Source organism: Vigna angularis, chromosome 7 (genome assembly GCF_016808095.1).
Source record: "Vigna angularis cultivar LongXiaoDou No.4 chromosome 7, ASM1680809v1, whole genome shotgun sequence".
NCBI classification, from domain to species: Eukaryota; Viridiplantae; Streptophyta; class Magnoliopsida; order Fabales; family Fabaceae; genus Vigna; species Vigna angularis.
This window is the reverse complement of record NC_068976.1, coordinates 28,482,809-28,553,832: the sequence shown is the minus strand read 5'-3', so window position 1 is coordinate 28,553,832 and position 71,024 is coordinate 28,482,809. Positions and strand designations below refer to the sequence as shown.

The 71,024-nt window shown below is 32.4% G+C and overlaps 7 protein-coding genes and 1 pseudogene across 9 annotated transcripts; 3 read left to right on the top strand and 5 right to left on the bottom strand.

Moving 5' to 3' along the window:
• Positions 1-10,248: 10,248 nt before the first annotated feature.
• LOC108336645 (putative tRNA pseudouridine synthase) lies at positions 10,249-16,953 on the bottom strand. The gene is made up of 9 exons (XM_052879892.1): positions 16,591-16,953; positions 16,472-16,507; positions 16,022-16,134; positions 15,760-15,908; positions 14,961-15,105; positions 13,587-14,009; positions 12,728-13,166; positions 12,428-12,484; positions 10,249-10,436 (listed from the first exon to the last, which is right to left on the bottom strand). The coding sequence occupies exons 1-8, from the start codon at positions 16,841-16,843 to the stop codon at positions 12,480-12,482; spliced, it is 1,563 nt and encodes a 520-aa protein (XP_052735852.1). The 5' UTR covers positions 16,844-16,953; the 3' UTR covers positions 10,249-10,436; positions 12,428-12,479.
• A 3,319-nt stretch (positions 16,954-20,272) lies between these two features.
• LOC108336439 (putative tRNA pseudouridine synthase) lies at positions 20,273-24,574 on the bottom strand. The gene is made up of 7 exons (XM_017572891.1): positions 24,275-24,574; positions 24,110-24,145; positions 23,476-23,588; positions 23,229-23,377; positions 22,927-23,071; positions 21,810-22,247; positions 20,273-21,275 (listed from the first exon to the last, which is right to left on the bottom strand). Exons 1-7 carry the CDS (start codon positions 24,483-24,485, stop codon positions 20,868-20,870), a joined length of 1,500 nt encoding a protein of 499 aa, XP_017428380.1. The 5' UTR covers positions 24,486-24,574; the 3' UTR covers positions 20,273-20,867.
• A 5,896-nt stretch (positions 24,575-30,470) lies between these two features.
• LOC108338052 (protein TIC110, chloroplastic) lies at positions 30,471-37,668 on the top strand. The gene is made up of 15 exons (XM_017574715.2): positions 30,471-31,064; positions 31,159-31,218; positions 31,419-31,542; positions 31,646-31,714; positions 31,827-31,925; positions 32,217-32,283; positions 32,660-32,724; positions 32,864-32,958; positions 33,160-33,287; positions 33,378-33,478; positions 33,884-34,100; positions 34,361-34,515; positions 35,624-35,749; positions 35,839-36,816; positions 37,184-37,668. Exons 1-15 carry the CDS (start codon positions 30,607-30,609, stop codon positions 37,424-37,426), a joined length of 2,985 nt encoding a protein of 994 aa, XP_017430204.1. The 5' UTR covers positions 30,471-30,606; the 3' UTR covers positions 37,427-37,668.
• A 2,360-nt stretch (positions 37,669-40,028) lies between these two features.
• On the top strand, positions 40,029-41,923 carry LOC108338053 (cationic peroxidase 1). The gene is made up of 4 exons (XM_017574716.2): positions 40,029-40,295; positions 40,613-40,804; positions 41,045-41,210; positions 41,336-41,923. Exons 1-4 carry the CDS (start codon positions 40,083-40,085, stop codon positions 41,719-41,721), a joined length of 957 nt encoding a protein of 318 aa, XP_017430205.1. The 5' UTR covers positions 40,029-40,082; the 3' UTR covers positions 41,722-41,923.
• LOC108337529 (peroxidase P7) lies at positions 40,676-46,033 on the bottom strand. Of its 2 annotated transcripts, XM_052879891.1 has the most exons (4): positions 45,748-46,033; positions 43,895-44,089; positions 43,115-43,723; positions 40,676-40,793 (listed from the first exon to the last, which is right to left on the bottom strand). In XM_052879891.1, exons 1-3 carry the CDS (start codon positions 45,964-45,966, stop codon positions 43,163-43,165), a joined length of 975 nt encoding a protein of 324 aa, XP_052735851.1. In that variant the 5' UTR covers positions 45,967-46,033; the 3' UTR covers positions 40,676-40,793; positions 43,115-43,162. The 2 variants fall into 2 exon arrangements, with proteins under 2 accessions (XP_052735851.1, XP_017429568.1); XM_017574079.2 differs by lacking the exon at positions 40,676-40,793 and having other exon boundaries at positions 42,973-43,723; positions 45,748-46,032.
• A 7,351-nt stretch (positions 46,034-53,384) lies between these two features.
• LOC108337273 (peroxidase P7) lies at positions 53,385-56,436 on the bottom strand. The gene is made up of 3 exons (XM_017573763.2): positions 56,123-56,436; positions 54,208-54,402; positions 53,385-54,113 (listed from the first exon to the last, which is right to left on the bottom strand). Exons 1-3 carry the CDS (start codon positions 56,363-56,365, stop codon positions 53,553-53,555), a joined length of 999 nt encoding a protein of 332 aa, XP_017429252.1. The 5' UTR covers positions 56,366-56,436; the 3' UTR covers positions 53,385-53,552.
• A 5,299-nt stretch (positions 56,437-61,735) lies between these two features.
• On the top strand, positions 61,736-64,215 carry LOC108336644 (phytochrome E-like; annotated as a pseudogene).
• LOC108337550 (biogenesis of lysosome-related organelles complex 1 subunit 1) lies at positions 64,125-67,777 on the bottom strand. Of its 2 annotated transcripts, none has more exons than XM_017574104.2 (4): positions 67,554-67,777; positions 67,264-67,469; positions 66,008-66,128; positions 64,125-64,443 (listed from the first exon to the last, which is right to left on the bottom strand). In XM_017574104.2, exons 1-3 carry the CDS (start codon positions 67,666-67,668, stop codon positions 66,039-66,041), a joined length of 411 nt encoding a protein of 136 aa, XP_017429593.1. In that variant the 5' UTR covers positions 67,669-67,777; the 3' UTR covers positions 64,125-64,443; positions 66,008-66,038. The 2 variants fall into 2 exon arrangements, with proteins under 2 accessions (XP_017429593.1, XP_017429594.1); XM_017574105.2 differs by having other exon boundaries at positions 64,125-64,417.
• Positions 67,778-71,024: the final 3,247 nt, after the last annotated feature.

Sequence of the window (71,024 nt, the reverse complement as noted above, 5' to 3'; positions counted from 1 at the left end):
TATAGATTTATCTATTCAAGACTCTAGTATTACAAATTGACAAGTGATACAAAAATTATCAATATTAAAGACTTGTTTGTTCGTATTTTTTGCTTATTTTTGGATTACGCTTGGATTATATGATTTTTTTTTATTTTGAATTGTTTTATATTAAAAAAAACTTACAATTAAGTAAGTTAGTGAGCTAACCTATGGTGAGTTGAATCGGATTTGAATTTTTTCAGTTCACTAATAAGTGAGTCGGGTTGGACTAGCTTACTAAGTGACCAACCTGTAATAAGTCGGACTGAGTCGAGCAGATTACCCATTTGGATAGCCGAGCAGATTACCAATTTGGATAGCTCTACTATAAATCCGAACATGAGTTAATGTTGTGCTCTAACTTATGAGTCTGTGATAAAATCTGTCTTATTTTGTTTTATAAACAATCCAAACCCTTACTAATATATTTAAATGATAATTCTAAAAAAGTTTTATACAAACTTTTCGAAGCACATCCTAAATTTACATAATGCTTAATTATCTTTATTAAAAAAATTAACACATTTTTTCATTTGAAATAATTGTCACGAACACTGCGATCAAGATGATATTTCATATATTTAATATATATATATATATATATATAATTAGCCGGGATTTTATTGATTTAATTCACATAATTTTAAATTAGGCGTAAGGAACTTCTTTATCTATGAAGACCTTACTTGCTATAATGTATAAGATCGTCACTATCAAAGTTTCTAAAATCAAAAGTGGAAATAGTGATATTTTATAAGAAAGTTCCTCTGATATCAGCTTTGAGATTATATCATTAGAGTTAATTATAACAATATTATTAACTTTAGAATTTGGAAATTATATTATAATTTTGTTTTTAAAATATGGTTTAAAGAGTTAAAGAAGGAATGTATATTTGATCTGATTTCAACTCATAAAGTTACCTAAAATTGTTGGATATATCAAACATTGTCATTGTCTGTGAAAACGAAAACCACGTTTCAAAAGACGAACTTTCATTTATGATTATTATATATATTATATTATTAGATATCTTATATAGATATCTATCTTTATCTTTAGTTAATTTGTTATTATTCTTTATTTTGTATTTTAGGTTTAGACCATATTTCTTTTATTATAAATACAGTACTTTATGTGTATATATTCAACACAAGAGAGATTAATTTCATACATAGTTTTTATTATATTTAAGATGGTATGAGAGCCTAAGGTTCTTTTAGGAAAAAAAATTGTCGCTTGCACCCGTTGTTGTCGGAGGTAACGTCGTTTACTGCCCAATCGAAGTTCTAGTTTTGATTGGCAACCACACGATTTTGATCGTCTTAGTTAGGTGACCACCATGTCTTCAACGACGTCTTTATCAAAACTCATACCCACTCTCAATGCCTTTCGAAGTTTTTGATCTACTTCATTTTCTATTATGTGTGGTGGCGCGTATTGTCTCCTCTCAAGCAGCGATTCAGAGTGTCGAGGTTGCTTTTTTCCACTTTCAGGTCTACCGTCTATGCTCGCACATAGAAAACGACACCAAATTGTTAATCATTTGAGAAGACAACATAGATGACGAAATATCAACCCATAAGACTCTTCCTGAATAATAAATCTATAAGGTGGCTTCATATAAATCTCTTCTTGCAAATCGTAGTTGATGAATGCATTATTGACATCCAGTGGATAAAGAGGTCATTGTTGAAGAGCCACCATGGCTATAAATAAACTAACAAAACTCATCTTTGCAACTAGAGAAAAAACATATATGGACGAGACAAACGCACTGGTGACAGAAGAGACAGCGAAAGAAGCCATGGACGAACAAGAGAGAGATAAACCCTAAAAATTCAAGATTCTCCAGTCAAGGCACCTGAAAGGGGAAAAAGAGGCAACCTCGACACTCTGAATGGTTGCTTGAGAGAAGACGGAATGTGCAACCACATACAACTGACTTGAAAGAGGAAAAAGAGTGACCTTGAGTTCTGAATCACTGCTTGAGAGGAGGTGAGACGCACAACCATGCAAAACAAAAAAGGAAGGAGATCTACAACTTCGAAAGGCGCTAAGAGCGTGTAGAAGCTTCGATGAAAGCATCGTTGAAGGCAGGGTGGTCACCTAGCTGGTCGAAACTGAAACTTTGGCGGCGACGGGTGTAAGCGAAGAAAATTTTTTCCTAAAAGAACCTTAGGCTCTAGATACCATATTCAATATAGTAAAAGCTACGTATGAGATTAATCTCCCTTGTGTTGAATATACAAATAGAGTACTCTATTTATAATAGAATAAATATGGATTAAGCGCAAAATACAAATAAGGAATAATAACAAACTAACTAGAGATAAAAGATGAAGATAAAATATTTATTATCTAAGATATCTAATAAAATAATATATCTAACAAAGATGAATCCCCATTCTTATTATACCTCGATAGGGAGCTTGTTCTGATACACTCAATAGCATCACATCGCTTAGGAGTCGAGGTCAATACAATTTAAATATACATTCCTCCTCTAATCCTTTGAGACACCTTTTAAGAAAAAAATTGTATCAAGAGTTTCAAACTCTAAAATAGACAATACCTTGGATGTGGTGATTGAACCTGCGTGGGAGGACGTTAATTTGCAAATAATGGAGTGTTTGCTGGCGTGCGAAGCTTGCAGTGGTCTCCTTTGAGTGCGAGGGTTAAGCTCACGATGGATTGTGTGTACAATCTCCAATGGGGCATTTCAAGTGGCTCGCGCGATGTTGCGTCACCAGCAGGTGTTATTTTATCATGTGGTAGTGCGATGGTGGCTGCTTCTCCAGCGAAGGCTGCTAGTGCAAGATTCGATGTTATTTCGCCATGGTTGTGCGGTGAAGGCTGGTTGTGTTTACAAATCTACTTGAGGAAGAAGGAGATGACATGACAGCTCTTGGTTGGTCAAATATGAAAGTGGAGGATGGTGACATGTGGCATCTCCTTGTTGGCCTATTTGAAAATGAAGGATTGTGATACGTGGTAACTCTTGGTTAGGAAGACTCCGAGTACTAGGATGACTTTTTCTAGCAGTAATTTTATACATGTGGCATTGACTAATATTGATGCAAGGTGTATGAGGGTTATGCACGAGCATTGGCTAGCATTGATGTAAGGGTATAGTGTTTATACATGGACATTTGGTAATATTGATGCAAGATGTATGGTGATTATATATGGGCATTGGTGGTGCATGGAAATTCTTGGGATGATTTAACTTTAAGTAAATATACCTTTTATGATGATTTAATAAATAAAAACAAGGTTAAACCCCTTTAGTAGACTTATTTATGTTGGGTTTTTCCAGTTAGATTCTCGTTTTATTGGATTCTCCAATTTAGTCCTAAAAAATGAAAATTTGAGTCAATTGAGCCCCTGCCATTAAATTGGCTTAACGAGATTAAGTTTTTTATGAGCTGGAACGTTGACATGGCCAATTTCTGAAACCATTGCCACATCACTCCTGCCACGTCAGCGTCATCTTCCCCAACAGCAGAAACCCTAATTTCCCTCAAGAGTGAAACCCTAGTCGCCACGAGCAAACCCTAGCGTCGCCACCGTAAAGTCGCTACGAAGCCTTCAGTCTCGCCGTCACCACCTTGTTGCACCGCAACCGTGAAGCCACTTTGATAACGCCAGTACCGCCTCCATCTGCTTCCACCACTGTTTCTTCTTTGAAACAATTTCACCATCATGAAACCATCTACCACCGCGAGTCAGAAAATCAATCCACCAAGAAATCCAAAATCGCACAACCTCCCTCGTCGTCGTTCAAACACCACCAAGCCAGCAAACGTTCAAGCAGCCACCGTGAGTGTTCTGCACCACCACGATCCAGGAACCTGCAAACAATCAATCATCTCGCGAACCATATGCCAAGAACCGTAAACGCAATCCCCTCTACGATATTCAACCTCCACCGCAAGTTCTCCCCTCTTCCAAAAACGCACTCCGCAACGAACAATCACCCCTCTGTCGCAACGCATAAGCGCTCCAGTGCCGCTATCACCAAATCGCGCAGCCACCTAAAACGCGAGTTCCTCTTCCATCGCGAGATTCCTCCACACACAGTGCTCTAGTGCCGCTATCACCAAATCGCGCAGCCACCCAAAATCCTATTTCGAAATCCCTATTAGGGTTTCTGGTGTTGGGGAAGATGACACTGACGTGGCAGGAGTGATGTACCAATGGTTTCAAAAAATTGGCGACATCAATGTCCCAGCTCATCAAAAACTTAACCACGTTAAGCCAATTTAACGGTAGGAACTCAATTGACTCAAATTTTCATTTTTTAGAACTAAATTGGGGAATCTAATAAAATGGGAATCTAATTGGGAAAACACAACATAAATAGAGTCTACTAAAGGAGTTTAACCTAAAAACAACAAACATATTAATATTCATATAAATATCTATCACTCCAAAATGGATGTTATAATGAATCTTAATATATTAATGTTGATGGATTAGAAAGTGTACCAAATCGCACAAGTAATATAAAATGGTAACACCAAGTATCGTATCCTAGAGGACTCTTGGCACTAAACAGTTGTGTGATAACTCAATTAATTAAGACTTAAATAAAATGAGATTGTTGGTGTCAAATGCAAAAGACATAAAATTAAATATGAATGCAAATTGATCAATAGTAGAGTAACACAAAGATGAACGGAGGTTGTTTATAAAATGAGATGAGTATGTTGTTAGGGTTTGATTTCACCAAGTTTACTCTCATGTATATAAGAATTCTTCTTTTTACATTAATATTAACGTCACTCACTAAATTACTTAGAACCCGATCCCTCGGCGCAATAAGCCTGTCTTAATTCCTAGTTCGTGCAATTCCTAACGTTTCTAGAAAATTAAGTCTGAAGATCAAGAGCTTAAGACGACCAAGTACTCATACCCTCATCCTTGAGAAATATTACCCTTGGGAGAATTCAACAAGAACCTGAATTGTAAGGAACCTCCCAGCACTCATGCAATTCATAAATCATGCTACTAAATGAGTTAAATAGAGCAAGCATTGAAACAGATAAATTCCCTAATAATTAATGCAAAAGCATATAAATTAAGAATCAATTCAAATACATGAGAGTTCACAAGGTTACATCATTCCCCAACAACAAATAGAGTTTAGTTCCCATAGACATGGAGAAACTAGATGAATAATAGAAAAGCATGAGATAGTGAAACCCTAAGAGTAGAAGAGGAAGCTCCCGCCTCCAGATCCGCCTTTAGAGAGTAGAAGAATGTGTTGTTGTGTTGCTCTAGCCAGAGATACCAAACCTAGAGCGTCAGGATCGTTTAAATAGAGTCGAAAAATAGTAGAAACAGGGCCCGGTCCAAAAGAGTCGAAACAGAGCAAAAATCGGGCCTAAACCACGACACGTGACGCTCAGGCGCCCCATTTAGGGCGCCCGGGCAGTGGACGTCGATTTCTGGCGCTCAAGCCTCCAAATCGGGCGCCCAAGCCTCGCAGACTGCATTATGGTTGACTTTTCTACACTCTAGTTGACTTTTCTGCACTCTGGTTGACTTTTCTGCATTCCAACTATTTGGTACTTTAACTCTTCCTTCAAATCATTCCAATAGCCTACAAAATCAAGGGAATTTAGTGATAAAATCATCAAGTATAACCTCAACTCTCTTATTCACAAAACTAAAGAAAAAACATGATTCCAAGCAAGTTTCTAAGCAGAAAAGAGTGCATTTGGTATCAAAATTACATCACAAATAACCTTATTTTCAACCGTTATCAATTACGTCACTACAAAAGAAAAAAATTAATCTATCAAATGATAGAGCTTTCCAATAATCATCAAAATTTGTTTATAAATCAAAAGATTGACAACTAAAAATTTATTAAGAAAATTTTGTTGATAAATTAATTGGTAACTAGAAAAATCTACTACTAATTATTGATGGTCAAAATTTGTCGATAATTATCTATCCGTAACTATTTGTTGGTAATTATTAATAAATCTTGATCTTCAGTAATTATTTATTAATAAATATTGTGATTTAGGTTTTTTCTTTCTCATTCTTCTCTCTCTTTTTTTCCTCCTTTTATTTTTCTCTTCCTTTACCACTAATGCAACAAACTAGACTACATATAACTCCTCCTACCCCCTCCTCTTCCTTTATGATTGGTGTCATTGCCATCATTAGTTTTTATCAAAATATTTCATTGAATTTAGTAAGAAAGTTGGCTTCCATTCTACTGATGGGCTTTTAAAAAAATTCATTATCAACAGAATTTACCATAACATGGTCAAAACTCAAAGCAGAAACTTTGACACCCATTTTTCTGACTGATTTTATCGACAAATTTTAACAAGAGATCAAGTCTTGACAAATATTTTTCAATATAATAAAAATTATAATTTACTGGCAGATAGATTATCAACAAAAATATTCATGAGAAATTAAAATTCTAAAATTCGTCAATAAAATTCATTAATAATATATCTTATTGACAATTTCTTTTTAGTGAGTAATTTATCCAAAATTAATCCTAAATATCACTTTTTAGGGCTTTCCTTGGTGTTACGACAATAGACTCTAGAGGAAGGAGTTAATTAGAGTATCAAACTCTTTTTCACGCAACATAAAACTAAAACAACTTGAAACGAACATCCTAAAAATAATTTTATACTAATTCACCGAAATTTATAAATTATATCTAGTTCTCTCTTAAGACACAATTTAAAAATAAGTAACCAAATAAACTTTCAATACAAGGAATCAATAAATTTCACCAAGTTAAAATAAGTATACAAGTCTTTCTGAGTTACAATCCGCATACAAACTTCTCTAGTTTACGTGAATACAACCTCTTCAAGTATAACATTTCTTAATCTTCTCCTAAAATTAAGAATTCTCACAATAACAAGAAAACTCTAAAAAAAGAAAGAACAAATAAAGTTCACAAAAGATAACTTCACACAGGGAAATTAGAAAAAGGTTTGAATATGCTAGACGATATCTCAACAAAAAACGATGTTGATAAGACATTGTAAACACATAAAGACTCTTGTTATTTTCTTTTTCCCTTTTATTTATCTCACAATCTCTTCTTCGTATATGATATTTTCAACTTGGAGTATTTTTATAGTTTAAGAGTAAATGATTGTTGTAGCTCTTAAAACAAAAACATATGCTCTAAAAATGAAATAAGATAGATCACTCTGACATTTTCTCTCTGAGAGATGATTCTTCAAGGTTCTAAGATCCAATTAGATTAATGACGATACAATGTTTCACTTTTTTTAATTCAGTATTGTACTATCTCTCTTACTTGAAGCATTTAATTCAGTAGTTGTCACGAAGAAAATCTTATCTCTATATTTGGGATTTATATATAAATTCTACTATTTTTCTAAGTAGACCAATAGTAGTTTTATCAAAAAAATTACTTCTTGTTAATTTAATTATTATTTTATTCTTTATTTTAAATTTATTTACTTATTGATCCCTTTTTAATTAATAAATTATGTGTCTCACACAACATAAAACATTATACGATGGTTATCTCTCTTTAAGGATTCTGTGGATACATAAAAATGTGAAAGTTATCCCTTTAAGAATTTACAAAGATATATTCGATTTAATAAAGTGTATATAATAACCACTAGTATTGAGTGATAACTCAGGAAACACACTTATTTCTATAAAATAATGTGTTGATGTTTCTAACAAATTTTGGACACTATATTTGTTCTATATACCTTCTTCATATTTTCAACCATGTCACACCTCTTTAATATAGTTTAATCATGGTGAATCAACATTTACCTTTGACTAAAAACTACTTTCTAAATATCATTATCATACAAAAATAAGAGGAAATTAAAATAAAGAAAAAAACAACTTATATTAGAAATTTTTAATGTGTTCTCCTATGATTTAACTCTTTTAACTATTAAGATCTAATTTTCTAATAATTTTATTTTGAGGATCATCATTATAGAAAAACTGTACAACTTTACAATATTTTTATAATTTGAGTTATATAAAATTTAATTTTCAATTATATCTATGCCGAGGTCTAATAGTTAAATAATATACTAAAAGGTATTTTGAATATCATATATAATTAAAACAAATAGCTATACAAGTTTTAAAAAATCTGAAACCATTGAATGTGTTGAATTGAAGAAGAATATAAAAAATAAATAGTGGTGGAATGATAAGTTTATTCTCCGAAGTCATCTTATATGACCACTAACAAAAAATAAACTAAAAAATAGAACAATTTGTCTTCAAATTATTCTTGAATAAATAGTGACTCTGAGATTTAATAATTTACCTTAGAAAGTGGTGCTTTAGTTGGTTCCTACCAAATGCACTTAGTTTAGCAAAGAAAAAAGATATTCACGAAGAAGATTGGTCATTTAGATGCATTGAGAAGTTTGATAACCCTAAAAAAATTTAGTGGAAAAGTGACTCACTTGAAAGTTAAGATTATTGAAAAGAGGATTTTGGAAATATTTTTTCATTAAGAACTTAGATGAATGAATTTTAAGTATAATTTAATCTTATAAAATTAATATTTAAAGTATGGTTATGTTCAATTATTTACTTTGGTCTTATTTTAGGTTTATATGAAATTTTGAATACTCTAAACACGTCTTTTATATATGAGATCTCATATATTTATTAGTGATGATATGATAAAGTAAGTCTATTAAACTTTATTATTATTATATTATAAAATAATGGGTGTAGAAAGACTTGCATAGTTGTATATTATTGGAAGATTTGTAAATTTTTGTAAAAAACAAATTAGATGTGAAAATTTGTTATTTTCGTCAGAAAATTTGTACAAAAAAGAGTTTGTAGTTTTTGAACCAAAAAAAAATGAAGTATTTGTAAAAGTTGGCCCTGAAGTAAAAGGCCATGTTAAATTTATGTTATATTTTTATTTCTACTGAGAATGTGGTTATGCTATAATAGTTTTTTTTTTTTTATAATTTCGTATAACTCAATCTCATAAAATTTGATTATAGAATAATATTTATAAATAGTTATATATTATAATTCATTCAAGCTTGAGTATAAAAGCTCAAATTCAAATAGTTTAAACTCTCATGAAATTAAAATCTCATGTAACACTCAATGATCACAAATTCCACAAACCATAATTTCACCATCTATGATTCTCGTCTATTGAACGATTGAACAAGGTTAAGCAACTTTTTGTAAAAGAAAAGAGGACCATTGATGAGTGTAAGACCAACCATTGAGAATGGATGGATTTGGAAAACACAGATGAGTTGATGCTGACAAATGTTGAAAATTCTAACACATTTTCTCCAACTATTTCTTCTCCAACTATTTCTTATCCAACTTTTGACTCACTAATTTGAATTTTGAAGGACCTTTAACCCCGCTTTAAAAGAAATCAAGCAAAACTTCTAATTTTGTTATTAAAATAAAGGAGTCCAGAAAATACATACTTGTTTAAAACTTATGATATTAATTATTGGATTAGCATTTACCCGTTAAGCTAAAAGTTTTGACTAATAGTTAAAACATAAATCTTTCTCTCAAAATCATAACAGCACACTAATTTGTTTAGTGCTCTTTTACAATTGTTTCATTGATATTGAACCAAATCAAAATGGGTATAATTTGGATAGAGATATTGAATTCAGGAAGCTAAAAAAGTTAATATTACATTTTCTACCTAGCTTTTTTATCTTACATAATATTAGTACAAATTAAAAAGTTCTTTATACTTTAATAAGAAAACACAAGTCAATTCTAAGCATTAGGTTTCTTTGAATTGATAATGTTTTTTTTATATATAGATATAATTTTTCATTTGACTGAAGACTGAATGACAACAATAAATAAGTTCAAAGTGGGTGAAAAAAGGGACAAAAATAGAAGAAAAGCTTAAACACTAAACTGCAGAATTTAAAATTTAAAAAGTTAAATCTGACGTAGTGATAGAGTTAGTTTGAATTGAAAATGATAAATACAATAATTGAACAAGAACACAAGTTGCAATTAATTAGGTTGAAATTCACAATTTTTAATTACTTTGAGCTGCTGTGATTATCAAGTCAAGTCATCCAAGCCATCCAGGCACACCAGAAATTATATACATACCTATAGATACATACATAATATATATATATATATATATATATATATATATATATATATATATATATATATATATATATATATATATATATAATGTGCTGCCATTTGGGTGTTGTCTTCATTCATTTTCACATCCTCACGAAAACGCAAACATGAAAATTTTGTGGTTTCTCCAATGTCTGTTCTGCATGGCTATGCTTCTCATCAATCCCTCTGTTGCTCCCAAGTAACTACTTTTCTCAACAACCCTTCTCTCAATCAAGTAACTCTTCATTTGGTTTATGAATCTGAGACATTGTCATAATACTTTTTAAATAAAATAACTGTCTTTGAAATATATAATTTATTATTGCTGTAGTTACTACCATTATTATATACAATCTCCCACAGATATAACTGTAGGAAACTATTCTGATTGCAGATTTCAATTTCAGATATCTATTTGATATTTTTCTAAACTCAGAGATTAATATGACAATATATCACAGATTCAGAAACTAAAAATAGGGTTTACTCTTTATCAAATCCTAAAAGTATTAAAAACAAACTTTTATATATAATTTTGTTTAACCATAATAACTAAGTTCATGGTTGTAATGAGATGGGTTATTGTTTTGTAACAGTGCACCAGCTCCTCCTTCAAGTGGTGACTTGACGGTACCAGAAACACCCCCTCGACTGCAACACAAGGTCTCTGGTTCACGCCCATGAAGAATTTCTAGACAAGCTTATATATATAAAGTTTGGTTCTTCTATATGTAGTACTATCTCTTTTCTTCTTAACCTTTTTCTTCACCAGAAATAAGCATAGACTACCGTGTCTTTAGCTATATATGTATAAAAAAGTTTGATCTTTCTTGTTGCGTGTGTAATAATAATACCTCTGTTAATTACCTACTGGTGCTATCAGTAAATATTGAAAATCCATGGGTTTGAAACAGAATAAAAACTATATTTTAGTACAAGAATATTAGTTCTAAGTAATAACTAAACTTACCTTCAAGAATTGTATGAGTAGTACTAATTTACTGTTAGATTCTTTACGAAGTTAATGGTACAGAGAGATCTTGTTTCCATGCTAGTTTGGGATATAAAACATGCTCCATGGATGATAGGTACGCACCAATCAACAAGCCAAATAGTTTCTTTTAAGTAGGAATGGTTTTATTTTCAAAAATTTTCTAAGTTTCTGTTTCCTCTAGTTTACCTGTCCTACGATGACAGCAGGAGAAAATAAAAGAAATATCAGTTCCTTGCTTCTTATCTACTGACTGACCTACAATTATCTACACAAATTAAATAAATTTATGAATTTTTGGTTCCAACAGTTCACAACATTCCTTGGAAAAGGATGAACTCTTTGTTTGGTGAAGGAGAGAGGCAAGAAACTGGTGAAAAATAAAAATGTAAGTTTGTTTGAATTCAATAAAAGATAAAGTCAAATTATAGTGTATAAGTGCATGCAAACTTCATTTTACAAATCAATTTTATAAAATTGAGTTAGATTTAAATTTTACTTTATTAAGAGTTTGATTAAGAAAAATGAGTTGACAAATAAACAAGTGTAAGATCCACAATTTATTTATCCTTTTTTTTTCGTCTATCTCTTTTCACTTAATATTTTGTTCAATATTTTTCTTTAACTGTTTTTTATTTTCTTTCTATTTTTTACTTTGATTCACATCTTCGATTTCTATCCATCCATTCACAAAGTGGACCCTTTTAGTATGATGATTCAATTCTACCAGTTATGTTTATGAATACTAGTAATTTAGTAGGTACATAATAGTTTATCTAAATAAATCATTCCATTGAGACAAAGTAACTATGTAATCATTCAATAATATGAAATGAACTACTGAAAGTGTAGGTCGACTTGACAAGTTTTCTCAAGTTTAAATTTTAGATATACAATCATATTAAATCTTAAAAGAGAATTTTGTAGTTCCCAGTGATTGTACCAGTGTCGGATAGAATTGTCTTCAATAAAAAATAGTTGTGGTCTCTACCAAAAGAAGCTTGTAATATGAAATTTTAGCTATATGATCTTAAAAAAACAAATTAACCTAATGGACTGATTTTATGTTGAATAGAACGTAAGAAAATTCTGCTATAACCAATAGAAACGAGTTATTGCCTCCTTTTCTTTGCAATTTTCACGAAACCTATCCGATTACATCCTCATTTTACCTTATTTTAATGATTCAAATTACACATATCTCTTATAGTCGGTGCATGTAACATATGGTGGAAACTGGAAAGTTGGAATAAGCCATACCTTTCTTGAGAACGATGGAGTGGTGCATTGACTTGGCTTGTGAGTCGTCCATTTAGCCTTTCATTTCATGCCATTGAAATAGAAAAGGAAACTAGTTAGCATTTAGCAATTGAAAACAAAACTTCATTATCTAGACAGCTTTGCATGTAGCTGTGTTCAACTGACTTGACTAACTGCGGCATGATTTTCATTCCCTACACTACATGTTATATGATCAAGCAAGAAGAACAAGACAAAAAAAATGCAGTTGGCCCACAAAGCAGAACAGATAAAATGTGCCTACAACTAGGACTGGTATACCATGATTCAACATGTCTACATGCACTGTGTCGGATGCTGATTTTAGCCTGAAATTTTCCTTCCAAGTCTTCCAAGCCTTTCTGACTTCATCCAACTCACCATCTGGAATGCTTGAATAGTTTTCCAAATTCTCGACCCATTTTGCCCAAGGAGAGTTTGATGAGTCTAGGAACTTTGAAACTTCAGGCAACACAACACCAGTGTAGAACTCATCAACTGCTTTGAGAATTTGTTCTGATTCAACCATAGACACCATTTCTTGCCGTGTAAAGTTTCCAGCACTTGATCTCATTTTGAAAGCATTTCCCCTCAAAATCAGACCTTCCGGTGGAGCAAGTGGGAGGACAATCCGAGAAAACTTGTTGAGTGACAACAGAACGATATCTTTTGGAATTAACTTGCGCTTTACAGCCACCGCAGTCCCAACCATCTTGCGTATCTGATTACTCATCCAGTTAGTGTGATTGTGTGATTAAGGTTAATGCAAAACAGGTCATCGGAACCAACCAAGAAGTGCATAAAGCTATATTTTATTATTTGAATAGAAAAGCGCCCAAAGTATAGCCCTTTACAGTGTTTAGATCCCCAATGTAGAACAGATCATCAGAATACTAAATATTTCAAGAGAACAATGTATAAATGCAGCAAATACACTGCAGTGTCCTGTTAAGAAACCCCAGTGTTGAAGTCATAAAGGACCACTAGTCAAATTCCAAGAATGAAGAGACAAGTCATTTGAATTATGTCCTATAGGCAAGCAAAAATTAAGGTTATGAATGGTCATAAAGGACCACTAGTTATGTAATTAAGCTTTAAATTAGCATTAAACTCTTACATGTCAGAATCAACAAAGACTTACTTGATGTAACATGAAGGAGTCCCCCCATATATGGATCTCTACATAATCATATCCCAGAGATGTTTCCAACTTCCCACAAGAACAACGAAAAACATTTCTGAAATGGGAAGCATTTAATCTATCTTTCTCATCTGGTTGGTGTAGCCATCTTGCACGAACTAGAACATTAGAATTTTGACTACTGAAGCCATTGGATTCACTAGACTCTGGAGGCTTGTGGCTCTCTTCCTTATCACTTAATGTGGTTGGAATGCCGCCCTCAAAATCATAATCATCACTGTCCTCACCCTCTGATTCACAACCTGATGCCAAACTAGATGATCCTAATCTGTCTGACATGACATCACTTCCAGATAATTGCCTTACTTGGTATTTTTTCCTGTACTTAGATCGAACAGTATAATTATGGAAAGGATGCTCTCCCTGAAATAATAACATCAACGAATACAAAAAGTAAATAAATACCTGATTTTAAACGTTAGAGCTAATTATAACAACTTTAAAAATCAATACCTTAGCCTCCCCTACTATATGACTTCTTTAATTGACAGTTAGTTATTAAAATTGATTTTTTTTTACACTTAGTTTTCACGTGTACCCCTTGAACTATTGAAATTATTACATGAGTATCCTGTGTTTTACAAATATTATACAGGTATCCCTCAGTTTCTTTAAAATATTACACATATATCTCCTTTCTTTTAAAACATATTACATGAGCATCCCCTATATTTTACAAAACTAACATACAATACCTCTGTCAAATATGGACCACAAATGTTTCTCACAAAACATTGTTGAAACAAATTGCATTACAAACTTTGAATATTGACACCATTGACACAGCCCAGAATTAAAATATCCCACTCAAAAACACCTACTACAAACAGAGAAAACAGATTATCCACAAAAAAAGTGGAGAGAAAACACAAGGTGCCCAATACTTCAAACTGCAAGGACATGGGTGTTTAATGAAGGAGATAATGACATTTTTTACATTGGAGGCTTCATTAAAAATCACGTGCAGATCACATGCTGTGAATTGTAAACAAGGTTAACATTGTTTGCAAGGGAGGGGTACAACTATAAAGGATGAGGTATAGTGGGGAAGATTTGTGTAAGCATGCAAGAGCTCAAACCATAGTATCATTATTATGTACATTGTATAAAAATCTTGTGGAAGAAAGCAGGTCGAGCAAGATGTTCAGTATTTGTAAACAAGAAATAAACTTAAACAACACATAAATTTAAAGAGCCGTAGAAAAATCTTTCATTAAGGAGCATGCCTAGAACAAACTGAGATGAAAACTAGAGAATTAATGTCAGGAAAAACCATTCGGCAACTACGCAAAATATAAATGAAAATGAATATACCTCGAAAACATTAAGTATGCTGTTGAACTCCGAAATATGAAAATCAATTTCATCCTTGCTAAAATGACTCTGGATTCCTATTATATCAGCAGGAAGGAGATAAGAGTATTTCCGCAAATTGCACTCCCTTCTAGGATCAAATCTCCTAAAAAACAAGCCAAAATCATGAAGCAATAAATACCAGTCAGATAGCAGTAACTGAAAATCAAGGAACACTTACAATTTGTGAGTCATCTGAAAAAACATAAGCCTTACCAATAGTCCAAAAAAAAATATTCTTTTTTCTTTCTGCATAATCCTACGGGTTAGTTCTATTCCCACTTAGTAGGGAAAGAGCTTTGGTTGCCGTTACAATTTTTCCACAGATGACAATTTAATCTGAACATATTAATACATAATTAAGCATACATGATTTGCATAATACTTGCATGGTTTGTGAAACAAATTGGGGCTTTGAATTTTCATACTGATTAGAAGCCGACATAGATTTGTCACATGTACTTACTACTATACAAATCACTTATCTTTACAGATCTTAGTTAAGTAGTCAATTCTAAATTAAGCTTGCTATATTAACATTATCAGTTTCCTAGTGGCAAATGTTAGCGTAGCATCCCTTATAAAATATCATTAAGAATGGACAAATAATGAGATGCAGGAAAAAAAAAATACTCATTTAATCTATCGAATGACAGGTACATATGCATACCAATCAATACACGAGAAGAGAAATTCAATTATGAAACAATCTTAAGAAATCAAGCATTACAATGTAAATATAATCAGCCAGATATCTTACTTGGTCGAAGGCAGAATGCTAAAAACTCTGATAGTGTAAGGAAGATAAGTGTTAATGCGGTTTGCTAGAGCAATGCCATAGTCATCACCTTTCCATGCATTCTCAGGGATTTCCATCTTAAAGGATATCATCGTTGCTAGAGAATGGACCTAAACAAGCACATCATACAAGTGGGAAAAAAAATGAAGATATGTAAAAACACAATAACAACAACCAAACCAATTCATAAAAGGAATAACAAGAACTTCAGAAGGTTACTCACTCCTTTATCAGTTCTGCTACTCCGGCCCCATTTCACTTTGTTTAAGTCTCCAAAATTACTATCACGCATGCCACCAGCAGTGAAAATCGCAGTTTCCAGTTCTTTCTCAATAGCTACATCATGTCAAAATTCTATACTTTAGCAACACTCCAATCATTCACACGGTCCAGGCTGATTAAGTGTATGCCGGCAGTCAGAGTTTGCTTTAAAGAATCAAACTATGTTCATTTGGAAACAGAACATAATAAATTCAAATGACAAACACACATTAGAATTTCCACAGCACCTATTATATCATATTCATAACACCACATGATTCCAAATTCCAAAAACACGTCCCCACATTATAGAACTAGACCCATCCTCATAATTTCAACTTTCAAACAAAAACTAATACTTTTGGAGATTTTCTACCATAACCAACAAGATAATAGAGAAAAATGGTCTTACTGGATAATGTGTGTTCATCCCGTTGAATCTGCAGGCCTGCAAATAACCCCCATGAAATCAAATTAGCGGAATTCAAAAAAAAAAATTGAAAGAAGAAATAAAAAGGGCTGGAGGACTACCTCTAAAATCTGTTCCAACATATCCAACTCTCATTACAACCTTTTTCTTGAGGAACGGTTCCCATTTCTGAGAAGGGGTTGGAAGAGAGTGAGCCGAAGAGCAGAAGCAGTTGAAGAGAGTCGGAGGCAAAAGCAGATATGGCAGCGAACAAGAAGGGAATAACATTGATACCAAAGTGGATATTTTGCTTTCTCTTACACGAGTTGGAATTGAAAGAACGTGAGGGGAAGAAGAAACACAGTTACTCATCATTTTCGAAACTTGCTTTCAACTCTATCTATCTGTTAAGCTCTGCAGTCCCAACATAAGATTCCTGCTGCGCTAAAATGTTCCTGGTACTCCAGAGCCAAATCCTGCAATTATCGTACTGTTTCTTTCACTCTATTTTAATTTTGTTTTAACTAATTAATTAGTAGGTGTATCAAGGAAATTTTTTAATTGGATTTGTAAATTTAAAAAAAAAAAAAACTATTAATTGCAATCATGCAACCTTGAGTCTCCTATTTTTAGTTGTATAAATTTGGTTCCTTTAATATTTCGTTTTAACTAATATATAATGGCCTAGCAAAAAATTCGTATTATTACGACGAATATTCAAATTTACATTAGTCATAGATTTACATTGAAATTTTGTCTTAAAGTTTTAAAAGTTCAAAATAGACATAAAAATTATAAATTAAAGTATTAAAGTGTAAAAAAAATTAGGTCTAAACCCTTTAGTTGTCCTCATTTGAGTCCTTAAAAGTGCTAATTTGAATCAATTGAGTTCCTGTCGTTAAATTTATTTAACGGGGTTAAGTTTGTGCACAGGTTAGAACGTTGACGTGGCCAGTTTTTGCCGCATCACTCATACTACCTCAGAGTCATCTTTTCCAACAGCACAAACCTAATTTCCCTAGTGTCGTCATCGTACAGTCGTTGTGAAGCTTTCAGTCTCGCCGTCACCACCTTGCTACGCCGCAACCGTGAAGCCATCGTGAGAATGCCAGTAGCGCCTTCGCTGCAATGTCACCTTCTTCACACATCCATCATCTCGTCGCGCCTCAATGTTGAAGAAGTTTAGTGGTCAACGGCAAGAGTTAGATCCAAAGACAAAGGCAAAGTTAGATCCAAAGACAAAATAATAATCTTAATTTACCCTCACACCTCTTTACTTTCTTCCTCTTCTCATCTCTGTTTGTGTCTGTACTTTTCAGTTCAGAACCAGACTCAAGGAGTTCAAAGACCTCAACTTTGGATTTGATCTATAAAATCTAATGTATGCCCTTTTTTGCTTTTCAAGATTTTCTGGTCTTTCTAGTCCCAAAAACTACCACAAGGACCACCACCACAACAACAGAATGAATATTCTTATGGTGGTTCTCATCATCAACAATCCAACAACAAAATCAATATTCATTCTTATCATTTCTCAGTCAGTGCAACACTGAAACTGACATCTTTACCTTCTACCTTAATGCCCTTCAACTCCAAGGTATCATTTTTCGTTCACATTTGGTTCCAATTTTTCAATCGATTCACGTTAAAGAGGGTATCTTTTTTTAAAATTAGCATTAGTTAGAGAAAATTAAAACAAAGAAGGATAATAGGTATGGTAGGAGATTTGGAACCAATGTGAGTGGATTAAAATACAAATTAGAAGAAAAAAGTTAACTATTTTTGTTGAGAATGTCTTGAAGAAGAACAGTTATGTGGGCTTTGATTTGAATGTTAAATGGGGTTGCTGGGTTTGTTTAGGATAGAGAATTTATGGGCGGATCAGTTTGATCTGCATGTTAAATGGTTCTTCCAATGCTTCTGACAATGCTTTTGGTGGCTCTTTTGATGTGGTGAATTCCATGACCTTTGAGAATCCTCTTCAATCTAAAATGGGTGCCAAGAATTGCTCTAATCTCTTCAAGCAAAAGAGCTCCCCTGCCGGATTTTTCTCCATTGAAAATGGTTTCTGCTGTTGGGGAAGATAATTTTTCTTCATTTATCCACATAAATATTAAATTATTACATTTTACCAAATGTCTCATCATGCCACCTTTCAACTCTTACCATGCCACATCTTAAAAAATAGACACATCAACCTTTCACTTGTGCACAAACTTAACCCTGTTAAACAAATTTAACGGTAAGGGCTCAATTGATTCAAATTAACACTTTTAAGAACTCAATTGCGGGATTCTAATAAGAAGGGGATCAAAATGGAAAAATCTCATATAATATTTTTAGAAAATAGTTTGATATAAAAATAAATAACTATAATGACTAAAATATTATTCTATATAGTTTTATCACACGTATAAATATAAATATAGTAAAGAATATGATTACTACTTTATTAATAACATAAGGGATATATAATGTAAATTTTTTTTCTTATGATGGTTTCCTCATATGTGACAGTGTGTTTGTCAGTGATCCCTTATACTGTGTTCGTTTTAAAGTAATATATTGTTAACGTTTATTTGCGACGGTGGATTTCGGATCAGTTGCATTTTCGTTTTAAACTATCTGCGCGTGATTAAAAGCGCAGTGTGATAAAGGATTTTTCTAATATTTCATCCTCTGCTCATATTTGAAACGATTTATTATCAATTGTCAATCTCATCCTTATACAATTGTATTTATGACGGTTTGAATGTAACAGATGAATTAATAATAATAATAATAGTAATAATAATAATAAACAATTGTATTGTTTTAATTATTTGTTATTTTTTTATTAATTTAAATATTTCAAAATAATTTTTATCAAAAAATATTTTATTCACAAATATCATTTTACATCAATATTACCATTAATGACAATTTAGTAATTTTTATTTTTTATTTATTAAAATATTTTTTTATTTATCACATCAGTCCAATATTACATCAACTTTCACAGAATTTACTCCCAAATCTATTTTCAATTACTTTCAAATTCTCTTAAAAAACCAACATATATTTTAGGATAATGATACTTTAACAACATTTTTTGACAACATTTTAACATCATCTACGTGTCATTTTGTGATTGGTCCATGTTAGTGTTTATGATTATTATTATTGATTGTGAAGTAATTTTGGACCAATTACAGAATGACACGCAGATGATATTAAAATGTTGTCAAAAAAATGATTTCAAACTATCATTATCCTATATTTTACTCTCAAATTCATTCACTGATTCTCCTTCACATCCTTCCACTCAACCGAAGACACCCTTAATTTTCACATAAAGGAAAGATCAATACTCCATTGTCCTTACGACATCTTTTAAGAAGACACGGGAAGCTACGGAAAAAAATCTCTATGCTAAAATCATTAATTTTTTGTTTATAAAAAAAATTAGTTTTATTATTTAAACTTTATTTTTTATATTTAAGTTTTAGAAATGTATTTTTAATAAAATAATAGATGTAAGTGTCACTTTATTGAATTAAATATATAAGAAAAACAAATGTCATACGTTAAAAACATGAAAAAAAATTAAATATCTATATAAAAATTAGAAAATGTGTAAATCATTTTATTAAAAATATAGTTGAGATGTGTTTTATTTTAAAATTAGGGGAGGTGAGAATGTATTTAGCGTGACCGTTGAGGATATAATGCAATTTCTTATATTATTATTTTTTATAATAAATACAAAATAGATTACATTTTATACCAGGAATTTAGGAAAAGCAATGTATACTACCCTCAACATAAAGAAATAAATAAATAAACTAAAACAAATTAGAGTGATATATGCATCACACAAGCTATTGTATACTTTAAGCATAGTTAAAGAAACTAAGAATGGCTGATGTGCATGGAAACTATACATCCACTTCAGAGGGTAAATGATTGCCTGTAGCAAGTCAGAAACCAAACATCATCTCTCAAACCCAGTATGAAAGATTATTCAATCTGTTTGTAGAAGCTGTAGCTGAGGTTATTATCATTGACTAGTGAAATTTTCAGCCTCTGAAGTTGTCATTTATTTATCAGATGTTCAATTTGATGAATTCTCAGGAGTCATTTCCACAGTCCATTCGAAACCAAATAACTAAAACTCATCCTTGAAGATAAAATCTTCCAGAACTGCAAGTATTGAGCAAACATGATTCTCCATTGATAGATCCAAGGCCAAGTAGGCTGAATAAATAGGACAGGACAATCAGAGCAAAAGTATTGAATTCCTTGTTCATGTAATAATAAGGGTTGAATTAAAAAATGCAGGTACGCCAATGGAAACTTTAATTAAGGCGTGTTAAGCAACCAAATTCATAACAGGAAGAACAATCACCACCTTTGACTTCTAGTTCGTTCTATTTTCAAGATTTTCTTGTAACGAAGTCCAAGCCTTCCTGACCTCGTCCAACTGATCATTTGGTATGCTTGTGTGAGCATCCAGTTTCTCAATCCACTCTTCCCAGGGAGATCTTAATGGGTCCAAAAATTTTGAAACTTGAGGTAGCATAACTGATTTGTAAAAGTCATCCACTGCCTTGTTAATTTCTTTTGATTCGACTATTGTCAGCATTTCAGGCCTTGTCTCATTTCCTGGTCGTGTTCTTATTGAGAATCTGTTTCCCCTTAATATTAGAACTTCTGAAGGTGCAAGGGGTAGTATAATTCGAGAGAACCTTGCCAGTGATAGCTTTATAATATCCTTTGGCAGTACCTTGCGTTTTACTGCCACTGCTGTCCCAACCATTTTTCTTATCTGGAAAGAGTATAAAAGGTCAAATCACAAAGCTTATAAAAACAAGGAAGTACAATACATCAACCAATTTAATTCAATACATGGAAACAAAATCACAGTGGATTCCGTAATATAAGGTTTGACAGATCAAGACATCACTAAAACAAGAAAATGGAGGTTAGTTTTGTCAATCACGAGCCTTACTGAATAACCAGGTATTGTAACAAATGAAAAGGGAGGTTTATTGCAATAGTATATGTAACTTCATTTGTCAGTATATCAACTTTCATATTAAGTAATCAAATAGCATGATTGAAATCCTCAACTAGGAAATAAATTCAACTTAACTAAATACTGTGGGTATAAATTGTTTAGATCAAAGGGGACTAAGTTATCTAGAATTTTCATAACTCAATATAAGTAAAGCATAAAAGGTTTATGACAAAAAAAAATGCATACTAGTGTCTATGCATTTGAACCTTAATCCCGGGGAATTCTCTAAGAATAAAAAAATTAAAGAAGAATAATATGGGAAAAAAAAAGAAAAAGAAATACCTGATGCAACATGAAGGACTCTCCCTGTATGGATATCTCTATGTAATTATGTCCCAGTGATGTTTCCAGCTTTCCACAAGAACACTGAAAAACTTTTCTGAAATGGGAAGCACTTAATCTGTCTGCTTCATCGGGTTCATATAACCATCTAGCATGAGCAACCAATCTAGAGTCTTGGCCAGGCAATCTATTTCCATTCTTATTGTTAGAGCCACCAACAGGTTTACCAAAATTATGAGCTTCTGAACACTTCTGGCTTTGACACTCCATATTTTCTGTAAATGCCTTGTCATTTTCAAAATTTTCTTCCTCATCAATGTACTCACATTCAGACTCATTCAGTGGCAACCTCTCTACACTCTTTGATGACAATTGCCTTTTAGGAGAATGTTTCCTGTACTTTGACCTAGCCGTGTAGTTATGGAAAGGATGTTCCCCCTATGAAAGGCAATTATAGATAGAAATAGTAATATTAGAGAAACAACATAAAATATCAGAAAGGCTGACCCTAACTTAGTCATAAATGTAAAATTTCTAGCACACTTTCAGGAAACACAGTCATCCGGCATCCATGTCCCAACTAAAAAAACTGATAACAGAAAGAGGAATAACTAATGAATGTCTTGTTTATGTTAGCTTTTAAACTAACTGTTGGGTCCATACAAAATGTTGGGCAAGGAAGGAGACAATAATGCAATACATTAATACATGTATAAACTATCAGAAATTAACTAATAACAAGGGAAAAAAGATTCATAACTATCTTTTTTCTCTTTTAAGTGACAGACTTTTGAAAGATTTTTTATTCTGTTTAACTGTCATTTTTAAAATTCATCACAGCATTAATTACTTTGCTGTCATCTGTAATCTCTTACTCTTCACCTAATCTTTTGCATATGTATTTATTGTGACGTAAAAACGAAAAGGTTAAAATAGAAAATCTTATAAAAAATGTAGTAAGATAACATTTATTACATTTTATGGTTTCTCCAAAATAAATTTAAACTACACTTAAAAGGAAACACATGGAGTAACATCAGTAATTAAGAACAAAAATAAATGGAGGCTTTTATTGTAGACAAGGGGGGATGGGGGGAGTGAGACTAGAATACCACACCTCAAATACATTGAGAATATCATGGAACTCTGATATGTGGTAATCAATTTCATCATTGCTGGAATGGCTTTGAATACCAACAATTTCAGCAGGAAGAAGGTAGGAGTACTTTCGCAAAACACATTCCTTCCTGGGATCAAAGCTCCTAGGTCCAAGGCATAAATCTAATAATTAGAGAACAGGACCAAAGAGCAGCAGGACCTCACAAGGCTATCATTATATAAAATTTTCACAACAGATATCAGTCGAGAGATTACTCCATATTATGAATACTGAATAATGATATTCATTCCAAGCCTTACCTTTGTGAGGGCAAAATGCTTAAAACTTTTATATCAAAGGGAAGATAAGAGTTAACATAATTTGCAAGGGCAAAGCCATGGGGGTCTCCATTCCAAGCATTTTCCGGGATTTCCATTTTAAAGGATACGATCGTTGCAAGAGAGTGAACCTAATATATGGGCAGCATCAAATAGAAAAATCAGGCTACATATGCACCAAAATTAAAATAGTGAACAATACAAATCAAAATGACAATTCACAAATTACTCCTTTGTCAGTCCGGCTGCTTCTAGCCCATCTAATCTTCTGCAGATCCCCAAAATTACTTTCGCGAATGCCACCAGCCTTGAATACGGCAGTTTCTAGTTCTTTCTCAATAGCTACATTTTTTTTAAATCATGACATTTAGAAACAAACGGTCGACCCAACTAGCTAGGTGGATTGAACCACACATGTACCCTACAAATTCATAATATGCAGCCAATACAGATAAGAGAAATGCTAATAACACACTCTTTAACTTACACTCTTAAGCGTCTCCTTTGTTATTAGCAAAAATATATTGAAAATCAAATCAGTAAACTGTATGATTTCACTCTTTGTTCATGATTTTGTAGATGTTATTATTAGTACTCCTGGAACACACGGTACTCCCAGTCACTAATGCGTTGACACCAAAACAAACTGTTTCACGAATATTCAAAGATTTAAAAGTAAAAAGTTTTTACTAAATTTCCAAGAATCATGCAAATTAAAAAAAAATAAACTTTTTAAATAAATTGTATTCCCCCCACGGGTAGAGCATTTCTACAAACATCTTGGACACACAAAAAACAAGTATTGTTCTTTCTCTTTTCAACCCATATGCATAGAGCAATTAGGACAGGCCAAAGAAGCATACTGGAGAGAAAATGTTCATCGTGTTGCATTTGGAGACCTGAAGAGTGTAAAACAAACAAACAAACAAAAAATTAGACAATTAAACATGAGACAAAAGGGCATCCTAGTACGAGAATGTTGGTGATTTAAACAGGCAAGAACAACAGGGGGTGATGGGAAATTGGACCTCGGTAATTGGTGCCAACATATGCAACGCGCATTACAACCTTTTTTTTCCGAGAAGGTTGCCATGACTGGGAAGAAGTAGAACAACAACAAGCATGGAATCGTGTCCTTCTCTTATTCTTCCCAAAAGCGGGTGATACTCTAAAGGGAGCTTTCCTGAGCAAAGGAAACAATGGCACTCGCAACCAACTAGCCATCTTCGCACTCCACATCTCAGAGTAAATTATGAGCAGTGCTCTAACAACATTGTTAAAATATTTTTGACAAAAATTATATTCTTGGTATCTTTGCAAAAAATTGATATCTGATTATTGTCTTGTAAAACTCTGGTAAGAAAATGGTATTTTTAGAGGTGGTGGTCTAAAAACAGTGAGACTTGTTTTAATATTAAATAATTTTATTATAAATAATTTTGTTATAAACAAGTTTACTATTTTAAAATCTATCATATTTTTAGAAATTACTTTTCTAGAGTTTTCTACCTTCTTTGTAAGAGTTCTAACTCCTGAGTCATTTATTTGACGATCAGGAGGTACCTAATTGACTACAGCAACGAGGTCTACGTTTGACCAGTTTCTTCAATAGAGCAAGTAAGTTTCGACTCATTTTTCTCCTTTCGTTCCTAAATCTGTTTTAGAGGAATTTAGTATTGTTGCATGTGTAATCATGCCTCTCTTACACGTTCTTGATTCATCTAGAGTTCTACAGACTCTGTCCATTTCCATTTTGATGTTTCGTAGGTTCGTCTAGGTATTCCTTGCGGTTTAAGTAATCGGCGGAGCGTTTTGAGAAGTTTGACAGTTGGTTTAGAGGTAAGGGAAGCTATAATTCTTGCTTTAGTATGGTTATATTAATAATTTGGTATTTCTATGAATTGTTGTTGATTTTGAAGAATTTACTGTGATTGGGTGTTTTATAAGTATGTTTAACTGTTAATTTGGATGGTATGATGTTGAGTGTAGTTGTAATTGTATGCTCTTGATATGTTATACTGTTGTGAATGTGGTTGATGAAGATGTGTTGTATTAGAAACTAAATTCAAGGTGGTTGTGATGAGAAATGGTTACATCTTTGAGTTTTAAGTTTAAGATGAGGGGCTTGCATGAGTGAGGCTTTTGGGAGTGAATCATTGTTTAGGTACTGCCATGAGGTAGATTGGGACTTGTTGAACGTATATTGGGGATTGAAATTTGAGCTATAGTGAAAGTGAAGTTTATAGTTGAAGTTTAGTAGTGTTTTGAAGGAAAAAAGAGGTTTTACGTAGTGAAATTGTGAGGAAGGGGTGGTGAACTGGTTTGATGCAGTTGGGAGTGTTTAGGAGTTGTTTTGTGACTTGCTCAAACATTTAAAGTGGAAAGAATCTGAGTTATGAGTATGTGGTGGTAACTAGGTAGAGTAAATGTTAGTTTAGAACTAAATTCTTGGGATTAGACTAGTGAAAACTTGAATTGGGGGTTCTGTGAGTAATTGGTCATTTTGGTTTATGTTATTGAGTCTTTTGGGACTTGTTAGAGTCCCTAACTTGTTTAAAAACAAGCTAAAACTAGTAGAATCCAAGTTGGGTCTATAAAATGATATTTTGGTAAGTTATGGAGTAGATCCTTGTAGTAGTCACTTAAAAATGAGTTAAGGATGGTTTGTATGAAGTTGTCTAAGTCTAATTGATGGTATAATACAATCTAGGAGTGTTAGAAGTTGGGAAAGGTGCATAAAATTGGTCAGGAGTGGTTGAGATGCACAAATTCTGCAGTTTTGGTGCTGTAGAATTATGCAGTCTCGTTGAGCGAACAGACTTGGTGCGCTGAGCGAATGAGCTTTAGCTGAGCAAACTGATTTGGTGCGCTGAGCGAGAGGTGAGTGAGCAGAACCCACTGTTTCTGTTTTTGCACAACGAGTTTGGTGCGCTGAGCGACTAGTCCAGAATCTGTTTTAAGTATTTCTTTCTTTATTTTATGATAACTTTAAGCTATGTTTTGACTTTGAGGATGGTGTAGAAATATCTATAGTATTCTATGATGGTTTATTCTTGAAGTTATGTATGTGTTTGATGTATGATTAAAGATGATATATGTTGGTATTCAATGTAAAAGTAAAGTGACATATGTACATGGTTTCAAAGGTGTTCAAAGTTATGTGTTGTGATTTAAAGTGAAAGTATGTGGTTTCAAAGTGATGAAAGTAAGTTCCAAGGTGGAACTTCTTGGTGAGGTTGAAGTACGTTTAGAATGAATGCAGGAGCTCACTCTTGGAGGTTATCTTGAAACTCCAATGATCTTTCGTTCTCACATAGAGAGGATTGATTCATGTCGTGAGGAGTAGCATGAGGTCCTAGTCTTGGGGGCTTCCAGTATGCTCCAAGGCCCAGAACAGACTAACCTTGTGAGTGTGGTAGGGTGAAACCCATTGACAATGACTTTGCAAAGCAGGATAAGCCATCACAAGTGCACAACCCGCCATAGCTCGGCAATCATTCTAAGTCCGAACAGTCCATTCATAATAAGTATCATGCATAAAGTGTTTGATGATTGTGTAGTGATATGTTTGTTGTATGTAACATGTTTTAAATGAGTTTATATATATATATCGTTCCTCAATTGTAAACTAGCTTACCCTTGCTTTTTTGTTGCTTGTCTTTATATGTTGTTTCTCTTTTGCTATGATCACTTAATCATGTGAGCTTAGGGATTCAACTTTTCAGTTGTTCCAGCTAAAGGTGAGGGAGAAGCAGGTGAGTTGTTAGATAGATGTACAAAAGTATATCTCTTCTTTGAAGGAGGGTTATTTTACCTAGTTGTTCTTTTAGTATCTATGTAATGTTTTATTTTGATAATTTTATACTATTAAAATGGGATGTTACCTAGAGAATTGTTTTTATTTAAAAGATCAATTATACTTTGTAATGTGAGGTCTATCCCGTGAGAGAAATAATATACTAGAAATATTACTTTCAACTCACAACTTTATACATTAAATTTATGATCTTTCTCTTTATATATTATAAATTTTATTTTTTTTCCTTATTTTTAAATATTAATTTAGTCTTTACATTTTTGAATTTTTTTCACTTCAGTTTTAGTATTATTTTTTATTTAATTAAATCTTAAATTTCTTTAATTTATTTTTTTATTAATATTATTTAAATAATTAACCTACAAGAGGCGACTCTAGTTTATTTAATAAAGAGTTTTGAAATGAGGGATTAATTCCTCCACCACCACCTTAGCTCACTCATATCTTCCATCCTAATCTCTTTTCCTTCCACGGTACCTTCATTAACTTAAACAAATAACATCACCAAAAAAACCCAACTAGAAAGAAAGAGAAAAGGTGCCAATGAAAAAAATCATGATTAAAAAATTTTGAGAATAGAGGAGGAGCCTCGATTCGTGGTGGCAAACATTGCGCTAGTGAGGAGGATCGACGGTGCCCAAAAGGGTTTGATAGTGGCCACATGGGTTCATAATGGTCATGGTTTCATGTAAGAATGAAAAGGAATAGATGGTAGCATCAGTGACGGTCTTGGTCACGTGTTGTGGTAGCGCTCACGATAATCTTGGGCAACAATGGTGGATATGCGGTTTAAGGGGTGGCAATGCTTCTCCCCGTGGCAGAAGGACACACAAAGAAATGAAAAAACTGGTGGCCGATAATGCCCCTAGCGTTGTCAACGATGCCCTAACTAACCATGGGAAGATGCAACAACAGTAGGACCTGTGGAAGTTGGGGTCCTTGTGAGGGAGGAAAAGGAAAAAACCCTTTGGGGTTTTTTGTTTTGTGAGAAGTTACTCTGCTTTAAGAAGAAACAATCATTTTTAAATTTTCTCTTTTTAATTTTTTTTATTGAATTCACTCAAAATAATGATTGACAAGTGGATAATGAGGTGTCCAAACATTATACTCCATAATGGAACATTGTTAGATAGCTCAACAAATTTTTAAGGTTGTTACATTTCGAGGGTTAAATCCACACATTTTAAAAGTTAATGGACTAAATTGGATCAATATTTTGAAGATGGCAAATTCCAACTTTCATTGAAAGTTAAGGAATCATAAACATATTTAACCCAAAAAAATAATGTAGTCCAATTGAAGTGTTAATGAACTTTAATCGATATCCACGTTCATAAATTCACCATTAACCAAGGTTAAAACTCAAAGTTTTCTCTCTCACTAAAATCTCGACTCTTAGTTGATTTGAACTTATTAATACAAGATTTTATGTATAAAATGGTAATTGCATAACTAACTTTTGTAACTCACACATAAACTTAGCATTAACAATGCTTTCACAACTGAGCTTGAAACATTGAGTATGTAAACTATCTTATTATAAATGAAGAAGTTAAAGTTTAATGTAGAGTAGAGAATATGATACCATCAAATGATTTGAAGTCACAAAAACTAACAAACTGGTTAAGATAAACAATTTTCTACCACCAAATAATCTTGAATTATCAAACAATCTACTACATCAGATGATTTAGGAACCTTAACAAGATTTTGAGTTAATCTTGACACATAACATGAGTCAAATTTCCCATGCACCACATGTCAACTCGCTCCTTTCCCTCATGCATTCAAAGGAAGTTGCATGTGCATGATATGATTTTGTCACTGCCTCTTCATTAAATATCTTTTATAGTGATATGAACTATAGTAGAGAAGGTAAAAGTTGAAATCAAAGTGATTTACATTGGTGATGGAAAACATCCAACCAATAAAATCATGACAAAGACGAAAGAAGAAGATAAAGTCTCATTGAGAACATGCTACACGAGTGAGATATATAAGAATAACTTTTGTTTGATATGAATAAAGATGTGAAACATAATTTCCCAGTTGTAGTTTTATGATTTAGGGAACAAGGTACCACATTGCCTAGCTTAAGTTTTTCACAAGCGTTTATAAACAATGTCTAGTGTGAGAAAGCTAAAGCTTATGGTTGATTAGACTAACATGTAACTCTTTGTGTAATTCTCTCACTCTCTCTCTCTCTATCTACGTATATATATACTTTAAAGAAAAGAACTTAAACATGTAAAAATGTAAAAATAATATAGTAATGTGGAAATAGAACACTCCTAAAACTCATCGGGAAAAGTATTCCTTCACAGATATAGTTAAAAGGTCAAGTTCACCTAAAACTCTATCATCCACAACAACCAAATGTATTACGAAATTGAATTAATTAAATTGATGTGTTTTATTCTTCATATTCACTTATTAGCTCATAAACTATTTTCAATTGCATCTCAATGATCATTTACCTTTCCTTTCCATTTTCCTTGATGCACTGACTATTGAGCCACTCTAACATTTTCCCAATTATATTAAAATACTCAACCAATTTGTCAAACCATAAACACAATCTTCGGATAATAACATTGTAATATACAAAAATTAACAAATATATTTTTTTTAACAAAGGTTATCTCTACTTTCTAGGAAATCAAAGTAATATAAATATTGTTAGTCTCCTCCATCCTATTTCGATCCTCAAATACATCAATTACCAAGTAACAAAAATAATTTCCCAAATGCTTTGTTAGTATCTTTTTTTGTGATCGAGACCACAAAATCAACTTCATAACCAAAGACATCTAGAAATCCCAATACAAGCACAAGATCACGGGATTCTAAATGAATCAGAATAAAAATTACTCATATTTTTAGTTATATAAAAAAACTATTTATAAGTAACATTTAGTTACCACTTTATGAATTCAGTGATCTATAACTATATGAAAAATATTAAAAATGGAAACAGGATAATTTTCACCTTCTTCCCGATAAAATTTCGTCATCTTTTATTCGGAAACACTAGTGAACAATTTTTAGTGTGAAATATATCACTAAACTCGTTTTCATTTTTCAGTGAAACTTATAGAGTTTCTCAAAATCCAAACTCATTCAATATTAAAATTTCACTCTTAGTTTCAAAGCAAAAACTTTTTTATTGTAGTTTGAACTTTCATTCTCTCATAAAGTTTATCCGTGTAACACTAATAATAATATTTAAAAAATGTTAAAAACACACTTTTCCACACACTCTAGGAATGTATTCTATTGAATTAGGAAGAAATGTGAAATTGAAGGGTCCCAAAAACTTTTGAATAATTCTTGATGAGCCACGTGTACGATTTGCATTCTTCATAAGATGATATAAAAGAGGAATAGCCCAACCCAACCCAATAAGGACGTTCGTTATCTTCAAAACAATCTAGCCTTCCCTCTTTCTATCTCCATTTCTCCTCTTTTCGTTAAACCCTATAATCACCACTGCACTTCACTCTCCCCTCTTCTCCTTACGACGTCGTTTAAGAGGGAAAAAACATGAACCTCTCCACCCTCACCTCTTCCCACAACCAACGTCCCCTCCTCTTACCCTCTCCCTTCCACTCCAGACGACGTCGTTTCAGAGTCTCCCTTCCTCGCTGTTCCTCCGACACTGCCTCCGCTCCTCCTTCCACGCAGCAGCAGAGCCCGCCCAAGGACCTCAAGGGAATCGAGGTCCTCGTTGACAAGCTCTCGCCGCCCGCCAGACTCGCCACCTCCGCCGTCATCGTCGCTGGCGCTGTGGCTGCCGGCTATGGCCTCGGCTCCCGCTTCAGCGGTAATCGCTATGCTGCGCTCGGTGGAGCTGTCGCTCTCGGAGCGGCTGGCGGAGCTGCGGCGTACGCTCTCAACGCCTCGGCTCCGCAAGTCGCCGCAGTGAATTTGCACAACTATGTCGCCGCGTTCGACGACCCTTCGAAGTTGAAGAAGGAAGATATTGATGCCATTGCGTCGAAGTTAGTTTCCATTTCTAATAATTGACCGTTCTATTTTTCTTTGGTAATTTTGTTGATGCTTGGGTTTTTGATTTAGAATTGGTTAATTTCTCAGGTATGGTGTGAGCAAACAAGACGAGGCATTCAAAGCTGAGATTTGTGATATATATGCTGAGTGAGTGACAAATTAGTGTTGTTGTTATTTAAGTTGAAATTTGTGATTTATTCAAAAAATTGACAAGTTATGATTGTCATTGTTAATTGTTAATGAGTTACATTTGTTAATATGTAGTCCGTGTAGGGATATTGAGTTATGATATTTGGCTGTTTGATTTTTTCACTGAATGATTAATTTGTTTATAACGTGTTATTCAGGTTTGTTTCTTCTGTGCTTCCTCCTGGTGGTGAGGAACTTAAAGGTGACGAGGTTGATAGGATTGTTGGTTTCAAAAATTCTTTGGGAATTGATGACCCGGATGCTGCTGCTATGCACATGGAGGTATTTTTGAGTTTATTTTATGGGCATCGGTGGAGATTGAGTGTGTATTGTGAGAGTGAAAGCGCTATGTTTCTTACTGGTTTGGTGCTTGTTGATTACCTAGATCGGGAGGAAAATTTTCAGGCAAAGGCTGGAAGTTGGGGATCGTGAAGCTGATGTTGAACAACGCCGGGTACGTTTGTTGTGTTGTAATGTTATCTTAAAGGGGTGGTGGCAATACGATCAGGGGTTTAGATGAATAGTGGATACTTGGAGCTTGACCATTGTTAGAGTCTTCAGTGCAGGCATTTCAAAAGTTGATATATGTGTCAAATCTTGTATTTGGAGATGCATCGACTTTCCTTTTACCTTGGAAGCGTGTATTCAAGGTCACCGATTCCCAGGTATTTGTTACTTATGTGGTAATGGTATGCTGGTTTGTGCAGTGTGATATTATTATGCAATTGTAGTAAGATTTGTAGCATAGGCTTATAGTTGTTTTTAGGCATTTGCTTAAAAGGCAAGAACTAATTTGCTTCACAAAATGCTTTTTGCCATGTTTGTGAACAGTGGCACGCTGAGATGAATGTGATCACATTTCTCAAATAATTTTTATTTGTCCTCATTGTCATTTTTTCAATTGCAGTGTTTTTGTTATTTTTCATTTGACTAGCTGGTTATAATCTATTTACCAGATTGAAGTTGCTGTACGTGACAATGCACAGCGTTTGTATGCTTCCAAGCTGAAATCAGTTGGCAGAGGTAATTGTGTAGTCAGTGATTCCTCTTGATCTTTGTTTACTACTACTGTATCAAAGTTGATGAACTAACTCTCTGAAGTCACAATTTTATGCTTTAAAATTTTTCTTATTAATGCAAGTTCGTCTTGCACACTTTTAACAGTCATAGGTATATAGTAGTGGATAACTGACTGTAAATGGTACCCCCTTTTTTATTATAGTGCATCTATTTCTTATTAAGTTTTGCCTTTAAACTTTGTATTTATCTGATATACTATATTTATTCTGTAATTCTCTAGAATTACTGCTATCCAAATTAATGAATTCTTTTTATAGCAATTTTTAGAAATTTTAAATTAGGTTTGCTTCATAAGTGCTAACCAATAATTTCTTGCCAGATATTGATGCAGAACAACTTGTTGCACTGAGAGAAGCACAACGTTTATGTCGCCTCTCTGATGAGGTTCATTTTCATTATTTCTTCTTTCATTAGTCATAGACAGTTTTCAACTTGTATGGGGTAAACCCCTTTATCTTGCTATAAAATAGTTCCTTGGTGTGGTGTAATCTTTTTATTAATTAAAGGAAAATTTCCATTGAAGCTTGCTGAGAACCTGTTTAGAGAGCAAGCAAGGAAATTGGTTGAGGAAAATATTTCAGTGGCAATTGGCATACTTAAATCTCGCACCAGAGCAGTGTAAGATTCATGATTCTTCTGCCTTAAAATATTCTTTTTTGAGGGATCAGTTCATTGCCAGTTTTCATCACTCGCTGAACCAAAGGTGGTTCCACATAAAAATTATAATTCTGGACATTTTTTTCATTAGAGTTACTAATAACTTTTACAAATGACGCAAAAATAGGATTTCCAATATCTGATCATCTTTAAGTTTTTCAGTCCTGGAGTTAGCCAAGCAGTTGCAGAGCTTGATAGGGTACTGGAATTTAATAACTCACTTATCTCATTTAAGAATCATCCAAATGTGGATCGCTTTGCCCGTGGTGTTGGTCCAGTTTCTTTAGTTGGTAAGTGATGTGATCATTCAGTGTCTGTGTGTATGTTCTTCCTGTTTTTAATCTAAATTCTTGATGTTTTCCAATTCATTTTTGACATAGGCGGTGAGTATGATGGTGACAGAAAGATAGAAGACTTGAAACTCCTTTACAGGGCCTATGTTTCAGATGCTTTGTCTGGTGGTCGCCTGGAAGATAGTAAGGTAAATGACCATTACAATTGGATATTAAGTGTGAACTTGTTCAATTCTTTTCTCAATAAACTAATTTATTTTGAAGTTTTGGTTGTGCTAGTGTTTTCCAGATTTATGTTCTGCCCTCTGTTTGAGTAATTTATTTTCTAACAACTAACAACTTAGATTTTGGGTTAGTTGGTTGGATTTGTTGACTGTTATGTACAAGGTTAATATTCCCCTTCGAAATAGATATGTTTCCTAATCTTCCTTTCATGAGTTACCATTCAGATGAACAAAGACGCAACAATGTTGAAAACCATGATATTTGTCTCTAAAGAGTTGTTATTGATATAAGATGTGAAACTTGACCTTGAGAACACTGTTGTTTTAACATAAAAATTATATTTTGAATATATTGATTTTATGTTTCAGCTTGCTGCACTAAACCAGCTAAGAAATATATTTGGACTGGGTAAACGGGAAGCAGAGGCCATTTCACTTGATATTACATCGAAGGTATATCGCAAACGACTTGTACAGGCTGCTGCAGAAGGTGAATTAGAAATGGCAGATAGCAAAGCAGCTTTCCTTCAAAATCTATGTGATGAACTTCATTTTGATCCACAAAAGGCTAGTGAACTTCATGAAGGTAAAAATCATCATGTTTGTAGTAATTTGGAAATTGATCATATTTGAGGCCTGGTAAAAATCATCATGTTTTTATGTTCTGTCAGTTTATATTTATGTGCAATTCTTAAATCTTAAGATTGTAAAACTTGTAATGCAATATTCAATTCTGTTTCTGCTTTCTCAAGGTGGTTAACATTTTACATAGCGTAGTTGTCTATTTTTAATATCACATATTTATTAGATTATAACACAATCTAATGCTAGTTTGTTATTCTTAAGAAATTTACCGGCAAAAGCTTCAGAAATGTGTGGTTGATGGGGAGCTCAGTGAGGAGGATGTTGCTTCATTGTTGAGATTACGTGTAATGCTATGCATACCTCAACAGACTGTTGAAGCAGCTCACTCGGATATCTGTGGCAGTCTGTTTGAAAAGGTAGTTAATGTTTCTTTTTCCCTGTCGAATTTCTTGGTCCTCCATGGGTGTCAAATTAGTGAAGTTGTTACATATTTCCTCCTATGAACAAGTAGGATTAATCCATGAATTATACAGGCTGACAATACAATCTAATCTTGTTAATGGTACTGTCAACAATAGTTGACATGTCAAGTGGAGTGGTATGCTGTTTGTACAATATTTTAAATCCTGGATCGAGGCTTGGTCCGACCTAAAAATGTTATACATCCACTATTTTGGATTTTTTTATATAGTTATGATAAACATTACTTAAAAATGAATTACATTCATAATTATTGGAAAAAAACGTGTCCTGAACAAAACATTTGCCTAAATGCCAACAAAAGTGAAATACTAGTTTTGTAGAAAAAAAAATCATCAATCATCTAAATCCACAGCCTCTTTAAAATTCTCACTAGTATTACAGTTGGAGATTTCCATTTTAGATATTGAAATCCCCCAAAAGCCCTAACTTCTTTGTTCAGAGGGCTTATTTTGAATTGAAACAAAATGCCACTACAGCTGTTGTTCAGCCAGCTATTTGGTCTGCTACGGCTGTAACTAACTGCTTTGCTGTGCCAGCCCCTGGAGGTAGCAGGGCTTCTTTGAGCTCTTCCACTCCTCTAAAGCATAATATTTAATAAAACCCCGGTTGTAGGACGTATGCAGGGGGTTCATTCAGGATATGCTTGTCCAGGAGGAAAGAAATAGAGAATGGAACAAAAAAGAAAGAGAAATTTGGGGATGTGTTTTCACTTTGGAGGGTCGGTCTATTACTGCATGAGAAGTTACAACTGTTACATTTCAATGTGGTGATTAACCTTTTATAACGTACATGAAAGATACATTGCTGTTACTTAGGCCGTGTTTTCAATTTGCAGACCAGTATCTACTTACTGTTAAATCTGTTTGTTGGTTTATTTATCTAAATCAAACTTGTACAAGTCTAAATTACTTAGTTAATGACAATGATGTGAAGGAAATGGGTTTGTTCTTTTCATTCTGTTTTAGCATGACATATGTTTCAATCTCTGCCAGAATGTTCAAAAGTTTTTCCAGTTATTACTAATTCATGTTTCTTTGATAGGTTGTCAAGGAGGCAATTGCATCAGGGGTTGATGGATATGACGCTGAAATCCAGAAAGCAGTAAGAAAAGCAGCACATGGCTTGCGACTTACTAGGGAGGTTGCTATGTCTATTGCGAGCAAGGCAGTGAGTATCAAGTTACCAAGAAACCCAATACTCTTTATCAAGATTTCAGTAGGCTTGAAATTTACTATGGTGTTTTTTTGGCATTACAGGTAAGGAAGATATTTATTAATTACATAAAACGTGCCCGAGCAGCTGGAAATCGTACAGAGTCTGCAAAAGAACTAAAGAAGATGATAGCTTTCAACACCTTAGTCGTAACTAAGTTGGTGGAGGACATTAAAGGGGAGCCAAGTGAGATTTCAGCTGAAGAACCTGTGAAAGAGGAGGAAATTACACTAAACGAGGATGACGATGACGAATGGGAGACGCTTGAGACACTGAAGAAAATAAGACCGAATGAAGATCTTATGGAAAAGTTGGGCAAACCTGGTCAGACAGAAATTAATCTTAAAGATGATCTTCCTGAAAGGGATAGGACTGATCTTTACAAGACATACTTACTTTTCTGTCTTACTGGTGAAGTGACAAGGGTTCCATTTGGTGCTCAGATCACTACAAAGAAGGATGATTCTGAGTATCTTCTTCTAAATCAGCTTGGTGGGATCCTGGGATTGAGTGGTAATGAAATAGTGGAAGTGCACAGGGGTCTAGCTGAGCAAGCTTTTAGGCAACAAGCTGAGGTAATTTTAGCTGATGGACAGTTGACAAAGGCCAGGGTGGAGCAGCTTAGTAACCTCCAGAAGCAGGTAGGCTTACCTCAAGAATATGCTCAGAAAATAATCAAGACTATAACCACTACAAAAATGGCAGCTGCCATTGAAACTGCTGTAACCCAAGGGAGGCTCAATATAAAGCAGATAAGGGAACTTAAAGAAGCCGATGTTGATTTAGACAGTATGGTATCTGAGAACTTGAGAGAGATCCTCTTCAAAAAAACTATTGATGATATTTTCTCATCTGGTACTGGAGAGTTTGATGACGAGGAGGTATTTGAAAAAATTCCATCAGATCTCAACATTAACAAAGAGAAAGCAAGAGGGGTTGTTCACGAGCTTGCAAGAGGTAGACTGTCCAACTCGCTCGTTCAGGCAGTGTCTCTACTGAGACAGAGAAATCGTGGGGGAGTGGTAAGTAATACTCAAAGCTTCATGTTGGATTATCTAAAATCAAGTTGGAATGTCTTGGTAACAGATTTTAAGTAGATGATTACGTCTTTAGGTTTCACACTATAAGAAATTTATTGTGTCTAAAACGGTATTATGACTTGATCAATTTTTAGTAGTTTTTGCACTTGTAGAAGATTCCATACTAAATTTTAGTAATACTTTATTTCAGAATAAAACATTTCACTTTAAAATAAATTTTATCCAAAATGAATTTGCAAAATCAACCTGATTCAAAATCAATTTTGCAAATGTTGATTAAAACAGATTTTTTGGTTTGGTTGTCATGAATGATTAACCAGGTGTGATTGCTTCTTGCCTTTTGGTGCAGGTTTCTTCACTGAATGACTTGCTGGCTTGTGACAAAGCAGTACCCTCACAACCAGTTTCATGGGAAGTGCCAGAAGAGCTTGCCGATCTATACAGCATATACTTGAACAGTGATCCGGCTCCTGAGAATCTTTCTCGCTTGCAGTATCTGTTGGGTATAAATGATTCCACAGCTGCTGCTATTGGGCAGATGGGAGATAGATTGCTCAATTCTACTGCGGAGGAAGAAAACTTTGTCTTCTAGGTTCCTCATTAAATGTTTTTGTCATTAGGCATACATACTGGAGTGGCCGCAAGTCCTCTTCATTTTGCCATTTTTTATCGGTAGCAGAAACAGAATATCACGATGTATAATCTTTGGATTAGAGATGAGTGCAGTCTTGAAATCTTAGATGATTTTTTTTTGAGACAGTTGAGTTTATTGTGTATGAATGAAAATAAGTTGTCATTATCTTGCATAGACAAGTTTTTTCAGAGTTGTGAACCATTGGTTGTTTCCAAGTTTATGACTCAGCTCAACTCTAATTCGACATTTAAGTTGCAAAGTATGAGATCGTGATAGGGAACGTATACGCCATCCCCGCTTCATACGTTTGGAAAAGGAATTCTTTTTCATCCTGTGTTTACTCCATCCAATTGCGCCAGACTTCTATATGTTACATTATAATATATAGTTTAAGACGTGTTTGGATTATAAAATGTAATATATAGTTTAAATAATAATATATACTTTAAAATGTGTTTGATAGAGAAGAAGAAAATAGAGAAAACATAAGGTAAAAGAGAAAATAAAAGCAGATAAGTTAAAAATAGAGTGCTAATCGAATGTATTTGATAATTAAATAAGAAAATTATTTGTTGTTTTAGGTTAACCTATTTATATTAATCATAAAATTTTATATTTTTTAAGACATGAAAGATAACACTCGTATCATCTAATTACTAAAAAAATTGAAAGTACTTAAGATAAGAAAAATTTAATTAAAACTTAACTAATATATCATAAGTTAAATTTCCTTAGGATAGTGACAGTGATACTTACAATACTTATACTAAATAGTCAAACTGAACCTTATCCAAAGTTAGCAACAATTTGTTTTTGCTTTGAATGATATTTTTGTTTTAAAAGTGCATGCATTGGAATTTGAAAAGTGATTAATGGTTTCAAATAAGAATTAGTGGGGTGTTAGCAAAATGGAATTAAAAGTACTTGGAGTAGGTATTATTGCATATAGCCAAATTCTAATGAAAATGTATGCCATTCATTAGTCAAAGCTCGCCTTAATGGCTTCACTCTAAGCATTAACCACATATCTCTTACAAATATATGCCATTCATTAGTCTTTTTTATTTCTTTCATATAAACTCTTCCTAAATATTTTTAAAAATTATAAGTTGGAACAAATTTCTCTATTAATAAAAGTTATTATAGTAGATTGAATGATATGATGAAAAAATGAATGACCATTTTTATTTCTGTAAGTCAATTTTAATAAAAAGGTCTCAATTCCCAGAAGTCTATTCTCAGCACAATGTATCCAATATTTGACAATGATTTTATTTTATTTTATTCAAGTATTTATAAAGCAATTTATTCAAACATACTCTAATTACTATTATTATTAAAAAAAAATGATTAAGTACAAATTGGTGACATTATCTCCAACTTTTGCTTTAGAATTGACTTATCACCCAATACACTTTTCACCTGCTTCTAAGTTCTTCACTTACTCTCACAAACCAAATTTAAATATGTTCTGTTTACTTTTGGGAATTATTATTATTTATTATTATTATGTTCATCGTTTGAAGACAGGCAATAGTCACTTGGAAGTCATAGTTGAAGCCAACACTCGAGAGTTGCAAGGTTTGGCGGGTTTGCAAAACTTTATTTCTTTAACTTTCTCAAATAATTTTGTTGACTATAGTTTGATTCCTTTTATCATCTGTTCACACTCCAAACAAACTATTTATTTCTGAAATGGAAAGCTGTATAATTCACATAAAAAGGAAGAAAGTTCTATTTATTAACTTTTTCTTAATATATAAATTCATTAAAGATATATGAGAATCGTCCCTCCATCGATATTTTGGGTTAAAAGATCACTTATTGTGTGCACTTTTACAGGAAGAACAATTTTTTTTTTCTTATTATTTTAGGATTTAGTTTTTAGTAATAAGAATATAGAAAGTAATAGAGCTTACAACCTAATCGAGCATTTTGGCATAAAAGTCGACTCTTATGACAATGGAGGGAAAAGTGAAAGAATATTTGACCAGAAAGGAAATTTGGTAGCATTTGTAACTACTAAGCAGCATTCATGAAGATTATAGGCAATATAGTCCAAGCGTGATGGACCAACTTGCTTCACCATTCCAAAAACTGTTTTCTCTTTCTGTCAAACATTTTGCTATGATTTTTTTTTGGAAAACGTTTTGCCTTCTTTATCCATAGCATTTATATTGTTTTTAAATTACACAATATTATACATTTAAGGTTTTTTTTTTATTGTATTGTAAATAAAAAATTCAATCATTGGTTAATATCTTTATGGGTTTTATCTGTAATTTTCATTGAGTTACTCAAACAGGGTGAATCATAAATTAAAGTTTATCTCAATAATATTTATTATTTGTTCCATAGTACCAATCAATATCACACCATGAGACTTATAATAATTTTTTAACACCAATTATGCTAAAAAGTAATTATATTATGTATTTTTAGTACACAGTAATCATACCAAAATTAAAGTGGATCATAATTGAGAGTAGATAACTAATTTCTCCATGCATAGGGTCCAAAATGGAGTGCTCATGCCTGACTATAAATAGAGCTTGAGAAGCAGTGTTTGCTTCATAAGTGCAAAGTGCAGAGACAGAAGCATCGTTACTAAACAATGGCATTTCATTCTTATGGTCATAGTTTTTCTTTCTCCATTTTGTTTTGCATGTTTGCCATGGTTACTTCTCAGCTAACTTCAAGTTGCTATGAATCAACGTGTCCCCAAGCCCTCTCCATCATCAGATCCTCAGTTATCACTGCAGTTGCCAAAGAGCATCGCATGGGAGCCTCATTGCTCCGTCTTCATTTCCATGACTGTTTCGTCAATGCATGTTTTCTCTTCCTTCCTACCTTCATCTTTCTTTCTCACTTTCAACTAATCTCATGCATATATCATTCAAAATTCATCAACTCTCATAAACTTTTCATACATAATTCTTTTATAGTAGCATTCTTGCACAAATTATACATCATTCTGAAATATTACAAACTCTTGTAAAACGTATGTAAGTAGCATGCATCTAGTGGCCGATCTTGAACAATAACTAATGATTATACGTTTAATACACATTATTAGAAGTACGAGGTTGCAGTTTTATCCTTGTTGGTATTGCGAACTAATTTGTTAAGATACAACTTGTGTAGGGATGTGACGCTTCTGTTCTGTTAGATGACACTTCAAGCTTTACTGGAGAAAAATCAGCTGGTGCAAATGTGAATTCTTTGAGAGGTTTTGAAGTAATTGATGACATCAAAACTAAAGTGGAGGCTGTTTGTCCCGGAGTTGTTTCTTGTGCAGATATTGTAGCTGTTGCTGCTCGTGATTCTGTTGTTGCAGTAAGTTTAATACCATTATAATAAATATGAATATCTATAATATAATGATAAACAAGACAAAGACAATATATAGTGTAATTCTATTCATATATTTGTTTGCTTGTTACACTCTTAAACTTTTGTCGTTGCTACAACTAAAATAGTTATCATAAAAGTACATAAATTTATGATATAGAATTGTTTATGATGATATGAATATGATAGTATAAAACTGTTGTTATTGTATGGATTTTTTCTCAGTTGGGAGGTCCATCATGGAATGTTGGGTTAGGCAGAAGAGATTCAACCACGGCAAGTAAAGATGCTGCCACTAAGGATATTCCATCCCCACTTATGGATCTTAGTGCCCTTATATCTGCTTTTGCAAACAAGGGATTTAACACCAAGGAAATGGTAGCACTGTCAGGTAAATTAGAACTACTCTCTAGTTAACTATGCATCAAAGTAAGATTATGCATGCAACATTATCAGATGTGATGAATCTTGAGTAATCTAAGTTTTTTCATCTTTCAAATTTTGATGTACATATAGGAGCTCATACAACAGGGCTAGCCAGGTGTCAGCTATTTAGAGGCAGGGTTTATAATGAAACAAGCATTGAGTCAAACTTTGCAACATCACTCAAGTCAAACTGTCCAAGCACTGGTGGAGACACCAACCTTTCCCCACTAGATGTCACCACAAGTGTTCTATTTGACAATGCTTATTTCAAGAATCTCATCAACCAAAAGGGGCTTCTGCATTCTGATCAACAGTTGTTTAGTGGTGGTTCTACAGATTCTCAGGTCACTGCCTATAGCAATGACCCTTCAGCTTTCTATGCAGACTTTGCTAGTGCCATGGTCAAAATGGGAAATCTTAGCCCCTTAACAGGGAAAAGTGGCCAAATTCGTACTAACTGCCACAAGGTTAATTAAAAGTTACCAATAAAATAAGATGAGCAAAAGAAAAAAACAATGCTCATGCAGTCACAATATATGTGATCTTTCATGTATTATTGTATTTCCTTGTGTATGTTTGGAGATAATACTCTAAGAATTTAAGTGTAAGGCGTTGTGATTAGAAGCTTCAGTCCTCTCAAAATAGAGGGGAATAAAGGAAAGTGGTGTATTGAAATTCTATGGCTTGTTAATTGAAGTATTTGCATCAATGTATCACATTAACAAGCTGAAAATTTCACTGGTCTCAGATTAGTGTATTTTTCCAATTTACTACTACAATTACCATAATGCATTAATAGTGGCTAACTATATACAAGTGAAAAACAGAGAAGTTTGATAAGACAATCGTTTCAACCAGCTGAAAATGCAGAACAGGTTATTATGTCATTCTTTTTAAACTAAATTTGGTCAGTTCCTGGTAATTATCTGAAATGCAATAAACTATATCATCTATATCAGAACATGAAACACTGCCTTTGTCAATAATTCATAACTTGTTTGTTTGTTACTCTCCAATCAGCATTTTGGTTAGTGGGGTTGTTGAGTTAAGTAAGGGGAGTGACTGGTCCATTATAATTTAGGACATAGCTCTGTGTTGACAAACATTACGTTTTCATAACTATTAGAGATATAATATAAATCCTTTGGACTAAAATACCCAAATTAAATTTTGAATACTTGAATATGTCATAAATGCTTCAATATTTTTTTTTAGTTGTATCGAACTTTAACATATTTAACACAGTGAACAATAAAGAATATGTAATTAATAAGTCTAAATACGATGGATTTGGTTTCATTGTCTTTCATACTTAATTTGCATTACAACCATTTGTTCTTTTATGGTCACTGCAGTCCAAAATGTAGGGGCAAAACACAGAATACCCATCTTAGTTATCATTAAAATGAATCATTCAACATTTGGTTTGTCACATAATAAATATCAAAAGATTGGTCAAACAGTTGATGCATACGGAATACTGAACTACAAAAGGAAATGAACATTAATAAACTGAAAGAGCTTGGTCAAAATATAAATAATGCTTTGAAAAGTAATCAGCACATTGTCAATGGTTTCCTGATGAAAGAAAGTTCAGTAAACCATTACACATTAGTAACCACATGAAATTTTAATTAATATAAACATTTCCAAGAAACAAGGCAATTGGTCTCACAAAAGAACCAAAGAAAAATATTAATTGTGACAGCAAGCAACGCATCTCGCACTTTCTTAACTCTATGGGGTTCATTATCTGAAGTTTTGAACCAAGAGTCTTATTATCAACATTGATAAACAGTATTCAAGGTGATGTATAGAGTATAAAAATTTGCACAAATATACGACTTTATATCAAACAGTTGCTCAAACCGTTATCCTTCTCCTGTTGTGACCAAGGCATTGAAATAATATGCAGTGCTAATTGACTTTTCTGCAATTGTATCTGATCTCTCCGTAGGACCCTGTAAGAGGCTTCAAGTTACCCATCTTAATCATGGAAACTCCAAAATCTTTGGCAAAAGCATAAGGGTCATTGCTGTATAGTTTCACCAAACTGTCACTTTCCCAACCATCACCCTTGAACAGCTCTTGATCAGAATGGAGGAGACCCTTTTTGTACAACAAAGCTTTATAGTATGTGGTGTCAAATTTTGAAGGAGTGGCATCAAGTGGTGCTAAGCTATTGTCTCCTCCTCTTCGAGGGCATGACTCACGCAAAGTGGCAGCAAATTTGGGGTCTATGTTGGTGTCATTGAAGATCCTGTCCCTGAAGTTAATGCACCTTGCTAATCCAATGCTATGGCCACCGGAGAGGACCACCAAATCCTTGAGGTTTAGTCCATGAGTTTGGAAATTAGCAAGAAGCTGTTGAAAGTTGAAAAATGGAGCTGGAAGATTGTCATTCGCAGCATCCCTGCTTGCATTTCTTGCATCTCTTCTGCCTAGTAACACTCGGTACCAATATTGTGGACCACCCAACTGTTAACAATCAACACATCAAGCAAAATATATGTATGCAAAACAAAAATCATTTATTATTTTGCTATATATGTATATAGAAGTTGGATAGATATCACTGTGAACATGGTTTTAACCACAGAATGATTTCTTGCAGAAGGAGAATTGATGAAAGATTTGGATTGCACTCACTATGGCTACAGAGTCACGAGCAGCTACAGCCAAGATATCTGCGCACGATACTACAGGATGTTTGCAAGCCTTATCCACTGCTGCTTTGATTTTATCAACCACCTCGAATCCTCTGATTGAATTCAGATTTGCGAATGCAGTCTTCTCCCCCAAGAAGAAAGGTGTGTCATCTAGCAGCACTGATCCATCACAGCCCTGCAGTTTTCCCACGTGGATATTTTAGGTTCATCCTACGTTTGTTTAATACTATAATGCTTCAAATTTTGCTATTAGCTTCTGACTTGTACCCTACGCATCATATTACATCACAAATAGTTGTTTCCTTTTGCTGTTCAAATAGATATTAATCTAAGTCTCACATCAACTTATAAGAAAAAAAGGAAGTAATTAATATTAAAGTACTACAATAAATAAATATTTGTTTTTAGTGTTTTCGCCATAACATAATAATTCATTTGGATAATTTGGTAATTGTGTGCGGAAGGTTTGTAATTTTTGGAAAAACAAAAATCATATAAGAAAGTTTGAAATTTTTATGACAAATATACGACGAGGTTTACAATTATATGAAAATTTGATATGTGGATATTCTTTTCTTTTATTCTTTTTATTGCGTGATTTCCAAAATAAACTATAACACAAGGTATTTCAGTCTTATATTTTATAATGAATTATATAAAGGTGTTAATACATGTTATCCTATTTATCGTGACTATTTAGTGAATTAATTCAACTTAAATTAAAAAGTTTAAAAAATTCAAATATAGTCTGATTTATCACAAATTGATAGGTTAAATAAATTGATTCATTTAATTATAAGTTTTTGTTTAACACCAACAAAAATTAAAAAAAAAATCTTAATTAAAATCTAAGTAAAATTCAATCCAAATTTAAAATTAGGTTAAATTTCAAATACAATTCAAAATCACACAAAAAAAATATATAATTTAAATACATTTAGAGATAAAAGATCATTTAGAATTTTTTTAAATATAATTTTATATTTATGATTTATGGGTAGATTGGTAAACCAGATTGGTAAAGTACTACAATAAATAAACATTTGTTTTCAGAGTTTTCACCACAAAATAATTTGGATAATTTGGTAATTGTGTGTTGAAAGTTTGTAATTTTTTCCAAGAAAAAATCATATAAGAAAGTTTGAAATTTTTATTCAAAATATATGACAAGGTTTGCAATTATATGAAAATTTGATATGTGGATATGTTTTATTTTTTTTATTGTGTGATTTCCAAAATGAAATTAACATAACATATTTTAGTGTTAAATTTTATACTATATCATATAAAGTTATTAAATCAGGTCATCCTATTCAACTAGACTGGTCATTTGATGAGACAACCTAATTTTACTTACTTAAAGAGTCTAAAATTTTTTAATCTGACTCGGTTTATCATAGATTGATAAGTTAAATAAATTGACTCACTTAATTATAATTTTTTTCAATACCAACAAAAATTTTAAAAAAATTAATTGAAATCTAACTTAATTTCAATCCAAAATGATGTTAAACTTTAAATACAATCTAAAATCACAAAAATAGAATATAATTCAAATACATTTAAAGATAAGATAGTATATTTAGGACTTTTCTTTTTTTAATATAATTTAATATTTATGATTTATGAAACTAGATTTTTAATAGGCTAAGTTTATTTTTTACCCATATCAAAATTTGTAATTTATTGTTAATCAAATCAACTCGTAATAGACTGGATTGATTCACTAATTTTAATCTATTTTGATAGGTCTACGTGTGACCGAAATTTTGGAAGAATGAAAATTAATTTTAATTATGTAAGATTGTGAGGATAAAATAATGTGGAACTTACATTAACAAAGCAGTCATGGAAATGCAAACGCAGCAAGGATGCTCCGATGCGTTTTTCATGAAGAATTGCTTCCTTAACAAGTGAGTATATGATTGGCAATGCCTCAGGGCAAACTTGGTCATAATAATCATGACTTAGCTGAGCAAAGGTAGGGATCATAAATGTTGGCACCAAAGTGGCCATAACAATCAGAAGAAGAGATTGAAGATGAAAAATCATTGTGCTGATAAGATATTGCTTTGTGACTGTAGCTAACAAAAGTGCATAGGATTTATATATAAGAGGGAATGATGTAGAGAAACTTGTTTTAGTTACCAACATATATAATATTGTAGGTCATAGTAGACCAAGTGATTTTCTTCTCAGTGCCATTCATCACTATCCCATTACAATTCTTCAAGCACTGCTTCACCAACTCTTAGATGCAGACATATATAATATATAGATACATATATGTTGCAATTATATACTATTGCAGAAAAGAATATCACTGTTCATAAAAACTTTGGTTCTGATCAAATTTGGGAGGTCTACACCTTGTAATATTTGGGAAATAGCATATATAATTTTGGATGAGTTTGTTGCATTTTTTTTTTATAAAAAAAATGTGTTTCTTTTTTTAATAAAACAGTAGGTTTCAGTTTTTTATGGTTTGGGTTTATTTTAAAGAAAACATTCTTCTGTCTTTTTTTTTTAAATAGAAAAATCCCTTATGTTTTTTTTAAATAAGATATTATTTTAAAATTTGCCCTTTAGTAACAAAACTGCCCTTTTTGTATGGTTTTATATTAATTATAGAATATTGTTTGGTTGAAGACTATTTATATATTAGTGTTAAATATTTGTATAAGAAATAGTGGAAAATGTATTTTATTATTGTTTCGTCAAAAAATAAACTTTAAAAAATAGGGAATACAAATAAAATAATATGATATCTTTGCAATTAAAAAAACAAAAATATAACTTTTGAGAACTAAATATCTCGTCTCAAATTGTGAAAGTTGGCAAGTGGAAAGTTTAAGTGAGAAACTAAGCCTCTAATTACTACCCGTTTGTATTATTAAGTATGAAATTAAATATAATGACTAAGAACAATGAAAAACTAGTTAATTTTACTATGATTTTTTAATTAAGTGATGACAACTAATAGAATTAATTAGGGTTTGAATACTACGAGTCCCTTCTAGCAGTTAAACTCAAAACAAGTTCACTCAAAAATCTTGAACTTCAAATTAGCTAAAATGCTTAAATTAATCTCTTGAATTAAAGCACTACTTAAAATGAAATTTGATGGCATATAAAATGAAAATTCGAATCTAGAAATTGGTCTAGCTAAGCCTCTTTAGATATGGGTAGTTGTTGAGGGTGATAATTATTAAGAACATATAATTAATAAAGTGGCATGACAAAACACACTAATTAGATGGCTAATTACCCAACACGTTTTCTTAATTAACTATACAGAAGGATATGTATTATATATAAGTTGAAAAGTTAAAAGGGACACCTAAACTTCTAAGCAGTTGCTGGAAAAGGAAAGTCCCCCAAACACTTCTTATGTAATCATAATACGATACATTAGAAAAAAAATTAAAATAAAGATAAACACAACAATATCCTTTATGTTAGAAAATTTATACATCATGGAGAGATTTCGAAGTAAACGATTCTAATCATCCCGCTTCTTGTGTTTCATCATTGTCGTGCCAATATATTAATACACGTGATTAAGTAATTATTAAATATTTTTTTGTAAAAAATAAAAAAGTTAACCAAATGAATCATGATATTATAAAAGTAAAGTTTAATATTTAAATTTAAAAAACTTTCAATCCAGTTGAATCATATTAAAATATTTTACTCTATTGATTCAAAATATTTTTTTATTTTTTGTTTAAGTGGGTTCATATAACTTGTCATTACTTCTATTTTCTGGTTTCTATCTTGTTTATCAACTCTCATATTTTCTTTTTCTAACTCTCTCTCTAACTCGTTAGTCAACGCGTTCTTTGAAAGTAAAAAACGAAATAAGTAAAGAGTAGGAAGAGTTTGCAGAAGAAAAAGACTGAGTTTGATAAAAAAAAAACAATATAAACAACAATTACATCTTAACAGAAAAAAAATTCAAATGATAAGATATTTAAATTAATATATATATATATATATATATATATATATATATATATATATATATATATATATATATTTAAACAGTAAGAATAATAAGATTTTTAATAAAAACTCAATTAAAAATATTCACTTTTTATAAAATACTTAAAACTTAAATAAGCTAAAGTAGAATGTAAATAAAACACGTTTTCTCCTCACCAATACCAAATAATATTGAAAATTTATAATTATAAAAATTTAGAAAAATAATACCAAAATAAGTTATAAGTATTTTAATAATTTAAATCTGAGGTGAAAAAAAAATGAAAACTAATAAATACTTACTTATCCCCTCTACTTCTATCTAATTTATAAAGTAAAATATTATTAATAGTTGTGTTTAATTAATTTGGTTATTTCCCGTCAATATCGACAGATATTGACAGAATATCTAAAAATGCATATTTATTTGTCTTTCGGCACCTTAAGTTGATAGAAGAATTAAAAATATATTCAAATAGTTATAACTTGTTTTATTTATTTTCTTAATAAGTTGTTTTCATCTCGGGTTGTTATTAAATTATGTTTTAACATTGTCGTGTTGCTTTGTGATCTTTGTTAGTTTAGATTATTGGTAATCAAATCATTTTTTTTTTCATATACACAGAGGGAAGATGATTAGGATATAGACAAGTGAAGATTTAATACAATTTATAAATTTTTCTGTGAGAATAAATAAAAGGCAGGAGAAACAGTCATAATATGAAAAAGAAATATTTAGCCATGCAAATGTTTTAAGATATAATTTTAAAATAATTACTATTCAACATAACAATATTAATAAGGATAATGATACTTTGACAATATTTTTTTTCAATATTTTAACATCATCTATGTGTCATTATGTGATTGGTTCATATTGATATTTATGATTATTATTTATGATTTTTAAAATGTTTTTAAAAGAATGTTGTAAAAGTATCATTATTCTATTAATAAACTAAAACGACACTAAAGCTCTATCAATACCTTCATCATACTTTAATTCACATAATAAAAATAAAAATAAAACATAAAAAAGTGTCATGGAAAATGTAAATAGCACTGCTGTAATGGCAATAGATAATTATTGTATGGAAGAACGGTTCTAGATTCATTATGAAGTCAGAGTGAAAATGAAGAGCATTAGCAAGTCAATATCTAAAACTATTTATATTAAATGATAAATATTATTTAAAAATTTCCAAATAGAGAAGTTTAAACTACTTTGAAAGACCAAAATTATAATAAAAAATATAAGAGATTGCTGTAATGATTAAAATTGTTTTTTTTATTTTGATTGTTTCACAAGTTTGACTTTAGTTTTCAACGTATAAAAAACAACATTATCTAATTGGGTTGGGATCTAAACAATTATGATGCTTATTCTAAATTATTATCACACAGAGAAAATAAATAAAGACAAAGAAGTTTTGTGATTGAATATGTTTATTTCTTTTCTCTCTTTAATCGCTGAAAAAACTCACTTCTTTTTTAATTGTTGCTCCTAATCAAAGAATTGGACCTCACTGAATCGGATCATGATTCATGTCACTTCTCCACTTTCTATATTTCATTCTTAATTTCAACAGAGCCAATAATTAATAAATCATGATCTTAAATATATATATATATATATATATATATATGTTTAATAAAATATGTTTAAATATTAAAATTATACTAATTGATAAAGTTTAATTATTGGTTAATTAATTGAGAGGCATGAAGATCGGTTGGGTAACATCAAATTCAGATTCAATTTGATCAATTTAGAATAACTTGAATTTAATATTTCAAAATTTATATTTGGTCATTTAAGTTATCGAATAAGCCGGATAGGGGTTCTTTGAGATTAAGCCAAATTTGAGTAGGTTATTCAGTTGCCAATTCATATTGTATCAATTTCAAAATAGTTTTTATATTATTTTTAAATAAATAAAATAAATATACTGAATCTTCTTAAAAATCATATCTATAATTTTAATAAGTATTGTTATAATTAGCTATGATTTTATATAATTTACTATTACATTTTAACTAAAAGAATATTGTCAGACCCATTAAAAATCCATCCAAAATCCTAGCTAAGTGGAAGACAAGTGTCGAGGAAGGGTAGCTGGAAAACAGAAAGTGGAAGACAGGTGTGAGCAGTGGAGTGGCCGTTCGGTTTTGACGGTAGGAGTAAAACTCTAAGTTTTCAAAAATTCACGCCACTCTCTACATGCAACCATCTTCTTCAACCTTCTAAAACTCCATTCTTCTCCTCCTTCTCTCTAAGATTTCTTCATCTTCTCTCTACGAAATCTTACTCTTTTCTTCCTCCGATCATCAAACAGACCACACCTGAGCATTCCCAGCGTCGAGGGCGTTCGTTTGAACCGATCAGTTTTCGATTCTGAGCTGGTAAGTTCATCTCTCCCTCAGCCGTGTGGTTTCCTGGACATGCAACCCAAATTCTGGTTTCATGTGTTGATCACTCTTCTAAAAAGAGTGATTCTGATAGTGTTTTGATCTTTACTTGATTTAGTTTCGGAAGTTGTCGAGCGTTGAGGGTAGAATGATTGGTATAGAGGTGAACCAGTAACCATATCTGTGAGCGTTCGGTCACGTTAAGAGGTAAGGGAAGCTTATATAATTTGATTTAGATTCTTGCTTTGTATGGATGCATGTTCGTTGATTTTTGAATGAATATGAAAAATGGTTGTTACTGCATTGTTGACTGTATGAGGAACTAGAATGATATTGTGTTTGATGATTTGGTTGATGATGAAATATGGTATGTCGTTTAAAAGTATTGATGATTAATGAAAGCCATGAAATGGGTAGGGATGTTGTCGAGAGTCAGTATTGATCATTCAATTATGCCAACGTTCGTTCTCAGTAGCGTTTGTTCTTAATAAGTGTTTGGTATTAGACCATGTTGTCGAGAGTCGGTATTGACCATTCAATTATACAAGCGTTCGTTCTCAATAACGTTCGTTCTTAATAAGTGTTTGGTATTAGACCATGTTGTCGAGAGTTAGTATTGACCATTCAATTATACAAGCGTTCGTTCTTAGTAGCGTTCGTTCTTAATAAGTGTTTGGTATTAGACCAGCGCTTGTTCGATATAGTGTTCGGTTTTCTTGTGGACTCGGTTGGAACTAGATTCTTTCATTTGGAGAGAGTTCAAGTTGAAGACTAGCGTCTTCGTTTCGTTTTGTAATATTTGTACTTAAGCGTTCAACCAAGGATATTCATTCCTTGGTATTTGATGATAAACTTCAGTATATCTATATGTATTTGTATATTTCGTTCGTTCTTGAACATTAGTTAAATGATATCTTATATTTATCAAGCCTTTATTCTATAAATTAAGTAGTGCTCAGTCTTACACCAAGCGCTCGTACTAAGTAGTGCTCGGTCTTACACTAAGCGCTCGTACTAAGTAAGTGCTCGGTCTTACACCAGGCGCTAGTTCTCATTTCCGTAATCTATCTTTATAATAAGAGCGTTCATCCAAACTCAACAGTGTTCGCTCTCTACAGTGCCCGGTCTTCAACTGGCATTCGGTTTCCTTGATGTTTAACTCATTAAGAAGCTAAGTATTTATTGGCGTTCGGTTTCTTCATATGATTCCGTCAAGTGCTATTATTTGATGTCCTACAGTATCTGTCTTAATTGGTTTCGGCTTAGAGTCTTAGTACTCGGCCTAGGCTTTACGGTGTTCGATTTGAAATCTCAAGAGTCAGTTCATTAAATTGACTCACTTGGAAAATAACGTTCGATTCTATTGGTCTCTGAGAAGTATTATTGTATTCGGTCCCTTTCACAACAAGTGAGTAACTCTCTCGATTTGATTAGTTTTGATTTGGAGACATCTCGGTCTCACTCCAAGTTTTCAGTCTCGTTCTGGGTTAAAAACTAACGTTCGGTATTTGGTATCCTACGGGATCTTTATTCAAATTGGTTAAGTTGAAGTTTTAATGATGAAAGATGATGGAATATGATATGGATGAAATGACTTTGATTATGAAAGAGTATTCCGGGGAGGAATATCTCATGAATGGATATTGAAAATTGTTAAAGTATGAATGTGGATAAAGCTAAGCTGACGGTTCATCCTGATATTTCGTGATTACTCGTTTCTCACGTAGAGAAGGGTAAGTCATGTGTGGGAATGGCAGGAAGTCCTAGTCCTTATGGTTAATTTGGACAGATAGGACTAACCTCGGGTGGTAGCTGTTGAGGGTATCCCAGTTACTACATCTCCCGGGTGCACGAACGTCGTAGCTACACAGAATTCATACAGTCCGGACAGCAGAGTCTAGTATTAGGCTTTGCATGAAAGAGTTAATGATTTTATCTGGTTTAATTGATTGTGTGAAATATATGCTGATACATGAATTAAATTACATAAGCTTACCCTATTTTTCCTGTCTTGTTCGTTTTGTATGTTCGGTTATTGTCCTGTTGCAATGATCATCCGTGTGGATGTGAGCAGAAGGAGAAGAGCTGCTGGAAGAAGCGCTAGAAGAAGAAAGTTTGGTCGAGGTAGAAGTTAAGACCGAACAGTAGAACCGTTCGGTCAGTAGTCAGTTTAATTGTATGATGACTGTTCGATAATGTTTTACCTTTTTCTTTTGTATAACCGTTCGGTATAGGCCTTTTGTAAACCGTTCAGTCTAGATTGCTTATTTGTACAGTTTTAACTTTCTCGTTATTCTGTAAGGTCGTTCGGCCATAAGAGTACGTCCTATCTTTTGTAAGACTGATCTGTAGTATTATTAACATGTGATTATTCTATTATATAATTTTATACTGTATTTTTGGGATGTTATAAATATCATATTAAAAATAATATTTAAAATTTAAAATATATCTATAAATGTATAAATATTAAAACATCATTTCCACTAAAATTTAATCTGTTACTCAAACTTAATTATTATTATTATTATTATTATTATTATTATAATAATAATAATTATTATTATTATCTATTTTACCCAACCTTATTTATCTAACCCGACATACAAGAATTAATGTGCTTTCAAACCTTACAAGAATATTAATGAATTAAAACAGTAGCTGAATTAAATTGAAGTTGGGCCTTGTAATCGTTATACTGGGCTTCAAATACTGATCTGCTGCACGGAAAAACTTTGAAGAAAAAAAGGGAGTTTTTTTCACCAAGTAAAAGAATAAAATGCAATTGCATAAATAACTATTTTCTTATTCTTTATACAATTCACGAGATATTATAAATTATATATGTGTAAATTTAACAAGTGTATGCTTCTAATTGGATAGTTTAAACCATTCCATACATCATAACTCCTTTTGAAAAGATCCATTTCGTATATTATTTCATTTTATTTACCTTCAAGTATTTACATAAACATATAATTAAGAAAGTATTGGCTTGAAATGCATAACATAAAAGTAAGTGTAACAGATCTCAGGTTTTAGATTACCATTTGAGTTGAACTATTGATCATGTGAAGTTGCTTAAAACAACACATAAAACACGCAAAATGTTTCATTGAACAATACAGAGTCACGTCTAAAATTGACATGACCAAGCATATTATACAATATGGTACAATACATACACCTTCTTATTCTTTCCACTGCATACCGTTATTGAAATTCACACCTTGAAATTTTTTATTCTAATTGACCCTTCTGCAGTGACATCTGATCTCTCCCTTACTCCCAGTAAGAGGCTTCAAGTTACCCATTTTGATCATTGAAGCTTTGAAATCTCTAGCAAAAGATACAGGGCTTCTACTGTATAGCTGCACCAGCTTGTCACTTTCTCTGCCTTGTCCCTTGAACAGTTCTTGATCAGAATGGAGGAGACCCTTTTTCTGCACCAAATCTGTGAAGTATCTGCTGTCAGCTCTTGCAGGAGTAGCATCTAATTTTTCTAAGTTATTGTCTCCACCACTTCGAGGACATATGTTCCTCAAGGATGCTGCAAACTTGGGATCAATGTTGGATTCATTGTAGATTCTGTTTCTGAAGGTAGTGCACCTTGCAAAGCCAATGGTGTGGCCTCCAGAGAGAGCCACAAGGTCCTTCACATTCAATCCGTGAGATTGGAAGTTGGAAACAAGCTGAGAGAAGCTGAAGGTTGGTGGAGGAAGATTGGAATTTGCAGCATCCCTGCTTGCAGTTCTTGCATCTCTTCTACCCAACAACACTTGGTACCAAAAGTGTTTCCCCCCGTACTGTTAACAGCAAAGAGAAGCATCTTACAGTTTGAAATAACTCTCATGAAATGTAGTATATGAACTTTCTGTGAAATGTTTGTGTAACACTTACAATGGCAACGGAATCACGAGCTGCTATGGCTAAAATATCTGCACATGACACCACAGGGCGTTTGCAGGCCTTGTCAACTGCTGCTTTGATTTCATCAACCACAGAAAACCCTCTTGCTGAATTATTATTTGGAAAAGCTGTCTTCTCGCCAATGAAGTTTCTGGTGTCGTCTAGCAGAATTGATCCATCACAACCCTGTTGTTTCAAATGCAGTTGTCTTACATTTCAGTACATTAAATCATAGCACTGTAGCAGAAATGACATGGTGATTAGTATTATCTTTGATCTTTGGAATATAATATTTTTATCTATACCCCATTTTACAGCACACAAGCCGTAAAAGTCTTTAAATAGTGTTGGACATCATGAAAATTTAAATTGTGATTACAGTAAGCTACTGTTTTTATTTGAAAAATTAATGGAGGCTAGCAGCCATGAATTAGGTGTGCATTATTCTCCATGCAATTAAATTATTCTGTATAGTTTCATATGATAACATGGTTTCTGTCAGTTTGTCTAGCATATAGAATAATAGAGTTCAGTTAATTATTGCTTGCTGGTCCACTGTTCTGGTACGTGGATGATAAGATTGAAAGTATTATAGGAACAATGATTGAAAAAAGGAGAGTGTAAAATATGTATGAAATCATTTCTACGTGCTATTTGTCATAAAGTTCCTTTCAATGTATGCATGCAAACGTTTTAAAAAATGTGCAAAAAGAAGATTTCAGACTCTTGTGGATTTATACAATTTTAAAAGGGAAGAAAGAGAATCTTGAAAGATAATAAAGGTGATATGATAGGAAAAACAGAATTATATAAAATAAGTGTAAAAGTTACTCTTAAAAAATCACAATAGAAAAATAAATAAATTTAAATAAAATTGCTGTGGAGACACATCAAAAGTTGAAGAAAAGTTACGTATTAACATTGTGAAACGCATTTTTATATTATGATTTAATCACACATCATCATCTATAATAAAAAAAAAATTACAATAAATATTTTAAAATTACATCAATCATAATTTATAATTAAATGATAATGTAAAAAAGTGAATAGAACCAAAGGAAGAAGTAATATTTTTATTTAATCTTCATATTATTGGAACCAAGATTGCAATGATTTCCTTTACAAAATTAAACCACCCACGTTCGCATTCTTCCAACATAATGTAAATATTTTACTTGTTCTTAGATTAAGAAATCTCAGATCCCATACAATCGAATGAATATCGCATATGCATCACTAAAAATAGTTCTCGCAAACGGATACCGGCCGGTGAAAGTTCCAATACAATCAATTAAAAGTAAAATTAATTTAGAATATATAAATACATACAAATTCTATGTACAAGTTGGTTTTGTGAAAATTAAATTAAATTTAAAGTTTACCTTTTCAACAGATAGTTTAGAAAAGAAAAAATAATCTCTTTTATTCATATAGTTGAAATAATATTGCTGAATATTTTACAATGAAGTATTTTTTTCCATTACATTCATACTACTTAAATTTAACAAAAAGCAGTTACTCTAACACCGTTTTAAAAAGTAAAAAGTAAATCTAATTCAATGTTACATATTAAATTTCTAAGATATCCATTTATTTTTAAATTGATCGTATAATCGATGATCTCCAACAAATATATAAATATAATTCAAGATAATTCGAGAAAATACAATATAAATTACTTTGAAATCACTTGAAAGTCGATGTTTTTTAACAATGTTTTTCTCTGTATGCACAAAATAGGTCAAACTTCCACCACAGCACAGCACATGTTTAAGGAATAAGCTTTGTTTGCCAAAGTATATTTGAAGACATGTTGAAATCTAAGATAAATATTAATATTGTTGGTGTGATAGTAGCATAGCATGTACTAAGAATGTTTAATATGACAGTAGCAGTGACTTACATTGACGAAGCAGTCATGGAAATGCAAGCGCAGAAGAGAAGCTCCAATGCGAGGTTCTCTGTTAATAGCTCTTTGAACCACTGACCTTATGACAGGTAATGCTTGAGGGCAAACTTTATCATAGAAATGAGGAGAGAGGTTTGCATTGACAGGGATCATTAATGTCACTATGCCAATAACCACAAACACAACCAATGATTGAACACCATCATCCGAAGAACCCATCTTCAACCTCTCAATCATACCTTTCCTACCAAAACAAAATGACTTATATAGACGGAACAAGCCTCATGCTCTCATTTTTTCATTACTTTAATCAATTTTACTGTCAACAACATTATTGTATCTTTTTTCAATATATATTCTGTCTGCTACCTTTGACCAAAATATAAAACATGAAATAGAAAAGGAGGAAGAAGCCCACAGCTAATATATTCTCTTAAGCATTAAAACCAGTTGATTCAAATACAGTAGACGGCCATCGCCTCCAACTTTTATATCTGTATCATATTTCTTACACACCGTGCTTGTTAGTGTACATAACTATTTGTCATGCTTGTAATAACTCATGTAATAAGACATATGTATACAGCTATATAATATATTTAACAAATAAAATTAATGACAATCGAAAGAAATATGTCATTATTGGATCTTTGTTGGTTTTCGACCTTTACTTTTTCTTTTCATCTCCTAATGATTTCTATTGAACATTGTACCATTCTTCGGGTCTAAAATTGTAAATATGTTTTGTAAATACGTGCAAGTAGAGATGGTAATGAGTTGGACGGTCACCAAATGGTGTTGCCACATATTATTTGAGATATTGTACCTCCATTTAACAATCGAGACATATCTGACAAGATAAAAAGGGTAATTTTATGGTCTCGATGATTGTTAATCTAAACATAAACTTCAAAAAAAATATTATTCCTTCTATATTTTGGTTTTGGTAATAACTGGAGTATATTTTAGACATTTTTTAAATTTTTTTTTTTTGTTTTTGCTTATATATCAAATCTGGATAAAGATTGATACAAGAGTATAAAATCAGACAAAAACAAAACATATTATAAATGATATTCAAAATAAGCAGGAACAACAATATTGTAAAACTTTAAATAAATCACAAGTAAATGTATACTTGGTAAATACTTAGAACCACATGTGTTAAATACTATTATATATTTATATTATGTATTTTGCACAAGCTATTCAATTCTTTTATAAAATCTGAGAACAATACATAATTTTTGTATAAATCTCAAACAGAAAATTAAGTGTAGCTCAATAACAATTCTCATATAAACAAAAAATAAGTCGATATAATTATGATTTATAAAAAAAATAAATAATGCAGCATACATCAAACATAAAAAAAATACATTAAATATAAAAGAATTACTTTAATATAAATATGCTAAAAAAATATTAAAAACATATATAAAAATTTAAATTTTTATGAACTTGGAAAAACAAAATTAGTTGTAACCAGACTTTCACATGTTTATAGTGTGAAGTGATCAACTAAAACCTGGAAAAAAAACCAAAAAACGTTGCAATATTAGATACCAAAAAATAAGGAAAAAAAATATCATATAGATCTTTCACTTTCGCAATGGAAAGAAAAAGTAGTGAGGAGAGTGGTGGGTGACAATAACGACAACGAAGAGATTAAGAGAAGGGATTTGAGGATAATAGAACGAAAAAATGGGCGAATGGTGCAATGGTAGTAGCAAAGATAATGGCGCATCGAAAAAAAATGAAAGGGGGAAATGGAAAATGGGGGAATTCATAATGGAAAAGGGAAGGGAAGAGAGAGAGAGGAGAATGGCCGAAGTTTGGAAGAAACAATGTTAATAGTAGTAAACAGTGGTGAATGGAGCAAAGGATCTTGAAAAACGGCGTTGCAATGTTGGGTAAACAAAGTTTCATATCGAATAAAATAATAAATAAACATGAATTTATATACACATAAAATATCTTTCTCGGTAAAAGACCTTTAAAAATTTATAGGTATGTGTGTATATTAAACTTACACAACATCATAAATAAGAGAACAATGATGACTTTTTAAAAATTTAACCTAAGCAACCAAGACCAAATCCCCTTTCTTAGATAAAATATTTAAATAAAAATAATTACGATTTTGAAATTTTCAACTTTTTGAACTTGAGTCTCGAAATCTAAAATCATATAGGTATACGACTTCTGTTCTTTGGCAATCGAGGCCAAATCTCATTTCTCAGATAAAATATTTAAATAAATAGATGGATTTTTGAAAATTTTGACACATCTTCCGGCTTCGATTATTTAAAAAGCAAAATCAAATCTTCTCTCTCAGATAAAATGATTAAAAAATAGCAAAATTTTTGAAAAGTTTTGAAAATTCCATGCACGTTTTGTTTCGATTCTTTAATAATAGAAGGCAAAAGAAGCATATCACTCAAATTAAAAAGCCAAATATGTACTAGTGGTTAAGGAAAATCGCTTTCGTTTCCCATAAATGACATCAATGGTTCAATCCCAAGTCCGATAAGATAGTATCGTTAGAGTCAATCACTACATTCAAGGTATTGTCTATTTTGGAGTTTGAGTTCTCTCATGTTTTTTTCTTTAAAAAAACGTCTTCAAAAAGTGAAAAAAAGAAATGATATTTAAAAGGTCATTGACCTTGATTCTGAAACTATTACCTGAATAAAAGTATTTATTAAGTTCCTAATTTAAGAGTTTTGAGTTAAGAAAAGTGTTTGGTAAGTTAATTGATAAATTTAAGATGATATAAAGAGGATATAACTACCTTATGATATAAATTATATTTATGGTTCTAGGATACATATTATTATGTAATTATAGTTTTATATTTTATTAAATAATTAAGTTCTTGTTAAGTTTTTTAGTATTTTTTTTACAAACTATATGTTTTTTATTAGTTTTTCCATTTTAAACTATTGTTACACTAAATTTCCTCTTACAATTTTTTTTTAATTTTTCATATAACATCACGTAATAAAACATTTAATATTTCAATGATTAAACCAAAAAAAATATTAAAAAAATATATGAAAATAATAATTAAATTAAATTAAATAAGTTATGAGTTACAAACTATAAATTATACGAAATAACATAATTTATAAAGTAAAAACTCTTAAAATAAGATAATTTAAGTATTTATCAAATACTTTTGTGTTGATTAAACTAATTTATAAATTAGTAATGATCTTATTACCCTAAAAGAAAATACTTAAATAGGGGATCTTTGTTGAAGAATAGCTTTTTGAAGATGCTTGAATAATTAAGATGGTTGATTATTAAAAAATTGAGAAATGAATATGAGATGCAATCATATTCGACATTATAGATAAGTTTTACCGCGATTTGAAGCACCAACTTACGTGGATGATAAGTAAAAGAGATTAGATTAGCATAGCATGGCTACATAAACCTAACTCGCGGATTCATCGCACACTATGTATTATATTATTTTGTTTAGAAATTATGAAGGGAACAGCTAATATTCCCAAAAGTTGTTGCAGAGAGGCCTTTTATTTTTTGGGGAATATCTAAAAGTGATCAATTACAGAACAACGACAAGGACCCATGTTCTAGTCAATGAAGTCTGTTAAATTCTCCAACCGACAACATCATTCAGTCCTACCAAAACTATGTTTTTTTAATAGATAATAAAATCAAGTTGACCATCTTTTACATTTTGTTATATAGAAAGTGTTGATAGTAAAGTTAGCATCTGCATAATTGTGTATTACATAATCAATTGGGAGCCTTTATAAATTATAAAAGAGGTTAGCATAGAGAAAATTGGCTGTTATATTTACCTTTTTAATTTATTTTAATTTTATATTATTATTTGGTTTAATTAAGTTTCGTTTTTTATTAAATAAAGATAATGTGATTTCTTATCTGATCATTATTTGAAAAGTGATTACTAGACTTAATTAATAAATTAATTTTTACATTTAGGAAGTTAATGTGATTCTTATATTTTTGTTACAATCGGTTCTTTTCTAAATCATAATTAACATTATTAGGAAGTTATCATGTATATATATGTCTAAATTTTGTTCTTCCTCTCTAAATCCTTTTCCTCCCACAACACAATTTCTTCGCAATCATCTCCCAAAATTACCTCTTTTATATCCAAAGTTACATATCTAAAAACTTTGATTTTTTGATTTCATTCTTTAAATTCTTTAAGGACAACATTAACTGAAAAAAAAGACCATATTATTTCTATATCAAAAATAGAGAAACTCAATTGAATGAGAAGTAAATATATAAACCAAATTACTAATTAAACATTTTATTAAAATGATATGTGATTACTTTCAAACAAACCAATTTAACAGAAAATATCACATTAACTCTATTTAACAAAATTTAAGTTTCAATTGAGTCAAAAAAATAATATAGGAGGAAAACAAATTAAACATAAAAACCAAATTACTAATGAAATATTATTATAAAGGACTTTTTGTTATGTGAAGTAAACCATACTTTCAAAAACATTTTTTTCATCAGAAGTAAATCTTATTAATTCTATCATTATACTTTAAAATTATTATAAACTAAATTGAGTCTACGAAATTCTAAGCAATTGGAAAATTAATCGATATTCCATCTTCCACAAAAGGTGTGCATAATGCAGGAGGATAATACATTTGTTAGTAGAATGAAGTAAAGACAATCAAACTCTTTCTAACTCACTGAATTTTAAGGCCACGACTGAGTTAACTAGACAGTTTTTAATCAATATATGCTGCCAACTTTCTAAAAGGGTCATGCTTTGGTTCTCTTTGAAAGCGTTGTTCTGCATCAACTGAACACAATGTAGATTGAACCTCACACATACGGTTAGGAATAAAAGAAGTTAGTTGTTAGTAGAGAGAGGGTATAAATAATAACAGAATAGGTGGAGAGAGGATTATCAGATATTTTTCTTATGGGTATAGACCGGACATTTTCCAGTGGAGGAAGAGAGGCTTCCTTGGGACGTATAATTGTATTTCTCTTTATATACATTACAGATTTAATAATATACATACACATACTTTAATCTCTTGTTGTTGAAGGGAGGCTTCCTTGGGACGTATAATTGTATTTCTCTTTCTATACATTACAGATTTAATAATATACATACACATACTTTAATCTCTTGCTGTTTCGAGCGTTATTGTGAGAAGAGAGTGTTCTGTTTGGTTTTCTGAACAAAAGAACCTAACAAGTTGGTCCGACCTGCCGGATCAGTATCAGAGGAGCAATCAGAGCGCGTGAAGAAGAAGAATGGAGGGGAAACTAAACGCACTAGAAGGAAGGATAGAGGGACGGATGGTCGCGATTGAATCGACAGTAGAAGAGTTGAAAGCGGAGATGAGAGCGGTAACTCGGAAATTCCAAGCGTTTGGCCGCGCTCGAGAACGACGAATTTGGAACCAGCATCGGAGCTCCGAAGGAAGTCGTGAGTCCGTCACTGTTGGACGCGAATGACGACTGCTGGAAAACTCGAAGGATGAATCGGAAGAAGACAGAGGAGAAGTTCGACGTAGTTGGAGGAAGCACTTTGAACTACCTACTTTTTAAGGTACGGATCCCATGAGCTGGATCGCAAAGGCGGAGAAAATCTTCGACCTTCAGAGTGTGACAGAGAAAGAGAAGATGAAGTTCGTCTACAGATGCATGGAGGGAGGTTTGGCGAGTTATTGGTTCCGCTTCTGGCAGAAGAAAACCAGACACCCGACTTGGAAGACGTTCACCAACGATCTAACGCGGAGGTTTGGCGGAATGGTGAGGAAAGGAGGTACAACATGGGGAAGATGTAACTCAAGCTCGGGGACAGTCACGGGGACGGAGACGTATCAGGGATCGTCGGAGGGGTCTGCCAACGATGGTGGAGGGCAGGAAGACGAAGAAGATGAGATCGAGGAGAGTCCCGAAATCGAACAAAAGACCATGGAGTTATCTGTATTATTTGCAGGTGGTGTAACGCAGTTTAAAACAATGAAACTGCAAGGTTTGGTGCAAGGGAGAAAGGTATTGGTGTTGATTGACATTGGGGCGAGTCATAGCCTTATTTCCACCAGATTGATGGAGGAATTGGGGCTGAAAAGTGAGGATACGCCCCCTTATGATGTATATTTAGGTGATGGGGCTGCCTTGTCTTATGATGGAAATTGTTGGTTGTTAGGTACATCCCCAACTGAAGCACAGGTAAAAGACATTGCAGAATGACTACTTAGTAATCATGGGGATTCAACAGGTTTGACAACTGATAATCTAGTTGATGCTGGTTATCCAGGTGTTGCTTCACTGGGTGATGCAGTTTGTGGATGGCCACGGCAAGAATCAATTCAAAACATTTCTTGTTCTGGTTCAGGTCTCACACTGCTAAGGAAGTGAAATGGGGAGGAGCCAAGCACCATCCAGAGGATAGGAATGATGGAGGAAAAATGAACCTAAGATCATCATTCAAAGCTTTTCTTGAAGTAGTCAAAAGCAAAAGTTTGCCTTGGGAAGTGTCAGAAATCAATGTTATTCACTCATTACAACTAATGATAAGAGATTCTTTACACTGAGATCACCGGTCCAAAGACTTCAAACTATGTGCAAAAAATTGACACTTCAACTGGAGTGATGGATGAACTCAGTTCAGTAGCACTTGAAATGGTGAGATTAATCGAGACTGCAACAGTTTCGATTTTTGGGGTTGATTCAGGTGGGGTAATCAATGGATGGAATTCAAAGATTGCTTAACTAACAGGTCTACAAGGCAGTGAAGCTATGGGGAAATCCATGGTAAATGAAATTATACATGCGGACTCATGTGACACTTTTAAAAATACTCTAAGCAAAGCCTTGCAAGGAGAGGAGGACAAAAGTGTAAAGTTTAAAATAAAGCACTTTGGGCTTCAACAACAACAGAAAGTTGTATATCTCATGGTCAATACTTGCACTAGTAGGGACTACACAGATTCTGATGTCGGGGTATGCTTTGTAGGTCAAGACATCACTTATGAGAAAATGGTTCAAGATAAATTCATCAAGTTGGGAGGTGATTACAAAGAAATCGTGCAGAGTCTCAGTCTACTGATTCCACCCATATTTTATTCTGATGAGAGTGCCTGCTGTTCTGAATGGAATGCAGCCATGGAAAGGCTAACTGGTTAGAAAAGAGATGAAGTCATAGGAAAATTGCTTCCTGGTGAAATATTTGGAAGTTTTTTTCGACTAAAAGGTCAAGATACCCTGACTAATTTTATGATTTTAATATACCGTGGAATAAGTGGCCAAGATTATGAGAAGTTACCATTTGGATATTTTGATAGAAATGGAGAATTTGTTGAGAGTTCTATAACAGCAAACAAGAGAATTGATGCTGGTGGGAATATACTTGGCTGTTTTTGCTTCTTGCAGGTTGTAATGCCAGATCTGAATCAGTTCTCTGAAGAACACAAGCCAATAGGCAGAGAAAACATTTCTGAATCCAAAGAGTTAGCTTATATACTACAAGAGATTGAAACCATGACTCTGACTTGGAGCTTGAGCCAAGCGGAATTTGTGGAGGGGGAGACAGAAGAGGGTGACTTAACTCCCAATAAAGAGGGACCTGCAGAGGGGAGAGAACTGCTAGAAACATTGAAAGACATCAAAGATCATCTTCTCCGGACTTATAGTTTTGGAAAAGAGGTGACCAGAATGTGGGAAGTCAATAGAATCGAAGAAGAATGGAAGACATTGGAGGAGGATTTGCCACCACCCAAGCCTCCAGACCAGAATTTGGAGGGTGCCACCTGAAAAGAGGAGCATTACCTCAAATAACAGTTCCCTGACTTCAACCCTGAGGACAAGATTGATTTTGAGGGGTAGAGTAATGTTAGGAATAAAAGAAGTTAGTTGTTAGTAGAGAGAGGGTATAAATAATAACAGAATAGGTGGAGAGAGGATTATCAGATATTTTCCTTGCAGGTATAGACTAGACATTTTCTGGTGGAGGAAGGGAGGCTTCCTTTGGACGTATAATTGTATTTCTCTTTATATACATTACAGATTTAATAATATACATACACATACTTTCATCTCTTGCTGTTTTGAGCGTTATTGTGAGAAGAGTGTTCTGTTTGGTTTCCTGAACAAAAGAACCTAACACATACACTGTTTCTGCTCATAGTAACACAGCAAGCTTGTTGCACAATTATAACAGCCAACTCATGGCTCAGTAAGCTCTGACCCAACAAAGCAGCACGCTTGTGATCCAGCATTCAACACACAAACGTTATTCTGCAAAACCAGCATTTCATTGCAAACTAGATAGTGGCAATGAACCCAGAAAAAAATTCAAATATTGTTTCACTAATCTGCTATGTTATCAATGCTATCAGCAAACTGTTATATCACTTATGCATTCTATTCTTTAAACCGCTCAGTCATTGCTTAAATTATTTGCATGATTCTGTTAGGTCGATTGTCTTTATATTTACATGTTTTTAAATTTTGTGAACTTGGGATTTAACTAGAAGTTTAGTTCATCAAATGACTTCACATAATATTTACAAAGGGACGTTTCAGTTGTGGATTTCACTTTTCCATCACTATTCTGAAATAAATATTTATCTGCATTCCCGTACTCATACATAGCCGATTTGAAAGTTTTGTCTTATTCCAATTTTTAATCAAATATCAGGTATACTCAAACAGGCTCCTATTCCAAATATTTATTAAATAATTTTAAAAAAATCAATAAAATAAACATGATACTATCAAGAATATAATTTCAAAATGATACACATAAATCTCAATAAATAATTCTAATTACATAAATATCAATTCATAGTATCAAATAACAATGAAATAAAAATCAAATAATTATAGAAAAGAATAAAAATGATCAAATCTGTATCTTAAAACTAAGTTAGGAAACTAAGGCCCGGAAGTTAATATAAGTTTTTTAAGTTACCTTATAAACTAAAAATATTTTAGTAATTTAAAACAAAGACGGATACCAAAACGAGGACAAAGACAGCTATAAGGACAGAAACGAGGATATGTATATAAACATCCTTGTCCAAATATCTAATTTACAAAATCAAATATTACTCATATCTATATTCAATCAATCGGAAATTTCTGTCAAAATTAGGATTGCTTCAGACAATACCACGAAGAAGGATTCATTTGCCATTTCTAAACTGAAGTAATATTTCCCACCTGGTTTTTAGGAATGATTTTATATCACAAACACTTGTGAGTTTATGTGATGTGAGTATATTAGTAGAGTCCATTGACACTCCATGAGTATGCATAGACTTTTAAATTTGACAAACATGTTTCAAGTGCTACAAGAAAGCAGAAACAGGGGAAAGAGTGAATAAATAGCTCAAATCCCTCTGCAAGTATGACTTAAAAAAACTACTAGAAAATGTATAGATAAAATTTGCAAAAATATATTCACGGGCAAAGGCCCGCAAAACAACTGGAATACAAGACTGTTCAGCAAAATTGCTGACGGGAGATGATTATTGCTAAAATTTCGGGAACTTTGCTCTATTTATCTATTATATCCAAATACACAATGCTCTATGACAAAATCACAAAGACAAAGCATCATTATTTTTTCTTTTGTTCCTTTATACACTCAAAAGCTTTATAGTTAGTAGAGAAGAAAATTTCAAATTTGAACATTTACAAAGTCAAATGATAGCAGAACATAACTTATTAAGAATAAGGGTGATAATCAATCTTTCCTTCTTCAAGGAAATTACTAAACTGAAAATAAAGGCAAATGGTTATCTAAAACTAATGCATGATATTTGGTATTATGCTTAGAATAGAAAAAAAACTAATGAAAAGGGATTAGATAATTAGAATTACATGGTGACATGCACGAACAATTGCAGTAGTATCACTCTTGGTGAATATTCTGTATAGCTGTGGTGATATTTTTACAATCATATTCCATGATCTTCATCCAGTTCTCGAAGTCTCCAATTTCCTATGAATTCAGATGAAAGTTCATAGCAAGTTAACCACACTTCATAAAAGTCAAAAATTAAATAGTAAGTTAAGCACAATTAGCATTGCAATCCAAACAAAAATATACAATACATAGAACATGAGCCAAATTTATGAGAAGAAACTATACATTAATCCTCTCCTTCAATTCCCTCTTTATACTCCATTCTATAATTTTGTATAAGGAGTCTCTAAAAATAAAAGGGGATTCTAGGTACTAAATCATTTATCCCACCCCACGGCTACCCTAAACTTGATGGATGCCTATTGCCAGAATTAAACTCCTGCACTTATCTTAAAATTACAACCATCTTAATAATTGGGATATCCCTAACCATAGATGTAGAACCAAACCTCTCAATTCTTTCATAAGTCAAAAAGTGCCAAAAGAGAAACTCAAAAATGGTGCCATCTATCTAAAGCACAATGAACATCCGGCAGGAAGAAACATCATCACAGTCTAGGTTTACTTAATTTTTTTACCAGCCCAATTAAAAACTCAATAACAAAGGTTGTTTAGAAAACAGTCAGCAACAGCAACTGCAGACCAATGATTTTGTGGTCTTCACATGCGCATTGTGGCCATAGTTTGTGACCCATTAGTCACTGTCTACAATTCTTCTGAAATATAAAAGATTATGATAAAACTGCAACCACTGTAATTTAAAACCCTGCCCAGTAATTTCAAGAGCAGGCATGTCAATCACACCCCTAAATTTATATCCTCATTTGAAATTAGATGATGACGGTAACAACAAAACAATCTTTTACAAATAGAACTGTCTAAAACACATCAATAATAACAACCAAGGTTGTTTTGTTACATGTCCCTTCTAATTCTTATCCACACAAATTAGCCAGAGCTGTGTCCAATGCAAAACAGAACAATAATAACTACATTACAAAAAATGTTTTAGAATACTGTCTACATCGGCATTGTCAAGGCTTTTAGAGATTCTAAGATCCCAATTATGGCACTAACATAAATTTAAAACGTTGATTGCAAGTAACAACGATAACAACAAATTTAAAAAACACCCATCCCAAATTTCAACAAAAAGCAGCACATTGATCTATGTTAAAAACGATGAATGCAAGAAAGTAAGTTGTGGCACCTTGAGAGCAGTGTTGAGGGCATGAGTGGTAGCGAGCCACTGATCAGTTTGCTTCATGAACCTTGTGATGGTGACAGCAAGGGCTCGAATTTCGAGCTCAATTCGCTTCTGGTTGATGAAGGACTCATGCACCCCGCCATTGACTGCTTCCACCAACAGATCAGAAACGCGCGCGGTTTTCCTGATGGCGTCCTTTTTGGCTTTCTCTGCATACCCAGATGAAGAAAGTTGGTGCTAGCGAAACAAGATTGGATTTTGATGGAAGGAGAAGAAGGGGGAAAGAGAGATACCTGTGCGTTGGGTAAGGACGAGAGATTTGTGATGGTGGAGTTCGAGCAAATGGTGCAGTGAAGCTTCTAACCCTTTTGGTTCTCCCTCCATTCCCACAGACCCTTTTCCATTCATTCGATTCTGAGCCCCTTTTCTTCCGGTTCGTCGCAAGAACTTTCCCTGCAAATTTCCCAATGCAGTATTGGTTTCGCCCTGTTTTTGCTTCAAAAGCAAAATAGAAGAAAGTAACCCACAAGACAAAAAAAGAATAGGAGAATAAATTAATATTTTTAGATTAAAAACATTATTATTATCATTATTATTTTAGGTTTAATTATCTTTATGGAAGAAGAATTTTTAACGAAATTTGCTTCTGAAATTAAAAAGAAAAATATTTTGATTCATCAAATTTAAAAAATATTTAGTTCCTTTTGTTAAATTAAAACGTTTTTTTTTTAAATTGTTTTCAATCTTGACGATAAAATTAAAAAATTAAAATCATATCTTTTTAAATTTAAGTGATAGAAATAATTCTTAAATTTGGAAAATCAAAGTCATATTTAAGATTACTTTTAAGATTATTTAAACGTAGAACAAATGTGTTGTTTTAAGATTACATTTGGCACTGGTTAGTTACTGTGAAAGTCACATAAACTATCGATTTGGGTCTTCCCTAACCACATCAATCGGTTTTGCTATATCAGAGTTTTGGTTTTTCGCCTACAATCAAAGAAAAACAAAATTTAAATTATGTTTGATTTCGATTACTTTTATATGATAAGTCTATTCAATATAGCAGAAATATTATATTTTTTTATTTTTTACAAATTAATCTATTTTTTATAAATAAACTTAACCAAATTTAATTAAAAAATTAAATTTACACATTTATATATAATTTAGAAATTAAATTAAATTAAATTAAAAAATTTCGAAAGTTAACTAATTTTAATTTCGCTGAAATTTAAAGAACTGGAAACACAGGTATATTTTCACATATATATTTTAGACTTAGAAATACATTCCAAAATGCAATAAAAGTTTATGAAATAGGTGTTCTAAAAAATATTTCTGATCTTAGAAATATATTTTGCAACACTTCTTCTTGTATTTAGAACGACGGTTGTAAAATGTATATTTAAATCTGAAAACACTTTTCAGAATATTGGTTTCATATCTTTTTATATTTGGGATTGAGTGTTCCAAAATATAAAAAGATTAGGATGCAAAATTGCCTTAGAGGGCAGTCATTCAGAAATTTCCTTCTTATATTCGGATCAATTATTTTAAAAGAAATTTTCTAAATCTAAAAATATCTTCTTAAACATCCAATGTGGAAAATATTAAAAATATGGGATTTTTATTATATTTTTAAACAGAAGATAGTTTGGGAAGTACCACTTTCATTTATGGGGTGCATAAAGAAAAACAGAGAGGTGCATGAATAAGCATCCAGGACACGATTGAAGTTTCAAGAGTGTGAATAGCAAAGGCCTTCCATTTTCATTCGGCCTACAAAAGCTGTAACCAAAAGGAATCATGTTGGCTTCATCACAGATCACTTTTGTCACGTTACGTATATTGTGTTACATCCTACACCACTCTACGTTTCTCTGTGCATTCTACATTTTTTTTTTTAATTTCAAAATTGTCTCTATATTTCAAAAAATCCTTACACTCATTTTCTTTTCTTTAACAAATTTTAAAATTTGTTGAAGAAAAATTCCTTCAACGAATTTTAAAATTTATTTTTTAAGCTTTTAACGAATTTTAATATTCGTTAAAACTTTCTAAAAATTCTTTAATAGATTTTGAAATTTATTAAAAGAATTTTTCAAAAATTTTAATAAATTTTGAAATTCGTTAAAGTTTTCTAAAATTTTTTTAACAGATTTTGACATATGTTGAAGAATTTATTTTCTTAAATGGATTTCAAAATTTATTAAATTTTTTGAAAATTTTAATGAATTTTAAAATTAATTGAAGAATGATATTTTTGAGATACGATAGGAGAAAAGTGGGAAGGGGCATGGAGTAACACTCATATTCATTTAGTAGTAATGTAGGCTGAAAAAGCTCATTTTTATTTTTAAGATATAAATCAGTGCCATATATAATAATCCACCATGACATTCTTTCATGTAACAATTATTTTTCTAAATTTAGCATTAAGTATAAATACTTTGTGCATGTATAAGACACATAAGAACCAACTTTTCTGCGCCAACTCTGTTCAACTTCTATTTTCCAATCAAAAAATATAAAGAAGACAACTTATACTATATTTTAAAGAATTTTTTTTCTCTCTTTTTGCAATATTTTAATTACAATATTTAAGGATAACTCAGATTATTTTTACAAAAATTCCATCGCATATATATCAATATATAGCACATAATGAACTGAAGTTAAGTATGAATATATCATGTTAAATTAAAATATTAAGAAAAAAAATCACACCTAATTAGTTGTTTTGAATGGAATCTTTCACGTATTTACATTTTACAAGTCTTAAACTTGAAAGATAAACTTAGCCTAACAGGTTTAATATATACCTGCTGAATGAACAATTATTTCATCTTCCAAAGTTCAAACATAATGTCTAAGGTCTTCGTTTTGAATTCTTATCTATCCTATAAGCTCTATTTTAATACAAGATGGTAATGTAGGAGTTGGTGGTACTTGGTACGTAGAGTGGAAGAGGTCAAGCTTTTTATAATCACTTTATTGGAATTGTTATCTGTTTCGGTTGTAGGGGTTGAGTCGTCTAATACCTTCATGTTTCTCTCTTCCAGTCTCTCGGTCGTCCGGTCTCGCTTCCTACTCTTCGTTTCACTCCTCTCTGTGTGTAGGTGGGGGAGACCTGCCAAAGATTCTCCGATGTCAAAGTCAGTTTGAGAGCAATGGCGTTTTCAATAGAACAGTAATAAATGTGCAGTAAATGTCCTCTCCTACCACTCACTTTTGACCTATATTTATAGTTTTTGTTATGGGCTTGGGATTAGTGAAAAGTTAATCACGGCCCAACTTTGGCCCAATAGCTTTTAGCAGCTACTTACCTTAATCTTAATCCTAATCTGGTCAACTGGCAGTAGGGCCGGCCGACCTCCTGATATTTGGTCTTACAACCGACCGGCTCATATGAGTTGTTGTTCATCCGGATGACGAGCGGCAAAGTCGTGTGATTGGGTAATCACTGGCCATACGGACGTCCGGTCTATACGTTGCCCGGCCCCTCCGGATGACGAGTGGCAAAGTCGCGTAATTGGGTAGTCATTGGCCATACGAACGTCCGATCTATACGATGCCCGGTCCCTGATGGTACACAAGCCCCCCAAGCCCTAGTATGCGCAGTGTAAGTTGGGCTTTGAGTGCGGCGTTTACCCTGATTGTGGAGTAGCGAGGGTCACTGGACTGGTATTGGGCCGGATCCAATGGGCTTTGGGAACTCGACTTTTCTAACTTGGATTTGGGCGGGAATACACGTGTCG

Coding starts and splice junctions, on each gene's coding strand:
- LOC108336645 (XM_052879892.1), bottom strand. CDS start 16,843: ATGATGAGTAACTGTGTTTCTTCTTCCCCTCACGTTCTTTCAATTCCA. Junction 15,909..16,021: donor GTAGCAGAACTGATAAAGGA/GTGAGTAACCTT, acceptor GTGCTTGTTTAG/GTCCATTCTCTAGCAACGAT. Junction 15,106..15,759: donor AGCATTCTGCCTTCGACCAA/GTAAGATATCTG, acceptor CTTGTTTTTTAG/GAGATTTGATCCTAGAAGGG.
- LOC108336439 (XM_017572891.1), bottom strand. CDS start 24,485: ATGTGGAGTGCGAAGATGGCTAGTTGGTTGCGAGTGCCATTGTTTCCT. Junction 23,072..23,228: donor AGCATTTTGCCCTCACAAAG/GTAAGGCTTGGA, acceptor CCTTGGACCTAG/GAGCTTTGATCCCAGGAAGG. Junction 22,248..22,926: donor ATATTCTCAATGTATTTGAG/GTGTGGTATTCT, acceptor TGCCTTTCATAG/GGGGAACATCCTTTCCATAA.
- LOC108338052 (XM_017574715.2), top strand. CDS start 30,607: ATGAACCTCTCCACCCTCACCTCTTCCCACAACCAACGTCCCCTCCTC. Junction 32,284..32,659: donor GCTGAAATCAGTTGGCAGAG/GTAATTGTGTAG, acceptor ATTTCTTGCCAG/ATATTGATGCAGAACAACTT. Junction 34,101..34,360: donor GGCTAGTGAACTTCATGAAG/GTAAAAATCATC, acceptor GTTATTCTTAAG/AAATTTACCGGCAAAAGCTT.
- LOC108338053 (XM_017574716.2), top strand. CDS start 40,083: ATGGCATTTCATTCTTATGGTCATAGTTTTTCTTTCTCCATTTTGTTT. Junction 40,296..40,612: donor TCCATGACTGTTTCGTCAAT/GCATGTTTTCTC, acceptor CAACTTGTGTAG/GGATGTGACGCTTCTGTTCT. Junction 40,805..41,044: donor CTCGTGATTCTGTTGTTGCA/GTAAGTTTAATA, acceptor ATTTTTTCTCAG/TTGGGAGGTCCATCATGGAA.
- LOC108337529 (XM_052879891.1), bottom strand. CDS start 45,966: ATGATTTTTCATCTTCAATCTCTTCTTCTGATTGTTATGGCCACTTTG. Junction 44,090..45,747: donor TCCATGACTGCTTTGTTAAT/GTAAGTTCCACA, acceptor GGAAAACTGCAG/GGCTGTGATGGATCAGTGCT. Junction 43,724..43,894: donor CTCGTGACTCTGTAGCCATA/GTGAGTGCAATC, acceptor GATTGTTAACAG/TTGGGTGGTCCACAATATTG.
- LOC108337273 (XM_017573763.2), bottom strand. CDS start 56,365: ATGATTGAGAGGTTGAAGATGGGTTCTTCGGATGATGGTGTTCAATCA. Junction 54,403..56,122: donor TCCATGACTGCTTCGTCAAT/GTAAGTCACTGC, acceptor TTGAAACAACAG/GGTTGTGATGGATCAATTCT. Junction 54,114..54,207: donor CTCGTGATTCCGTTGCCATT/GTAAGTGTTACA, acceptor TGCTGTTAACAG/TACGGGGGGAAACACTTTTG.
- LOC108337550 (XM_017574104.2), bottom strand. CDS start 67,668: ATGAATGGAAAAGGGTCTGTGGGAATGGAGGGAGAACCAAAAGGGTTA. Junction 67,470..67,553: donor CGTCCTTACCCAACGCACAG/GTATCTCTCTTT, acceptor CTGGGTATGCAG/AGAAAGCCAAAAAGGACGCC. Junction 66,129..67,263: donor CCCTCAACACTGCTCTCAAG/GTGCCACAACTT, acceptor CTGAATTCATAG/GAAATTGGAGACTTCGAGAA.